Source organism: Marmota flaviventris, chromosome 8 (assembly GCF_047511675.1).
Source record: "Marmota flaviventris isolate mMarFla1 chromosome 8, mMarFla1.hap1, whole genome shotgun sequence".
NCBI classification, from domain to species: Eukaryota; Metazoa; Chordata; class Mammalia; order Rodentia; family Sciuridae; genus Marmota; species Marmota flaviventris.
Window position 1 is genome coordinate 26815960 of NC_092505.1, and position 72089 is coordinate 26888048.

Genomic DNA, 72089 nt, shown 5'->3' on the forward strand with positions numbered 1-72089 from the left:
AATGACACTTTTCCACATATGTACATATATATGTGAAATATATATGACATCATAAAATTTGATTTTGTTTTGGGTGAACATTTTTTACATTAAAAACATATAACAATTGAATTATATTTGTTTGTAATTAAACTGATAAAGTATCTCATATTATACTGCAGTGAAAGGTGAGGGATTGAAAATCATATGGGGGTTTGGATTATTTTAATAAATAGACTATACAATCACCATCTTCTAGAGCTTTACCACTTTACCATAGTTTCAAATGACAAGATCTGAAAAAATAATCTGATTACTCTCGAATCTGCTGAGTTTTTCTGATGAGTGAAGGTAGAAAGGAAATAGAAATGATCTTGTTCTTTACACTTAAGAATAGCTCTTCTGGGGAAAGGAAGTGCATATATATCTTTTGGGCAATATTTTATTAGTTACAGTTTTTCTTCTCTAGGTAAAGACAGGAAATCATGGTCTATTGATCAGTGCAACTTATGTTCCTCTTGTGCTTCTAAGGAACAGAGCATGAATTAAGCAGGGGATTTTAATAGCACATGTGAAGGTACTAAGTCCAGATAAATGGTAATAAAAAACCACTGTTTTGCAAAATTTAGTTTAATTTGTTCTGCCAGTATTGTACTATTAATAGAATTTACTTTTAGTCAAATGAGGTATGATTCAGGTGACACTGAATTATAATATTAATTTTAAAATTATTTTGAAGAATTTTAATATAAACATGAATATTTATTAATTTTTTTTTTGGGGGGGGAGAATAAAAGGTCCTTAACCACTGAGCCATAATTTAAATTTTGCCCCAGATTTTAAAATATTTTATTTAGAGACAGGGTCTCTCTAAGTTGATTAGGGCCTTGCTAGGTTGCTGAGGGTGGCTTTGAACTCACTATCTTCCTGCCTCACTGTGCCCAGCAAAAACATGAATTTGTATTGTTGTCTTATACTACCTAAAAAGAATTAAAAGAGAAGCCGTTTCATAGGGTATTTTTTGTGTATGTGCTTATAAGAAAAATATGAAAATATACAGAGAGAACAGTAACATAAATGTGAGAATGGAATTCCATCGAAAAGCTTCATACTTGAGTCCTATTTCCTTCCTACTGTGTCACACCAATAATCCTATCATATCAGTGTTAAAAATTGTAATGCAGAGGTGGTGGTGACAAGGATCATTTTTATTTGATTAGCTCTATGTTTCCTATAATTAGGAGCTTAGCAAATAAGTTACAGTTATGCAAATGGTTTAAAGGGGAGAGTGAAATGAGACTAAGTGACAGTTAAAAATGTGAAGAAATTTATTTGGCAAAATTAGACTTTGCTTAGATATAGTTGCTGTAGTTTGTCTCTTGAATGGTCTCTGTGTTAGTCAGCTTTTCATCACTGAGAAAAAATACCTGATAAGAAAAAAGGTTTCAGAGGTTTTAGTCTATGGTTGGAGGGCTCTATTGCTTTGGGCCTTAGATGGGACAGAACATCATGGTGGAAGGGCGTAGTGGAAGGGCATACTCATCTTATGGCATACAGGAATTGTCAGATAGTGGGGGAAAGAGAAGGGCCAGGGATAAGATGTAACCTCAAGGGCATGCCCCAAAGGACACACTCCCTTCAGCCTAGGTCCCACTGCCTATGGTTTCCACCACCTTCCAATAGTCCTTTCATCCATAAATTCCTCAACTGATCATGAGAGCCCTCATGATCCAGTCACTCCCCATAATCTCAGTCTCTGAACATTGCTGCATCAGGGAGCAAGCCTTAAATATGAGTTTATGAGGTACAGTTAATATCCAAACCATAACACTCCCTAATGACACATGTTAAAGTTTTGTTCGCTAGCCTGTGGCACTCTTATGAGATGGTTGAATCTTTAGGATGTGGGGCTTAGTGAAAGGATATTAAGTCATTGGAGGTGTACCATTGGAGGGCATATTGGGATACTGGTCTCCTCCTTTTTCTCTTACTCCTTGCTTCCCAGCTGCCCTGAGGTGAATGGGACTCTTCTAGAACAGGAAGTACTGTGCCACTACAGGCCAAAAGCAACAGGGCCCAATGACCAGGGACTGAAATCATGAGCCAAAATAAACTCTTCATACTTTAAGTTGTTTTTCTCAGGTATTTTGTCATGGTGGTGAAAAGTTAACACAATTGCATATTAGCCACATACATTTCCAAAAACATGCAAACCTACTGAAATAAAGAGATTTAGGAAAAGGATAGGGGAAAAGATGTCAGCTAATGTTTGAGATGATGAAAAGTAAATGGAGGATTAGCACAAAACAGTAATCTGACAGGCAACAAAATGAATGCACCACAGAGCCCTACGAGCCTCAACATTTGAAGGTTGTGAAAGAGCTTCTCTTTTTCTTCCACAGCCCCAGCAAAGCATGGAAATATTATTGCCTGTAGAACTTGAGTGATCTCAGAAAAAAGATTTCCAGAAAACTGCCATTTGAGGGTTTCTGATGACAGGGAATCCTGGCTGCCTGATCACTTGACAAGCATATACTTTTACACTGAGCTTCCAGTTGCGTTTTTATACCACACTCTTATAATGTACTAATAGCCAGCAATTATTAGACATTTAATGATAGCCTCGAAGATAGAAGACAGAAATCAAAGCAAAAAGAATAAAGAAATCACAGAGAAACAAAGGCAATCAATGAAACAGAAAAAAAATTCTAAAAATTATAATTCAAGAACTTCAGAGACATAAGAGAACACATTTTATGTATTTATTTTGTTATTATCTAGTATTTAGTGTATGGTAGACAATTTCTACTGCTTTTAAAATAGTATTTTATTTAATCCTCATAACAATATCTTTGAGGTAGGCATTACTGTCATGCCCATTTTAGGAAAAGGCTAAGTAACTTGCAGGGGTATTCTTAGTAAATAGCAGAGTCAAGATTTGAAACCAGGCAGTTTGGATAAAGTCTACCCTTATGCAAGGCCATTCTACTGTCTCTTCCAAAATTAAGAACAGAATGTTATGAGAAGAGAACTTTGAGAAAGAGCTTCTGCAAACTAAAATCATTACAGCTAAAATAAAATATTTATAATAATTAGTGGTAAAAGTAATGGAATTTTCCAAGAATGTTTTTTAAAAAGTCAAAGAAAAAAAACCTGAAGGAATTATGATAAATACAAAATTATCAATCCAGGATGTCTAACATTAAGCTAATTCATTTTCAGGAAGGGAAAAGGAGAGATGAAAAATTGATCAAGGAATCACAGACTTGCAGGGAATGAAAAAAAATAACCCTTGTCAAGACATATAACATGACATTTTAGGATAAATCAAGAATAAAGGAAAAACACAAAGTAAAAGCAGAAGAAAATTTGGGAGGAAGATAGAAAATAAACCATACACAACAAATTAGAAATCACAAAGGCTTTAGACTTTCCACAACTCTTGAAACCAGAAGACAATTAAAGAGGTCTTCTAAATACTGAGAAATAATAATTTGCAGGACAGATTTTATTTCTGCAAATGGGACAATAGATAAGAAAAGATGTGAGAGAGCAGAGAGCATTGAAAGAGGTTAAGGAGAAGTTCTACTGCATTTTAGTGAGGATCAACTACATTGAAGAAGGAAAAATAAATCTGAAATTATTGAGCATTTGAAATTATAAACATGACATTTAAAATTAAATATTCAAAACAAATCACTTGACAGATTGGTTGGAAAATACATTTAGGAAATATTAGCAATAATATATATGGAAACAAGAATATAAAAATAACTACAGTTATTACTTCCAAATAAAGATAACAAAAGAAATATAAAGCACTAAACACTATTTGATTATTTATATAACAATATTATTTATATAATGATAATGTGAGAAATGATGAATGACTTAACAAGATAATTATAAGGAAGTTGGGGAGTAGAAAGTGTACAAAATCCTCAAGGACAAATATAGAAATCAATAGCTAATGTCTAATACATAAATCAAGAAAATACTGGCCTATCATTTAGAAAAATCAATCTAGCTGACTACAAAAGTGGTCTTAATACTAGAGGAATCAGAAAAATAATTGAAATAGGAGGACTAAGTGGGAGTAAAGAATGAAACCAAGAACTTCTGTTTTATTTGATATAAGCATCTTCAATTTTACAAAATTAAAATAACATTTACAAGGATTTAAATGCGAAAATTATCAGCACACTTTGAATGTGATATTAAGACAAAGTAAAACTGGTGAAAATTTATGAGTCAGTAATGAAGGGAACAGCAAACTGTCTTTAGAAACAGAAATTAGAGTGCCATAATTCCAAATCAAGGGAAAATGGAGTATGCTTATGGTAATAATTTCAAAGACCATTATCAATTTTACAAATAGGTGATTTATCAAAAGCCATCACTAGGTGTCTTCTGTTTGGGCTGGTATAAAACATACCGTGAATGGGCTTCTAAACATCAAGAATGTATTTCTCATGGTTCTCGAGGCCAAGAAGTCCAAGATCAGGACACCTCCAGTTTTTGGTTAGGTGAGGGCCTATTTCCTGGTTCATATCTGGTGCCTTTTTTAATTTTTTTTATGTCCTCACAGAGTGGAAAGGGTAAATGGACTCTGTCTCCATGACCTACTTACCTCTTCCAAGGTTTTTTCTCCTAGACCATCATTTGGGGTTAAGGATTTCAACATATGTATTTTGAAAGCACATTCATTCGGATCATAGCAACAAGAGTCTTGGAACTTAAAGAATTTCATAAAGTATAAATACGTCTAATTTGTGTTTCTACCGTGATTACCTACACGGATTTTTGTAAGAAAAATTATTAAGGTTAGCACTGAGGAACAATAAGAGTCACATCAAAGTAGCTTGGGTTGAAAGTTAGTAGCATTTGTCCCTATTGGTGCTGCATCTTAATTATAGAAGAGGATTCTGGAGTGGCTGCAGACTTACTAGTTGCAGATATTTTTGCAATGTAAAGCTACAGTCAATTTTCTCTACAACCAGCTGCCAGTATCTCAACATTACCTTCCCCTCACCCCTTACCATTACTGACCCTAACCACCAAATAAATCACTGCCATTTTACACCAGTTCCTGTAAGTATGCCAAGACATAGTTATGACATAGAGTGATGGCTATGAGCTGAGGTTTTGGATTGAATCCTGACTCTAGTGCTTCAAGGATGATAGCATTAGTACCAGCTCACAAAGGTTTGTAAAGATTACGTGGGAAATATATATAAACCAACAGCATAATTCCTGGCATATAATAAGCACTCACAATGATGGTCATTGTTATTAATATTAGTAATTTTGAGAATAGGATTAGTTTATGAATATTAAAACTTTTAATCATAAATGGATAGTTTTATTTTAGCTTATTTTTATCTAAGTCTTTATACGAATTTGAAATCATTAAGCAAGTATATATTTATAATTATATATATATTATTAAATATATTCATATTTTTTCTAAGCAATCTGATTAATTCACATTTATTATGAACTTATTAGTGCCCCTAATATTTTCAGTCACTTTTGAGCTGGCATTACTCATTTTTTTTTTGTTTTAGTCAGCCTTCTCTTATACTGTGTTTTCAAACATCTTGTCATGTAAAGATGTGGCCTGAGAAGTTGTCTCTTTCAAGGCAGTTTCATCCTGTATGGGTTTTTGAATTCACCATTCATCTTAGATCATTGGTCTTTTTTGTTTATCTTAATTGTTGATTTCTTCTTGTTGTCAACAAAGATAACAAGCCAATGTAATATGTTAACTATTTAGAAATTTAAAATAAGAATTAAAGGTTTCAGGGCCAGACTCTCCTCAAGATATCTAGGATCTTACCAGAACCACTCATACCTCAGAAACATATTTCATTCACAACACAGATAAAATTACTTTTTGTGGAAAATAATCTGATTAAACACCATAGCATATTTTAAGTTTATAAAAAGAAATAGCAATTGCAGGGTTCTAGGTACTTGATGTCCATATGAATGTTATGTTCTGTCCTGTTAAATATATATGCCAATCTGAGGAGTCAAATCATCATTTTATAGTAGAGCTTAAAATAAAAACAAAGAGAAACAGTCAAAAAAATTTGTTGTTGATTGAAATGCAGCTAAAATTTCTGAATGTATCCATCTTCACACAGTGGATTTTCTTGTCAGGAGAATTAAGGTTTTTCAGTTTACTAAGGCCATCTTTTTCTTGAACCTCTCAGCTTGAACAGATACTACTCACAATCAATACGTGGGTCTATAATTCTCCTTTATCTATGTGAGATGAAACTAACTGAGATTCTCTTCCCACCTTCCCAATTATTTAGGAGAAGTGGTTTAGACATCACCCCATCATTGTTGGTGAATATACAGGAACTCTGCAATAAAACTAAGGCCAGTTAGCCTATGTTAGGAGAAATTAATAGGCAAGGTACTTATTTCTTTTGTAGACTTGAAAGAAAACTTTAAGAACTCGAGAAGAGGGAAATAAAAGGATTAGTTAAAAAACAAAAAACAAAAAACTCCAGAAATAGAATAGGTAAAGTATACCAGGGAGCACAGAAATACAAGCGTTTCATGGAGAAGCCACTGACTCCTTGTCACCTTTACCCCTACCATAGGCCCAAGAGGACTGCCAACCTATCAGTCCTCTGTAAACCCCAGAATCCAAACAGGGTGATGTTTATTCACTAGATAACTAGAGGTGAATATAACACCCACAGTCTCTCCATAAGACCTTGAGACTATCATTTGAATTATTGACTGCAGAACTTCATCAGAGCCAGTGTGAAATTGCTTCAGGAAATCCTGAGTGGAGACGGGTTTGCTGTTGGGGTAGGCTCTCCACACTGCTGGACTTCTTTCTATGAATTTTTCTTCCCTGTACTAAAAAGAGAAGCCTGCTCTGACAGGCCACAAAGGAAAGAGGAACTATCAAGGTTAAGTTTCTTTTATGATTAACTTCTTTATCATAAGTGACTAAATTTTACATATTTGAATGAAATGAAATCCATTCTTTCTCTGTATGATTAGTCTATTTTACATTAAAAGTTAATTTTAGAGTTGCAGCCCATGAGAACAATCTTATTTCCATTATTTTCAAATTCTTGAAAAATATCTGTTTTCCTCCTTCAACAAGAATTTGAGGTACAGTCAGCTGTATTTTTCACTATAGTTACTAAAATAGCTCTTGGTCTTCATTGTCACAACGCATGAAGGTCAAGACTGAGTGTGACTAAGACTATGTGTTGGAGAAATATAACCACTAAGACAATGCAGGAAACTACTCCCATTCTAAAAGGTTTGAATTTGAAACTCTTTATCCTTTAAACAAATATTAATGTCCTAAAAAAACTAGACTAGATTAATCAAAACTTTGCTATCTAATATTACTCTTCAACTTGATAGTAGAAAGCTGAGAAATGAAGATGAAGGTTCTCACAATGTCTCAGGATCAAGACCAACAACCAGAATTTCCCCCTGACACCCAATTTGTTGATCTCTGTTTAAGTAATCCAACAAATATTTGCCTAATAGAATAAATATTTGTTGGAATAAAAACAATCACTTTATGCCTCACTTTGGTTTCCCATAAAATACATTTCATTCTCTTTCATTTGATTGCAATTTCTTTAACGTTTTGACTCACTCATCTATGACGCAGATAGTAAAAAATACATATGGCACAAAGTCCCAATCTTGTTTCATCTTGCTTGGGTTATGAGACTGTTAAGGTAATGTGTGAAAATAAAGCACAGAGACTGCACTTTTGCAATTTCCCCGTTTCAGCACATGTCTTAAGCAACATGTGGCCTAATGGCTTCATTATTATCGTGAGTTAGATGTGCTCAATATTGACTCTCTACCCCAATCATGTTCTGTTCACCCTTAACATTTGAACTTGCTGGACCACTCTGGGTCTGTATTCTCAGAATATTATCAAATAGAAATGGATTGATAGAGACATGGATTGTTAGACACTTGTCATCTAAGATTTTTAGAACATCAAGGTGTTCAACACAGATTGTAGGACCTCAAATGTCATATTTGTCTTCTAATCTGCAGAAAATATTTTTCCTGAGAAGAAAGATTAGAAACTGCTCCTTCTGTCTGTAATGTTGAAAGAAAATATTCACTTTATTAACATTTTAAATATTTCTCATGGCAGTAATGATGGCCAAATGCTAGCGATCATAAACTGAGATTGTTATATAAAATAGTATGACAATTTTAAAAACTGCATGCAATTCGGATATGGGCACCAGGAATGTGAGTGTTCTCTATTTGTTAGTTATTATTATGGAAATACAAACAATAGTAAAAGCCACCCCAGACATATTTGAAATTTCCTGTTTCTTTAGGATCCACAAAATGTTTACATATTTTTTTCCTAAAATGACAAATCACATAATAAGTATTGTTTTTATGGGTATCAGTTTTTATCTTCAACAAAACTCAATCATATAGTATATACAAGCATTATCATTCCCATTTCTTTGAATGCATTGAACTAAATTTTCATTCATAAATCAAGAAATGGGGGTATAGAGGGTACAAATGTTTCAGTTAAGAAACATTTTTTCATGACTTTCAATTTTTTAAGTGTTGGAATAAAATATACCTTAGGTTACTCCTTTAACTGAAGCCCAAACTGAAAGTTTTAAAACAGGCATACTTCTAGGGAATTACCCAGCCTCAGCATTCTCAGGTCTTTCAGTGTTATTCCCCTGTCAGTGTTTTGAAAATACTGACATTAATTCTCAAAAATATAATTCTACTTTTAATATCTGGTAGAAGAAGCATATTACCTATAGACTTGACAAGTGTAGGTATTGAATTCTATTGCAGAACAAAAACAGTGTTTCTTTTTGTTGTTGTTAGTCAAGATGCTTGATGTATTGTCAAATAGCATGTAACAGACAACTTCATGTTTCTTACATGAATGAGTGAAATATAAACTCTAGAACTGGACCTTGTAGAGGAGGAGCTTAGAGGTGCGAGGGAACATTGAAAAACAGCCAGTGGATTTGGCAAGCTATTGATTAAGAATATGGCAGTAGTGCTTTTCAACCCAGGAAATGTATAAACAGAAATCTGGGTTGATTTTCTTAAACCGGTCCATTTTGATTGAAGCAGAGAGTATTCTGAGAGTCTCCTTGTGTTAAACCCTCCTTCACAAGAAAGCTCAAACTTCTTCTTTTTACTGCAGGATATCTTGGTTTTGACTTTATTATAAAACCCCCTAGTTTGATGAGGAAAATCTTTTCAAGTCATATAGCTCTATTCCAGCTATAATAGAGAGTGCTTCATTTGAAGGGATTATTGACTCACCCGATTTTAACTGGAATAGCCATCATCAGGACATGGCATTGCGGCAGAAAGACATCTGTTTAATTGGGTGTTCACTTAAATGATTTCCTTATTAATCAGGGCTTTGCAACACAGCAATATATTTAAAAAGTAACATAAGCATAGTCATTTATTCTTAAGTCTATTCCCATTTATATTTTAATGAATTTTATCTGTATTCTAAAACACATGCATACTTTAGTAGAACTAATTATTATTTAGTATAACTAATATAGTTTACTTTGTAATTCATTTTAATCTCTAACAATGTTTATTTACAAACATAAAATTGAGTACCCTGAGTATTCTGTTATCTTTTTTTTTTTTTTGTAATAAAAATTCAAGGCTGGGGATGTGGCTCAAGCGGTAGCGCGCTCGCCTGGCATGCATGCGGCCCGGGTTCGATCCTCAGCACCACATACAAACAAAGATGTTGTGTCTACCGAAAAACTAAAAAATAAATATTAAAAAAAGTTCTCTCTCTCTGTCTCTCTGTCTCTCTCTCTCTCTCTCTCCCTCTCTCTTTAAAAAAAAAAAATTCAAGGTCTCAAGTTTCATTTTTTGGCTTACCCATTTTCTTCCCTAAAGTTATAGAATGTGTTATAGGTTTTTATCTTTATATAAAGTAAGAAAATGAGTCTTATTCTGAAATCACTGTGGCCCTTATGACCATTGCAGGCATGTTAAAGTGGAGATTTGAAAACCTATTTCAATATATAGAAGAGACAGGGCAATAAAGAGTTACCAAAGAATTACGGTAAGAAAGGAAAAAAAAAAAAAAACTTTACCCATGTAGATGTTGAGGTCATATCCTGACCAAAGGAGGAAGTAACAGATCCCTAGGTTTAAACTTATCTGATGCTGTACATCACCTACGGCACACTACTGACTCTTTTCAGTTGTTTCTGTAAGAGCAAAGTGCACTCACTAGGAGTAGTCTGAATTCAAAATGCTGAAGAGAAAACCATCTAATGTTTCAGAGAAGGAGAAACATCAAAAACCAAAGGTAAGGTAATTTCATATACAGTTTAATAAACCCAAACCTTTTACAGAAAACACACACACACACACACACACACACACACACACACACACACAATGTTCTTACCTATCAGTCATAAGTCAATTTGAACATAGAGTTGAATACTTCATGGCAAATATGGGAAAAACTTGAATTACAAAGTTAGATGTTAACATCTGACAAATATTGTTTCTGCAGTTTTGTCTTACATTTATGTGATCATTTACATATATAACTGATGTTTGAGTTTAGATCACCAACTTCATGTATATTAGTTTGGTGGTCTCTGAGAGGGTGATATTATGAAATCTTGCACAATTTTTAGAAATAAGAGGTTGTCACTGTCTATTTGACAGTCTGCTAAAGGACTTATCACTTAAGAACTTAGCTTATCTTAATATATTTAAATATGATTATAAATAAGGTTGTAAAATGGAGATACTTTTATTAAACACATTGATTTTTATGTTAAAATTTTAATAGCTTGTTATAGAGATGTTTTTCCTACTTACTCTTTTGAACTAACATTGTTACTAGAGAGGATTGGACTGTGTTTTGAGAAACATCAAAACACCATCAATTGGTGTATTTGACAACTTAGTATTATGTAGAATGTTATTTTATTCATTTTTTTGTCATTGTTATTCTATTCATTTCATTGTCACTTAGGACACTGGATAACAAAATTTAGATTCTATTTTAGAACTCTAAAATCATTAAAACATAAAACAAAATATATATAAAATACCAATGTCAGAAATTTTCTCTAATACTTGTACATTTCTAGAGTTTTTTATGTAAATAAAATTTTTGATCTGTTTGTGAGACAGACAGTAACTGAGTTCAGATGTCTTTTTAAAGTATTGATTTATTGTTTGCTATTAAGCTTTATTTGTTAGGAACCCATTTTGAGAGAAATGGGTTGGGAATTGATTGTGACCTTTTGAATTGATAGAATATTGAACAAGGGTCAATATTTTGAAACTCTGGAATTTACTACACAACAACTCTTAAGGAAACAAGTTAATTATTTCCTTTTTATGGAAACTTAAAGTAAATGATTTTTAAAATCAATTCTTTCTGACATAAAAATGTGATAAAATGTAGACAAGAATCTTTAGTTTAAGATAAAGCTGAATGATTTTTGTCTCTTTTTTCCTAATAAAAATAAAAATTAGGTTAACATTTTCCAAAGAGTACAAAAACTTTAAAACCATTACTTATACTTCTAGGTAGGACTAATTTTATATAAAATTTACTTTATGAAATTCAAAACTGTCCATTTTCAAAGGACAGTACTAATTTGGGGAAAATTACAAAAGTTGATATTTAAAATTTTAAGTTACACTATCTGATGAACACTGTATTCTATAGTGAGTTACTATTTATGTCAATGAATTTTTCAAAATGATGCTTTATCATCATCATTTGGCTTAATAGCAGTAACTATTGTAATAATGTAAAATATTATTCCTCTTATTGACTGCCTCATTCATTAAATGAAAATATATTTGATGAAGCATATGTCAGAGAATAAAATATATGCTATAATATAGTCATATTGGAAACATTATCTTTTTATGAGTGATTTCTCATTTTCTTTAGACAGATGATTTCATCTATATGAATTTAAAAGGATATATGAGTTGATATGCACAAGTGTGTCTTCCTTAAATTCCAGCTCAGCTTGATATTTTCTTTTTAATACAGAAGTAGTCTTTTTCCAATTATTATGTCTTAAAAACAACTCCTTTTAATTCATATTTATTTTATTGTGCAAATTTCTCTGCACATTTTAGTACAAAAATCAGGGTCCATAGGGATGACAAAGATGGATGTTATCATGATCCCTACAGATAAATGGCTAAGAGAAAGAAGACAGCAAATCTCTTGATATACTGAGAGAGAGCATAAGGACTATGCCTAGATAGAACCACCAAGAAACTGGTATGAAATATGGGAAATCACTGCCTACTGATGACAGTTGCCATCTCTTGACATGGGAACTATTTGCACGATATTCTCAAAATTTCAGACAGGGAGTTCTTTTTTAAGTTATTAGTATAAATGCTAAAGTAGGTAATAGTGATAATGTTAAAAATGAGAGGACTATCATTTAATCATGTAGCTCCTGTTAAGTCTCATACATTATAGTTCAGGTGACCCAGTACCCAATTCAAATGCAATGCATATTATTCTTAATGTTACTTCAACTAAACATTATGACACTATTTATTTAAAAGGAGAATCAATGGGTACTAAGCAATAAATATGAGTAAGAAATTCTGGGGTGCTATTGCACAGTAGGATGAACATACATTATGATAAAGTACTATAAATTTCAAAAATCTAGAAGGAGTTTGAATGTTTTCATCATAAAGAAATGACTAATGTTTGAGGAGACAAATATGTTTAACTTGATTTCAATATTACACAGTGTATACATGTATCAAAACATCACATGATATCCATAGACATGGAAAATGTTTATGTTTTTATGTATCAGTTAAAAATAAATTGAAATTGAAAGAGGAAATAAGTGGAGGACTTCATTAGTAGTATTTTCATATAGGACCTATGGTTGTGAGAAGGTTAAAAGCCTTCATGAATGTAATATGCAGTAATGGATTTTATAAGAATCCTATATTCAAAATAATATACTATTTTCTTACATTCACAATATTTATTAATAAAATATCCATGAGTGTTTTTAAAAAGTAACCATGGTCTAGGCATACAGCTCAGTAGTAGAGTGCTTGCTTAGCATGCATGAGGCCCTGGGTTTGATCCCCAGCACTACAAAATAATAATAAATTACAGCTTCAACCACACATCTTCTAATAATTTTCTTAAAAAGTCAATCAAAACACCAAATACAATTTTGCCACCTGTAATTTTATGATTAATGACATTTTTTCCCTTTATGCTTCTCTTTCCCTATATTGGCTATGGGTTCTTTCCTTCAAATAGTGAATAAGTAAGACCAATAGAATTCAATTTTGTAGCATAGGCTGAGAGTCAGAGACCAGAGATATTCTGTAAGGCAATTTAAAAATCTTTGAAAAATTATTATATACTAAACTGGTTATGTACTGGAAAGTTAATAAAGTTTAATGTATGTTATAGAGGTAAGTTCCAATTTAAAAAGAAAATTGAGGAGTACTGGTTAAATATGTGAGATGTGTTAAAAAATAATCTTGTTTAGCATATTGTACCTTCCTTCTTGTATTCTGTTTTTTAGCTAGTTATCAATGATGTTCAATGCCCAATACTAACTGTGATTTTAGAACTTTAAAGCATATCCAGTGTTTATATTGAATGAAATATTATCATAGTACATTCTACAAATGCTTAAATTATTGAACATAATTTTGGTTTTTTTAGCTACTGTATTTTTGTTGCCTATATTCATTGATAGTTGATTATATTCCAATTGCTGTGTTCACAGATTTTGTACACTAATTTATTTAATATTTATAACAACTCTGTGAGAGAATCACTCCTATTTGGTTTCATAAATGAAGAGCCCATAACCTACAGAAGGTTAATTACCTTAAACAAAGACACATGATGAGATGAAGAATAAAACTGTGTCATGTGGAATACACATGATGGCAATCGCCAATATTGCTTTTCTCAATTATCCTGTCACCATTGTAAGCAAAAGAACTGTTGATGGTTTCCCTGTTTCTGTCTTCATTGTCAGATAAATTCAAAGGGACCAAGGAGAGCATTATCTTTAAGAGCCTTTGTACTTCAGAAAAGAATTTAAGGGTCCTTCATGTCTTTCTCCAAATGCAGGAGATCAGTCTATGAAATCTCCCAGGTATCCATCCACCCAAATTTAAACAAGTGGAATTGATAAAACAAAAACAAAAATTACAACTTTCTTATTATTGAACTAGTTAAAAAAATGGGACCTAATGCTGAACCAAGCTTAACCATGCATTTTCCTACTGGAACTAGCTTAGCACCTTCAGTGTAGTAAGCTCTCAACAAATATTTGTAAAGTGAAGAAAGTTTCTTGAGTCTACTACATTAAGCTTGGTTCAAGGGTGGACACTTACTGTTGCTGTGTACTTTCATAATTCTTGGTAGCTGAACTGTTAGTTTAATGTAAAAAGTTTGTGCATAAATAGAACTGTGATTCCTTTATCGTTTTATTTTAAGAATTCCACTATAACAAAGGTTGTGCAAGAAGCCCTAGAGAGGCTTATTGTTACATAATAGCAGACCTTTGTTCCAGGTTAGAGAAAATGGTAGAAACTTCTAAAATAAAAAAGGAATAGACTGTACAAACAAAACTTGGAAGCTTTAATTAGATTAACTTGGCCTTTATTTGGCCAGGACTAATGATGTGTGTTAATAAATTTTAACTGAGGTTTTCTTTGAGTTAAGGAAATTCCAGTACCACTGTTATTGTAAAGGGAAACATTGGAATAATGGCACTTCTTGAAATAGCTTTTTTTTTTTTTTACTGCTCTTTTTAATCTAAAGTGCATACTAAATGAGACACCATTAGTGTCACAGATGCTAATTTTCACTAGCAATGACTGAAGTGGCATTCTTTCCCATTTGCATTTGATCTTAGCAATGATGAGAGGTGATGAGTTGATTATGAGCTGTTTTCACTGTACTGCCCGCTGTGCAAATTTATGCTCCTAGACAAGGATGACACATAGTTGTGGCATTAAAGAGCTTTCTTCATTGCTTTTTGTATCCAGAATGTTAAAATGTATTTTAACTCTTATGTAACCAGGTATAAAAAAGAGAAGTATTTACATGTATTGGCATTTACTTGAAGCCAGGAACTTACAGGAGGGGTTTGTGTTCATTAACATTTTAAATTTTCTCCAGACCCTTATGATATGGGCATTGTTTTTTCTTCCAATTTATAAGGGAGAAAACAGTTCTATAGTTGTGATATATTTTGCCTATGGTATCATAGCTGATAAAAATCATTGATTTGTGATTCATGGAACAGTTTTTCTGCTTTAAAATTTGCCCCACAAATACTCCTGTTGCTTTTTCATTATGGCTGTAAATTCTTAGACATTAAATTAATTTATTTGACTTTTTAAATTAAGTTATTGGAATATAGGTAATATGTTAAATTCACTCTTTTCCTTTTCTCACTTAAAAAAATGTGGGCATGAATAAATTATATAGTTTTATCTTTGGTCATTACTTCCATCCCTTCAAAAAAAATCTCCCCAAAGGTTCTCTTCTCATATGCATTAACTCAGTATTTATCTCATATTTGTTTTCCAAAAAAGAAAAAAAAAACAAGAAGTAAATTACATTGCAAACGTAGAATAAAATAAGACAAATCAGGAGAAAGTGGAGTATAGACCATATATTAAAAGATAGACCAGGATTGGATATCTGAAATTGAATTGAATGTGGTACTAGGTTTGTGATACTCAATGTTGTCCTATGGACCATTGACATACCAGGTATTAGTAATGCAGATTCTTTGGCTTGCCAGGCCTACTAAATCAGAATATACATTTTAACCAGACAGTCAGGAATTCTGTGGGCATTTTAAAAATCAGAAATGTTGTTCCATATTGATGATTCTCAACTTAGGTTGAACATCTAAATCACGGAAGAGCTTTTTAAAAAAATACTGATGATTGGATTCCATCCCCAAATATTCTGATTTACCTAATAAAGATTATGGCAGGGAATCAAGAATATTTAAATTTTTCCAACCAGACATTGTTTTTTTTCCTACTTTTCTCCTCAAAACACTTAGAAATTAATTCAATAATCCTTTCACTCATTCATTCTTCAATGCAACAAGTATCTATTGAGTTCTCATTTGGGGCAATATGGCCTATATACTTAGGGACACAGAAGTGAACAAAACATAGATCCCTGCCCTAGTAGGTCTTATACATACTGAGGATGATAGACAGTGAATGAGCTAACTTAGATATATAGCTTGCTAGGCAATCATAAGTGCCAAGTAGAAAAAAAAAATATGGGGAAGAGGGATCCAAAAACCTAGGATTAGGGAAGACTTTATGACAATGGGCCATTGGACTAAGGACCTGAAAAAAAAAAAAAAAAAGGAAGAAACTGGCAATGGGATTGGCAGAGAAAAGTATATTCATGACAGAAGGAGGAGTAACTGTCCTTCATGTGTTTGAAAAATGGAGCATAGTACAAGAGAAAGAGTAACATAGTACAAAGAGAAAGAGCTGGAGCAAAGCAAACTTTATAGGTTGATAAACTGATTTTGAATAGAATTGGAAGATTTTGAGAAGTGACAAGATCTAGCTTAAAGTTTAGAGCATTTATTCTGGTTTTTCTGTTTCAAATGCACTAAAGGGACTGAGAGAGGAAAGGAGGAGACTAGTTAGGAGGTTGTAAAGAAACCAGGCAGACAAGGCAAGGAGCAGGGCAAGTGGGCTCTTGAGAAGGCTTGCGGATCAATTGAGAAGGCTTTGGGATCAATTTATACATATATTTTCCCTTTGAATATGTAAGGAAAACTTACCAAATGCATTTTAAAGATGGTAGATATAAAGGTTGCCCCTACCTTGTACCATTCTTGCCTTCAGATGGTGCCTACCTTTCAAGAAGAAATGAAACCCTTCAATGTGCTCTTCACAGCTTCCAAAAATTCACCCCAACATTGATGTGCCTCTTTCCAAAGGCTTTTGCTTCTTATTTCAAAATAAAAATTTTTTTGGACTTGATTTTAATTTTCAGATCACTTCAAATTCAAAAGAATGAAGCCATTAATTTGCTAATTTCACCATATTAAAATGATTTAAAATGTTAAATAAATTTTAACCATGAACAACTCTCTCTGAAAAAGTACTAATTCATTATAGCTTTTCCATTTTATGTAATATGAATTTGTAATCAAGTTTTTTATCCCAAGAAGTTGTCCAAAAGTTTGGGACCAAATAGATTGAGAAGTGCCTAGACAATAATATACAGAAAGATCAGAAGATAAATGGCTAGGAGAAATGACAGAATGCAGTCTCACCTTTGTTTTGCAATTTAGATAGTATATCTTATAGGAAGAGTATAAATTCACTACCTTGACTACTAATGCACCTGATTTGATAAAAATTAACTTAATCAGGCTTTGTTATTCATGAAGATTTGTGTGTGTGTGTGTGTGTGTGTGTGTGTGTGTTGTGTGTGTGTGTTTAAACCAAGTCCATACTCTACATATCTGATTTTCAAATTTAGCATTACCAAACTGATCCATTTTTCCTTCTTGGTAGTATTAAGTATTCAGGTGAACTTTTAACAAGAAGACATTTATATTAGCTTCTTAGTTGGGAACAAAAATGTCCTTCATTAAGAACTAATTAATAAGGACAGAAGTCTTTGAACTTCATCTGTGATAGATGAAGGAATTCTCCTGTAGAACCATTTGTCACAAACACTGGCTAAAGCCCCTTTTCTCATGTGAAGAGCTTTGAAAATTGACACCTTGTCTGCATTAATTTGTTGGGGTTATTATAACAAAATACCACAAATTGGGTGGCTTATAAAACAGGAATTTATTTTTTTTCACAGTTTGAAATTTGGAAGTCCAAAATTAAGGCGCTAGTAGGGTTGGTATCCCCTGAGAGCAATAAGAAAAAGATCTATCCCAGGCCTTTCTTTTGGGCCTGAAAATGGCCACCCTCCTCCTACTGTGTCTTCCTCTGTGCATGCATGCCCCTGATATCTCTCTCTCTCTCTCTCTCTCTCTCTCTCTCTCTCTCTCTCTGTGTATCCTGATATCATCTGTGTGTGTGTCCTGATATGAGAATTCCAGTAGGATTGAATTATGACACACCCTGATGACCACATTTTTAACTTAATTATCACTTTTGATGTCTTATCTTCACATATAGTGGCCTTCTAAGGTACCAAGTGAGAGTTAGCACACAAATATATGGATTTTGGGGGAAACAACTCAGCTGCTACTAACTAGGGTAAGAACTTAATTTTCAGCTGTATCATTCCTTCCAGTGACCTTAGATCGCTCACCTCTTTCAGTTGACCCTCTGATGCCAGCCCACATTTTTGGACTTCCCACTGAAATCCCCCCACTTTTCATACAATCTCCAGTATTCTGTTGTTGTTGTTCTTTTCTTTCTCTCAGCCATATATACCTCTATTATGTCCCCATAGGCCTCCATTGGGAATCATTTGAAAATTAACAAAAATAAAACATCTGTTCTACCCCCTGTACCAGTGCTTTTTGACCACATATTAGAATCATCTGGGGTGCTTTTCATAGATACCTGTCTATGCCCCGATACCAGGTATTCCAGGTGAGGTCCATGCTATTGATGCTCTGCCCACTCATGCTCTTCTGTTCTGTTTCCCTTAGCCTAGAAGGCCTCTGTACATTTTTTTCCAACTCATGTACTCATCAATTTGAGTATGTAGCTGGACTGTCATCCTCTCAGGAAAACCCTGAATGGTTAGCCAAAGGCAGAGTATTGGGGCACAGTCTGGCAGAATATTAGGAAACATGGACTAAGCTCATATAGGCTTGGGTTTTAAGGTCCTAACCAGGGGGGCATTGAACATTTTATTAAACCTCTTTTAAGCCTTAGTGTTGTAATCAGGAAAAGGAGAAGCATTGAAATGTGTCACATAAGGTAGATGTGAGAATTAAACTAATTAGCACATGTAAATTTCCTACCTATAGTGTATATCTGCTTAATAATCTCTCCCTCTCTTTTCTAATTTCATAGTACTTGTTCCACACCTCTACTTCTTCTTTTGCCACAGTTTATTTCATTATGTTCTACCAATTAGATCCACTATCAAGAATAAGTGATATGTCTTATTCATATCTGTATCCCTGGGATTTGGGGGGATTCAAGAGGGAATAAACAGAGTCTGTCTGACTTCCAGATTCCATGTGCTTTCTATTACATATTGGCTGCCACCAAAAACATTTATAGAACAGAGAATAGTAGTGATTTCGCAATGTATTTATAATGAGTGTGGAATGACTAATGGGTAATCTTACTCATTTACAGAAGTAACTACTGTAGAGCACAGTTTGTAAATGGGTCAGTGATAAGGATCTGGTAACACCCACATCAGAACAAAGCAACCGTTTCTAGAAACAGAATGTAATGAAACAAAATAATAATCAAACATTATAATCTAACTGAAGGACAAAAAACGAGTTAGCCAAAGGGTCTTGCTTAGAAATGTGTGGGAGAGTAGAAATTTGCCACTGTGTGTACAGAAAAATACAGAGTAGCTAAAGCAAATATCCCATTTAACTCAGCAGACTTTTTAACTTAGATGAGATGTGTACTTCAGGCTATTATGATAATTCCACATTTCTAGCCTTGATACCACCTAATTGACTTCACTGTGACTCTACTATACAAATCAAGTAAACTTTCACCCATGATCTGGTATCTCATATACCATTTCTTCCAGGGAGACGATTCTTTGATCAAATAGAATATGCAATCCTCTTGGCAGAAGAATTTTTCATAGCAAATCAGTACTTCGTATTGCCATGTTTGGTACTTTATCAGTTTGTTTTATGAGTTTCCCAGAGGTGTTTTATTGCTCCAAGCTTGAAAAAGTTTCTGCACCTGTTGAGGGAAGGGCTCAGCATTGGACATAAAGACTTGATCAAAGTGTTGACACTCTAGGACTGACCTGAGTTGTCAACCAGTGTCACTTCCACTACCTTTTCTCTACATAACAAAGGGAAGACAAGTAAATAATGCATTTTTCCTATATTATTCATAATCTCAGTAAAGTTTCTAGTATAAGATTCAAGGCAGATTGCCTTGCATAAATTTTTGTTTTATAACACATAGTGATATGATATTAGATATTCAGTTTCAAAAAGAAAATTGAAATTTTCTGACTACTTTGCACTGTTACAGCTATGAAACTGACTTTCAAAATTAAGTAAAAGTAATAATAATAAAAACATGTAAGTAAATGTATAAAATTTGTTAACATTTATGGCTATATTTTCTTTATATTGTTTTTTATTGTATAGCCATTATCTTTTGTGTTTTGACAGATTTTTTATTTGTTTAAGCTAGGCTATCTACAAATATCAAATTACTTGAAAATTATGAATATCTCATTATAATTGCCTATTAATTTTAAATGTATCCTTTACCAATGAAACAAATATTTATAATTTAAAAAATATAGTTCTTGTGTCTAGGATAAAATATTTGCTTAGCATGTGTGAGGCCATGGTTTGGATCCCTAGCACTGCAAAACACACACACACACACACACACACACACACACACTTTTCAAAAACTGAATTCCTTTCCAACAGTACTATTATCATAAACTGAGTTTGTTTCTTTCACTACTATTTACCCTTCAATAGAATGAAATATTTATATGGTCAAATCCAAATTTGCTGAAAGGAAAGTAAGTGTAATCGACAACGAATAAGTTATAGAACGCAATCATCTTTTCCAAATATCCTAGTACAAATTTGCTCCTATTTTTTTCCACCCATACTTTCTCTGTTTGGTAGAACATACCATATATTTGCCCCACATAAACATGTCTGTTCTTACTAAGAAAAAAACGTTTAAATTCCTAGGCCTGGTGGCAGCGGGTGCTGCCTGAGATGGGAATGTTTATAAGCTTTATGATATTAACTGCAGCACTCAACCTCAGGTGGCATAAAGCATGCAAAAAAGAACTTTCTGTCAGTTTTATTATTTCTAAAAAGGTTCCCCTTGAAGCAGAAGAGTGACCTTGCTCTGCTGAGCTGACATATGCCACTGGATTAATGGTTGAGCTCTGCTGGAGGGAAGCTCACGGAAACATTACAACTCCAGAAGCTGGGCTGGCGGTGACCATTAATCAGGGGGACCAAAATCATGCATCAAACACACTCATTTAAAAGTAGTAAAAATGACTTTAAAAAAAAAACTTTTTGAAAATTAGCTTATTGTTTGTCATTACTTGTGTTCAAGGAGATGGCTGCATGACTAAAATATCCCTTGGGGAGACCTTTAGAAAGGTTACTGTGTACCCAGAGGCCAAGTGAATGCAGAAGGCATTTAAGACTAATGGAAGTTACAAGGAGTTTTTATTCCAGAGAGTCAAATGGGAAAGTTTATTGAATGGATTCTGTTTTCCCAACTTAATTTTCAAAGGCTGTATTTAACTTTGATTTCAAAGTAATGTGTATTGTGTTTACCTCTTTATGAGTTTAATTTGATTTTAAAACTGGGGTGACTAAGTTGAGTGATAAAAACATGTAACTGATGAACTTACTAGGAAAATTTCAGGGACCTAAAGTTTGAATCAACAAATTCAGTCATTAAGTATATTAAAAAATATCTTAGGCTTAAAAATACTATACATCCTTCTTTTTATGTTACTTAATAAAACACTTTTAGGATAATTTTCTTTCTTCAAATATTTAAAAGAATAAAGTACTCACATCTGAGATCCTGGAAGATATTATTCAATTTTACTAAGTAATTAATAAGTTGCTCTTGTTTTAAAAACCCCATTGATGCTAAAATTAAATGGACAAAATTTCAATTTTATGCTTTTAATAGTTTATTTTAGATTAATGATATCATGCATGACACATATAATTTTGTAATAGATTGCACAAATAGAAAAATCAAATACTTAGTAAGAAAAGCAGAGTCAATTTGATATTTAAGATTTCAGTTAGCGTACAGTAAGACCTGTTGTAATTATAATTTTAAAAAAATATTTTAAAAAAATAGATGACTTCTTTACCATGATCTTTAATTGTATCCTGTTTTATTAGCCATATCCTACACAAAATTACTTATTAGAATCACTTATTTACAGAATTAATTGAATTTTTTTAAAAGAGAGTGAGAGACAGAGAGAGAGAATATTTTTTTATTATTTATTTTTTTTAGTTTTCGGCGGACACAACATCTTTGTTTGTATGTGGTGCTGAGGATCGAACCCGGGCCTCACACATGCCAGGCGAGCGCGCTACCACTTGAGCCACATCCCCAGCCCCAAAATTATTTATTTTTGAAATTGAGCTATAGGAATAAAATAGTTGATAATGGTGTGAACAGTAAAAATATTTAATACCTGGTTGTAAATAGAAAAATGCAAAGAACAGAAAGTTTATTTCTAAATTTCTGAGATTTTTTTTTTGTAATTGGAAATTTGAATCACATTTCCTATATCAAAGTATCTATAAAATAAAATTAATGATACAAAATTATCTCAGGGAAATTACTTATATTAGGGTAGAGATGCAAATGCATGAAACATGTTACCTGTAGTTCCTCTTTTCTTTCCTTGCCACTTTCTTCCCAAACATCCCCACTATTTTGTAACTATTGCTCACATGATAAATCATGACCTCTTTAATGACTCTTTGCCTGAAAGTGGCCCCAGAGCCCTTCTCAACATATATCTTCATAAGGCTTTTAAACAAACTATCCAAGTTGGTGCAAGAATTAAAAACTTCTTGCCAATTTTGGGTTCAAGAGATAGTCCACATAAAGAACAGAAAATTCGACTGAAGTATTGCTGAACTAAATATAAAAACAATTTTCTAAATAACCAAAATGATAATGTTCATGAGAGACAGTGTTTCTTTCTCTTCCTCAAGTGTTTGGAAGGGAATTATATCAGGTATTTGACACATTTTGGTCATGTATGATCCTTTTTACATATAGTATGTGCTCTACCACTTTTTTTTGTTATTTTATCACTATTTTAGCAATTACCATCTTTAGATTTGGGGTTTTCTAAGGAGTTGCTTAGTCAACAAGTACACAATCTCCAAGACTAAATGCTTTTTGAAAATGTTTAAGCAAATTCAAATTATATTGAATTTAGCTAATTTCACTCCCTGAATCTGCAATATTATTGTACCATTCTGTAAACCAACTATGATTAATAGGCATAAACATGCAAAACCCTTTCATGTACTAATTTCTTCATCATTGCTATCTAAATAACTATTTGTAACTAAATAAGTATAGATTTTCAAATTGACATTTACTATACAGCTTAACTTTCCTTATTTTTGTTTACGTATAATTTGCTTGAAGGAAATTCTTTTTATATTTATGTACATTTCATTTGAACATGGCTCCATTGAGCTCTTATGGGTTGAAATGATTTGATCAATGGCACCAATAGAGGATAAATTTCTCCAGGATATGTTCTTATTTCATTCATACTGATAACTCTTCCTCAAATACAAATATTAGCCACACATTCCACTTTATTTATGTTGAATTGCACGACATAAAATATCCTGTTCTTTAATTAAACATCAACAAATTATTATTATCAGCTGTAATGTGATCAAGTTACAATTTGCTTTTGTGTAACTGTGAAAGGTATGATTTTTGGCATTTAACTTGTAGAATAATGTGGGATTTCTCCTCTGATCTGGTTTTGTCAAGTCTCATAACTGTGGGGTCTTTGTCTATAAGTGCTAGAATACTTAAGAGTAGGGGTAATAAATGTGCATTAAAATGACATTGGTAAATGGCTTTACAGGGAAGGTGGAACTTAGTTCTGCCCTTGAAGAATGGGCTAGGTTTGAGTAGGTGGATGAAAAGAAGACCAACATTCCTTGAAAGAAAAACAACATGAGCAACAGCTTAGAGAGCTAAATTATTTTATCTATGCTCATCAGCAAGATATGTGTCAGGTTCTGCATAAATAGATTGACTGGCATTGTGTGGTACCATGGGGAATCATAATGTGCTGCTTACTGAGTCTGAGCTTTGTCAACTAAAGGGCTACTTAAACACCCTGAGCCTTAGTTTTCCTCTCTACAAGCTGGAGAAATCAATATCTAGTGCAAAGGGATGAAAGTAGAAAGCATTCAACTTCAAAATGTGGGGGTTTTGGTACAGCTCAGGGTGGAGAGTTTGCCTAGCATGGGCCAGGCCTTGGAATCAATCCCCAGCACCATAAAAATAAATTAAAAATAAAAAGTAAAATAAGTCATAGTGTATAGTGAAATGAGACAGAGTGATAGTGATCTGCTTTTTTAATGAAATAATTAGAGACCAGCTTGGCATGGAGTTTGGCACATAGTGAGCTCTCAGTAATTGTCTTAGCAATGTAAAGCAAGTTTTGCACGTTGAAGGGAAGAATGAATGATGAGAATCAGTACTTTAGGAAAAGTAGTGATGTGGAGAAGCAAGATTTGGAGACAACAGAGCTGAAAGTTGTTGCATTGGTTCAGGAATTAGCAAATATTTGAGTAAAAGGAATAGGGGAGAAGGGCCAACAATAGAATTTGGAGAAAGAATTGAGCAGATGTGGAGGCTAGAAGACAGTGGCAGGGGGAGGGGGACATTATATTTTGTATTATTGTTCAAAAGTCCCAAAGAAAGCAGTGAACAAGTACAAGTTTTTACAGCACAGGGTGGAGTGTCCAGAGGTGGGTTTAAAGTAGATCCCCAGGGGTAGCAGCACATAAGCAGAGAGCTCCCTGTTAAGACACTGGCCCTCTCACCCAAAGGCAGGGGAAGAGTGACAATGGACTACAGCAGTTAGAAAAGTAGGTCATCCCACCATTTGACCCAGCTATTCCTCTTCTCAGACTATACCCAAAGGACCTAAAAACAGCATACTACAGAGATACAGGCACATCAATGTTTATAGCAGCACAATTCACAAGAGCTAGACTGTGGAGCCAACCTAGATGCCTTTCAATTGATGAATGGATAAAAAATATGTGGCATATATATACAATGGAATTATTACTCAGCACTAAAAAATAATAAGATCATGGCATTTGCTGGGAAATGGATGGCATTAGAGCAGATTATGCTAAGTGAAGTTAGCCAATCTCAAAAAAAAAAAAAAAAAAAACAAAAACAAATGCTGAATGTCTTCTCTGATATAAGGGGGGTGACTCAAATGGGGAAGAGAGGAAGAGCATGGGAAGAAGATTACCTCTACATAGGGAAGAGGGGTGGGAGAGAAAGGGAGGGAGAAAGGGAATTGCATGGATGGTGGAAGGATACCCTCATTGTTATACAAAATACATGTATGAAAATGTGAGAAAAAAAGAATAACATTACCCTAGATTAGGTGGAGAGAAGTGATGGGAGGGGAGGGGTTGGGGAGATAGGAAGGATAGTAGAATGAAACAGACATTATTATTACTGTGTGTATATATGTGACTGCATGACTAATGTGATTCTGCAACCTGTATACTCAGAAAAATGAGAAATTATATCCCATCTGATTCAAATGTATGATATGTCAAAAACATTGTACTGTCATGTGTAACTAAGTTTAAAAAAAAAAAGAGTATCCACAGTAGCCTTTCAGGGCAATATGTCCAAATCAATAGAAAAAGGCATTGATAATTCTCAGAATGGGAGATGGTACAGTTTCTTACAAAACTCTTATTCAATAATAAAATATTAATTAATTTTGAAAAAGAAAAGTGGGTTCTGTAGAGAAATTTCTGAATCTTTCAAAAACTTGATGCCATAAAGAATTCCAGATTGAAGATCAAGAGGGATCATTTACAGTACTTGTTAATATGTTCAGTAGTAAGAAAAAGAGAAAGATTAGAAAGCATAAAATGATAGTGTAGGAATAAGTGGTTCAAGTAGAATTTTATAAGAAAAAAATTTAAACAGTTTAGGGTAGTATAATCATAATCATTAGGATAGTATAATTAGAGTAGTATAATCATAAAGTATTTAAAACCTTTTCCTTTTTTGATATTCTATGGAGTTTTAAAGAATTGGTCATGTCATTGCCCTAAACTTTTGTCACATTATGTTTTTTACTTGAAAAAACTATTTAAAAGATCTCAAAATATTATTTCCAAACTCCTTTTAACTAAAGTATAAAATTATATTCGATGTTTAAAAGGGGAGCACGACTTAGAGTCTGGATGCAGTGTGAATAATAAGACATGGTTGTAAATTTTGCAGAGGTCTGATTGAGAATTTTAAGTATTTTTTTTAACTTGTAAAATTTGTTTTGTTACATTAAATAGGCTGATATGAATACCCACTTTTACAATTTATGGATCATTCTGTCTTGAATTTTTTTTTTTCTTTTTTCCTTCTAGTATCCCCGCCTCCATGCTCTTTGGGTAATTTGTAAGGCACTTTCAGTTTTCAGAAATTATTTCAGTGGCACATCAACTTCTGAAAGTAACCTTTAGCATGGAAATTTTGACTAAACTTTAAGAAATACTACAGAATTAGAATTCCTCACTTCCTTTGGGCATATTATAGTTGACACAAAGGTACTGAATCAGAGAGCTTTTGTTCTTAGAAAAAAGATGAACATTGAAAATATTTAGGGCATTGATACACGTTTGAGCTTTGGCTTAATTCAAGGTGAAAATATTAATGTGGAAGGCAAGATTTTTTACTGCTGACGGCTTTTGAGCTTGCAGTTCCCTGACGTCCCACACAACTGTCTTCCACGAGCACCACATGATAGTGTAATTATTTAACACTGAGACAATTCTAACGGATTATTTTTAGTTAGTTAAATTCAATTCATACTCTTCAAAAGATCTTAGCACCTGAGTTAGTTAGAACAATTAAATCCTCGAATGCTTTTGGATAAAGTCTGACAAGCTTACTGAGACTTAGCATTTCATAATAGAATATTCATACAAGGGTGTGCTGAAAGAGAATTCTGATCTTCAAGAGCATATTACTAACCAACACTTTCTGGGCAATATTTAGAAGATGTGAGAACTTGTTGGCAGAGTGTGTATAATTTTTAATTTGCCAGTATATTTCAAAATACTGCAGATGTCTGACTCACATATGCAAATTTTTTCTTTGAAATAGACTGTGAAACTTTCCACCAGTATCTTACCTGAATAGTAAATGATGCTGGAGGTGAAGACCTCACAATTGGTGAATAGTTAAGAAAAAAATAAAAGCCAGTTCTGGTTTGGATTGAAAGCTTACTTCATTTTTCAAGAAACAGACTCTCTAGTTTCCTGCATGTTGGTAAAAGAAGGCTGGTCATTCTTTTAGGAAATCCACTTAGTTCCCTTCTTGCTATCAAGTTAACTTTGCCACACTTCCCATGCTGCTTAACCAGCATTTTTTTTTTTTTTTTTGAGAAAAAACCGACTAGATCAATGTTCTTTAATGGAGTAGCATGGTGGAAAATTTTTAAAAAGAAAATGTTTTTCCAGGTAGAGGTTTTGCAATAATTTCCTCATTGAGAAGGATGAAATGGTTTCTAAGAAACTGACAGTTTTATATCATAAAATGGCATTCAATAATTATTAAAATTATTCAAGAGGTGTGACTAATAAAAAAGAATCCTCTTACCTTCCTTTAGGTGATTCATTGCATCATGTAGGGAGATATATGCATGAATGTGTTCAAATATGACTCATGTTCAGCACTATTTTTGTGGAAGCCAAGTAGACCATATTAAAAAAAAGGTAATCTGTACTGTGTTATCACAGATCCACTTCATAAAGGCAATCAAAAACACATTTATATAAAAAAATTAGTTGTATCAAAGTAAATTTACATAAAAAATCTTTAATTTCTCTTTCAATTGTCTGTACTTTCAAATAACTAAAACTTAGGCAATATTATTATATTTTTTATAAATTGGTTCCCTAATTAACTTATAATATCATTAATTCTTAAAAAATATACACACATGTGTACATACACATACATACATACACACACACACACACACACACACACACACATACACACATTTTTAACCCAGCATTTTACATTGGAAAATTTCAAGCATATATAAAAGTAGATGGTAGTACAGTTTACCCTATATATTATACACCACCTGGCTAATCATTAAATAAAGGCCAATTGTGTTTTTATGCCCAAACACTGGCTGCACCTCACTAGATTTTTTTTTGACTTAAAAAAAATAACAGTACTACTTCAATGCAAAATTTCTTCTTGGATGTTTTTAGTACAGAAATTTATTTGATATGTATCAAAACAAGATTCCCAGTTGTATTTGGTTGATATAACACTTAGAGTCTCTTAATTTATACTTTATGTGTCCTCTTTTATTTCTTTCTATTGATTAGCTTAAAAAACCTTGTCATCTGTCATGTAGTTATGTAGTTTCTCCTTGTCTAGGTTTTTTCTGATTGATTGCATCCTCTTGGTGACATTTAACATGCTCCTCTGTTTCTGTATTAGCTGAATCTGGTAGCTTGGAGTGATTTCTCCTTTCCCTTCTCTCCCCTACCCCCCCCCCCCCTCTCCTCTCCTGGCCTCTAAAGAATATTTAATTAGTGGTCTTAAATGCTTCCTTTACAAAGTACATATTCTGGTTGTCTGTCTTTTAGTGGTCATTGATAATCATTGACTAGATCCAATACTATATTAGGGATTTACAAAATGATAATTTTGTAGTTTTGACATTTTTAATTGATGAAATTTGAATATACACATATACAGAGTAATTTTCCATGATCAGTTGTTTAGCTACTCTGAAATGCACTTTATACAGAAAAGACAGATTAAGTATTTACTTTTATTTGCTAGTTTTCAAAAATATAACTGTAACATTTCCAAAAATAATCACTGCTATTTTTCTTTGCGGTATAAATACGAACCCATGAATTTTGACATGTTAGATATATTGAAGTTATTATTTTTACTAATACTGAAATTGGCCATATTTTGATACAATTCACCCCAGTAAGAATTTTCACTATGGACCCTAAATTTTTTGGAAAATGTATTCGTTTTATGGTATAATAAGGTGTCCAGAATCAACTAGTATTATTTTCTGTCTCATCCTGGTAAAAGAGACCTGGTTCCTTTGAAAAAAAATGTATCTAGAGTCTACTATCTAGACACTAGAAGTGACACAACACTGAATTCTGATTGTTCCAAATCTTTTCAAGTAGGCAGAGCTAGGAAACATATTTTTTAAAGAGGAAATATGCCATGAATGCTCACAATGTTTTCAATTGCAATTTAATACTGTAGGTTTTTTTTAATCAAAACATTAGATTTTATATATGCTTTTCTCATATACTGAGAATCTTCATTATGAATGTCATTAACATTATTATTTTTATTGTCACTCAACATGTATACCTGTATATACCAATACTATTAATAACAATGTTATTATTGAAAACAAGTTAAGATTTATTTTGTCATTAGTTTTTGTCCTTGAGATACATGCTATTATGTAGAGACCATCAATTTACTGTGTTTTAAAACCACTTAAAGTAATTCCTTTTTTTGAACAGCCAATTCAATATAGAATTAGATTCATTTGTTTCATTTTGATTTTGAAATTTTAGGGATATTTTTATATTGATTTAATTCGGTTTATAATAAATGGAATATTTACATGGCTTTGAAGTTAAATCTAGAAAATAAAAATACATATCCAGAGTATTTTCTTTCCTATCCCCTTTATCCTGTTTGTTTTGCCTTATATCATGAAGAAATAAAAATATATACCTGCCTGTATTAGAAAACACATATATTTCCACACTGAGATAAATTAGAGCCACTCTGTACATTTCTGCATTTTGCTTTGTTAACTTACACTGTATAGAGATTATTCCATTGCATTCTTCAAATATGTGTTTCAATTTTTTTGTTTTACTGCTGCCTACATTTCCATGGTGTTTATTTACTATACATTATTCAGTCAAACCCCCTTTGATAAACTTTGGGGTTTTTGGCTTCTTCATAAAAGTTCTAGAATGAGTGTGGGTTTGTAAATCAATTCACATCCAATTGTATCTCTGATGTAGACACTTGAAAACTTAATTGTTAGCACAAAGGGAAAACACATACATAAATTTTTAAAATAATGCTAAATGTTCTTCATAGATGTTTCTCTATTTTACAAATGAATTTCTAACTTTATAAGAAACAACTGTATACATTTTATTTTTGGGTGGGGGTAGGGCTATTTGTTTATTTAATAGCTTTGTTTTGATGGGAGTTTCTGTCATCAATAGTATTTGCTAAATCTAATTTGTTGTGAGTATATGATGCAAAATTATCAATATTCAAATATATTCTCTGCTGGGTATATGCCTATAATCTCAATAAATTGGGAGATTGGAACAGGATGATCACAAGTTCAAGGCCAATCTCAGCAACTTAGATTCTGTCTCAAAAACAAAAAAAAAAATTTTAAGGGCTGGGGTATAGCTCAGTGATAGAGCACTCCTGAGTTCAATACTTAGTACCACAAAAAAATAAAACAAAAAGACCCACATTCTCATTTATTAATATTATAGTAGAAGCAGATTTTGCATCCACATGATTCACATTTTCATAAAAAATCTTGACAGTAAAAATTATAAATTTGTTCCTTGATCATACCTCATAATGAATATTAACCCCTTTGCATTATAAGCTATAACCTATAAACACATTATGACAGCATCTCTGAAAGTCCCTGACTTTTAAACCAGAGAATAATGAAATATTTTAAATGTCTTCTTAAGTACATAGATATGTTTCTTAACAGTCTCTTAGAAAAGACTGATAGACTTCTTTGGCTTCAATTTGTTGAATTATTAGCAATGAGATGACTGGCAAAACCCAAAGTAATAGTCTTGTATCTTTCTTAAACCACTACTCCTAAATCTGCTTTCTTTATTGATATAATGGGGGGAGAATTAATTTTAAAAGGTGGTGACTATTGATTACTTAATGGAAAAAGATAGTGTAAAAAACGCTGAAGGAGTCTATTCTTCTGTGCCCTCCTGTGCAATAGGACCCATTATCCAGTAGTGGAAATCATTCCATAACTCCCATTAATATTTGATAGGCAGGAGGCAGGCACAATGTAGACTACAAAATTGACATAGGAGTGGGCTACAATAGGCCATAAGAATATTTTAGGTCTATGAAAAGGTAATAGATTTCCCCATGTCTGGATTGTTTATAAGCAGGAGAACAGCACTCTCAATTCCCTTCTGTGATGCCCGAGCAATGACAGCCTGCTACAAATGCCCAGTAGGCAAGGTGAAGTAGTTAACACTTTGGGCAGTGTCTCTAGGCCTAAAATGTCTTGGTATTTTCCAGTGTGGGTCTCAATTTCAGGCTCTCTTCCTCTCCTCTTACCACAAGCAAGAAGGGCTGAAGGGCTTATTCAGCAGGACTGGCAAGTCAGTGAGAGGCGTTAATTGTATCTAACACAGCCATCATCCTTGGGGTGATAATCAGCAGCACAGAGTCTATCAGCTCACCCCTTGTCACATGTCAGGATCTTTTAATTTCAGCTCATTTTAAAAGGAAGCCAGGAGTTTTAAAGATAGCTAGTGGGGAGACATGAGTATTAGAGTGCTTCTAAGGACTAGGGGCCTTTGAAGCTGACTTAAGCTGAAATGGGCTATGATTTCTGGAAGGACAATACAAGCTCCTATAGATTACTGACTCCCATTATTACTTTTACATTCTACTGGGTTATTTTTTCAGTACCATTGGCTTATTTTTAAAGTATGATAAACTTGAAATGAGATAAAGTAGCTAAGATAGGACATAAAGGTATACAAAGACCAGATAACTACCATCCCAAACAATGCATAAAATTAAGTAGAGCGTAAAGAAATAACAATTTTTTGATTCAATGACTAAAAAATTTTGAAAATGTGTTGAAGAGATCCACATACTTGGTAGCATGTCAGGATTGTTTGTAATTACCTGCCTAGAATGAGTTGCACAAGAATAAAAATTTAGCTTTGTAAGGGAAAAGGTATCCAAGGGAACAGTCTCTTATTAACATATTGAGCTTTTTCTTAAAACCAGTGAATGAAATTGACCTAGAGGTCCCATTATAATTCCATGTGAAATGTGGAAAAATTCAGTTTTACTCACAATTTTAGATGGTACATGCCTTCAATTTATTAATAGATCTATGTATATGCATTCTCTTTCTCCACCTAGTAAATAATTTCAAAATATCAAGATTTAAGAATAGGAAATGCAACTGCGTTCATTTTTTTAATGAAATTTGATCTCTGATTGTGCATCTACTCATAAATGTGTTCTTTGTTTTATCATTGCTATTTATTGGTTGGTTGGTTGATACTACTGCCATTACCTGCTAGAAGTAGTGTTTAGCTCATTTAAAGAAGGTTCAGTCTAGAATTCACAGATTCTTCAGGGGCTACCCTCAAGAGTAAAAGTAATTCTCTAAGTTAAAAATAATTTAACAGAGATTTTTCTCCCAGGTGCTAAACATTATGACATAAAGCATAGGAAGACATCTTATCAACTATAAATATAAAAAGGTTAATAATATTTATAACTTCAATGTCTTTGATCTTCCAGGGAAGAGTTTTTTATAGCCTATATATGCAAGAGACAGTGCTTATTAAACTATAATGAAATGTTGTTATGATTTTCAGTCGTGAAAGTCACAACCCCTAAATTTCCTTGCCTTTTCTTTTCCAATTTTTTAGCGCAGCAGCAGTTTTGGGAATTTTGATCGTTTTCGGAATAATTCCATATCAAAACCAGATGATTCAACTGAGGTTAGTATTTTATTCTATATTTATAAATGTTATGCACATACTTTCTAACATTATGAAAACAGTACTTTTGCAAAGTAAAGTATGAAAAATAAAAACATTTTTAAATCATAGCGTTCCCATATTTTTTGGAATAAATGAACAAACAACATGATACCTCCTATCATACTGGGCATTAAGGTAAAAACTAAGATGGCTAAAAGATGTTCAGGAAGGTAAAATATGAATATAAGAAGATAGTTGCAATTTACAGTGACACTGAAAATTCCAAATTTCCTGAGCACTTCCATCATAATACGTGTGTGTGCGTGTGTGTGTTGTTGTTGTTGTAATGGTTTTAAATTAGGAATTGATTAAGTGGCTTAGCTGTGAATTTGTTAAGGAGAGCATACAACTACTCAAATGCACCCTCAGAATCCTACTATATTCATTGATATGTCTCATCAGTGACCATTACATACACATCTGTAAACCATGCACACTTTTAAGCTTAAGAAAGCTTCCCATAAATTACATTTATAAAATACTATGTTAATAATGCCAATAATATATATTTAATTGAGCATTTACCATGTGGTAAGAATAATATAAACACTTTCCTTACCTACAACATAGAAACTATTATATTTCTATCTTACTGTTGAAGAAGTATTCTTGCTTCATGGAGTAAAATTACTTTTACATTTCAGAGTTAGTAAATGACAAAGGCAGAACTCAACCTCTTCTCTGACTCCAAAGCTTGCCATTTTGTTATACTATCTCATTAGCTAGGGATAACCTGTGATGTGTGATTAAAGAAAAGTACAATAACTAATAAAAGAATAGAAAGGAGGCATACATGCTGAGAAAATTAAAAATACATATTTATCATTTTGCCTGACTCAGCAACCTCACCAATGACGCTTTATTTTAAAGTAACAGATATTCCGCACAAAAGAAATGGAAATAAATTGATAACAATGACCATTAGTAATTCATAAATACATCCATTCATATATATATATGCATGAATATATATATATATATATATATATATATATATATGTATATATATATATATGACTACTCAAATGCATCCTCAAAGTCCTACTATATGCATTGAAATGTCTCATCAGTGACCATTACATACATATTTGTAAGCTATGAACACTTTCAAGCTTAAGAAAAGTTGAAAGAGACAGAGAAGCCTTATAAGACTTTTGTTTTCAGTTTGCATCTTGTATAAACTTTTAATTCTCCATAATCATACATAACTATGTTCAAACATTATCTAATTTATAATTCTAGACTTAACTCATAAATGTAACCCAGACTTATTCAGAGTCATTGACAAATTATAATGGCTGAATAATTTGTGAAAGTATTTAGTGAACGTGATGAAATAATTTGCATACTTTTCAGAAACACAGCATTCATCCTCCTTCCATTCAACTAATTCATATCAAACTCCGTGACAGAATTCCCAACAGGCACTCAGGAAGTACGATGGCAATAATAGATGAAAATGCTTACTTATTTCATGATGCCTGAAGTCTAGAGGGGGACACATATTTTTAAAAGGCAGAAACAAAAACAAAGCTGTAACTAAATACTTAAATAAAAATGTAGCTTAGGCTATGAAGAGCAGCATCAAAAAATGTAAACACTTAAAATATATGGAGATAATTTCTTTGAAGCTTCTGTAAATAATGGTAGAAAAACTGAAAAAAAAAAATCTGTAGTACATTTCCTGAAGCTTAGAGAATAACTTAAAATCAGTTGTAATAAAAAATTTTCACATTTGTTTTAGTTAGTAAAATAGTCTTACAATGAACACAGAGAAAGTTTAAGCAGAGAGAAGAAAGAAAAACTCTAACAGTTTAAAGTGCTTCCAAATTATATTTTATTCAGGGCTTTTGAATTAAGCAAAGAATCTTTGCCTTTATAACCTTGAATGTAGAAATTAATAATTTCTACAATGAGGGCTTAAATTGGCTGTCCATTCATATTTATCATAGGCAATTTGGGGTAAGATATCAAGCAAAACATAATATTGATTAATAATGATGCTAACTATGTGATTAAACTTTTATATTAAAATAGTCAAGTTCACTAAAGAGAAGTTTCCCATCTTTTTTTTTAATATTCAGAGAATGACTGGCTGTCCACCTATCAGGAATGGTGGGCAGTGCTAAGCCAGATGACCTACAAGTTTTGTTTCTTGCAAATCTCAGGTATTAAGGATAAGTATGTCCTCGGAAGGAGAAAAAATGCTTCGAAGTTCAACATAAAGAGTTCATTTATTTTAAAAATTTGAATCACCAGTTATATAAGTAGTCTAGATACTCAGAATAAAGAAAAGATAAAATCTTCAGGAACATGCATTAAATGGAAGATGCAGATAAGAATTAAATAACAAATATAGTATCAAGTATATCAAGTAACATTAGGTCCTTAGGACAAGAATAAGTCTGATTAAACAAACTGGATATATGGACAAATGGGGAGAGTGATCAATTAGAAAATTTCTCTCCTATTATGTGATATATGAATAGAAAGCTGGATGATTTAAGGAAGATCTGTGGTTATATCATGGTGAGAATCTGATAAAGTAAGCAAGGGGGCTAGGGTGGCAAAAAAAAAATTACTACACTTGTTTTCAAACATCTATGTATCAAAAATCACTTGAAAACGTTGTTAAAACACAAATTGTCCCCAAATATGTTGATGCTGCTGGTCCTGGGACCAAATTTTGATAACCATTATAATAGTAAGCAGGGGAAATGTAAGAAGCTACTAGGAGTAAGTGGGTAAGAATATTTTTTCAAAATGATTCTATATAACACAATATATAGCATTTTATAATATATAATATATTAATTATACTCCATCACATATTTTATATTATGTTATTGAGCTCTGTGGGCTGGAAACACTTTGTGTTTTATTCTGAGTTAGATGGGAAGTCATTGCTTTAATAAGTACCAGACAGAAGCAATTCAAACAAGAGAATTGATTATTAGTACAGCATATGAATTACATGAAGATTTCTCTACTAATAGATGGAGCCAATAATTTTTTTCCTCTACATTTTCTTCTTTTCGTTTAATGTGTTCTAATTAGTTATACATGACAATAGAATGTGTTTCAATTCATTGTACACAAATGGAGCACAACTTTTCATTTCTCTGATTGTACACGATGGAGAGTCATACCATATGTGCAGTCATACATGTACCTAGGGTAATGATGTTCATCTCATTCCATCATGCTCCCTCCCCTTCCCTCTCTTCCCTTTGCCCTGTCAAAATCCCTCCATTCTCCCCATGTCCTGTCCCCAATTATGGAGAGGTGGAGCCAAATAACTCTTACCATAGCTTGAGAATGTGTAAAATGTGCAAGTATACTCACCTGGCAAGGTGGAAAAAAATTAGTTTCTCAACTGATTTAACTAACTTCAGAACTTCTAAAAAATAGTCATAACAATCCCAATTTCTGTAAAAAACAAGACACTGTTATAATGCTCATTCAGCATATAAATGCTATAGCTTTTCTAAACTCTTCAATAAAATGTCTCCCATCTGAATAGACAAAAATCACTCAGTATGTGGTATTTTCTTCTATTTTTTTTTCATCTCAAAAACAAGATCTAAAATGATTCTTCAACAAAACTCTTCTAAAATAGCCAAAATACTCTAAAAAATAATTCAGATGTAGGTGCTGGGGTATATCTCAGCAGTAAAGTGGTTACTTAGCATATATGAGGCTCTGGGCTCAATCCCCAGCACCATAAAAAGAAAGAAAAAAAAATCAGATGTAAAGGTGAGAACCTTCATCATCACAAGTGTTAATTTTTGGGTTTGTAACACAAATAATAAGATAATCAGGTCTGAAAAACTTGAAATATATGTGGGTTTTGCCTATACTATTTGAAATTGTGAAGGTTAATGCACAGAATGTATGGAAAGTCCATGAATTCAGTCTTCTAACAAGATTTTCAAATCAATGTTCCTCACGTATTTATTGTTTCATCTTTCAAAAAATAATCCAAACTAGGCACCTGAATGGGAACCCACAACTGAAAGTGGAGAACAAAATAAAACTTCAAGTAATGGAGGAGGTCTAGGGAAAAAAATGAGAGGCATTTCATGGACCATGAAGAAAAAAGTGGGTAAAAAGTACATTAAGGCCCTTTCTGAGGAAAAGGTAAGTGCACCCTGTTAATCATTTCTTTTATTATTTTTTTTCCAAAAATATTCAACAGGTTCTTTTTCTAGATGTACATAAAGTATCAGTGCTTTATGAAGTACTTAAACATGTATTTTATCTCTCACTTATCATGCCCAAAAATTGGGTGGAAGAAAGTATAATTACTCTCAATTTAATAGAAGAAATTGATGTTCAGAAAGATCAGACATCTATATACACTGTGAAGAACAATGTCATTTAAGTTGTATTAAGCACCAGTACTTCATTCCTGTTTATTACAAAATAATATTCCATATTATAGGTAAACCACATTTTATATATTCATTCATAAGTTGATGAAGCATTGGGTTGTTTCTCCTTTGGGGCTCTTATGAATAATACTGATGTGAACATCTCTTTGCAATTATTTTTTTCAGGAATATTTTTGTTTCTTATTAATATATGTAACTGTGTTGATTATTTTGAGAAACCACCAAACCAATTTCCAAAGTAGCTGCATCATTTTACATTCCAACTAGCAATGTATAAAGTGTTTTGCTTTCTCCACATTCTTCCCAGCACTTGTTATTGTCTTTTTTCTTTTTTATGCTAGTCATCCTACGAGAGGTGAAGTAGAATCTCATTGTGATTTTACTTTACATTTCTGTTATGACTAATGATGTTGATCATCTTTCCATTTGCTTGTTAACCACATCTATATCTCTTTGGAGAGGTGTTAATTTAAATCCTTTGCCCAGTTTTTAATTGTGTTGTCTTTTTTAATTTTCCAGTTTTACATATTCTGGATAAAAGTCCTATTCTATGAATTACATTTTTAATATTTTTTGGTACTTTTTTTGATACCTGGGATTGAACCCAGAGGCATTTAACCACTAAGCCACATCCTCAGCCCATTTTATATTTTATTTAGATACAGGACCTCTCTAAGTTCCTTAGGACCTCACTAAATTGCTGAGACTGGTTTTGTGAGACCCTCCTGACTCAGCCTCCCACAACTTTGGGTGTGCACTACCACTGGTGTGTACCACCACACCCAACTTATATTTTTACTTTCTTAATAGCGTTGTTTACAGCATGAATGTTTACGATTTTGTTGCAGCCCATATGACCTATTCTTTGCTTTTGTCACTTGTACTTTGGTATAACACCTAAGAAACCAGTATTTAACATAAGGTCATAAAGATTTACCCTTATCTTTTCTTCTCAGAGATTTCTAATTTTAGCTCTTAAATTTTGGAGCATGATCCATTCTGAGTTAATGTGTTTATCTGCTGTGTGGAAAGAGTCCAACTTCATTCATTTGTAGAAATGCAGTTGCCCCAGCTTCATTTGTTGAAAAAGACTGTTCTTTCCCCCATTGTATTGTCGTAGTACCCAGTTTAAATCAATTGACTATAAATATATGGTTAAATGTATGGATCATAAACATATGAGTTTATTTATGGACTCTGAATTCTATTATGTTAATTTATAGGTCTTATGTCCATTTTCTTTTTTAACCCATTTTTATACAACTGTGTCCTTAGTACTCTATCACAATCAGGAGTAATCTCTGTGCTTCCAAACCTAATGATCATTTTTATTTCTTCTCACTTCACTTTTCAGCTGTATTTGACACAAGTGATGATATCCTTACATGTGTAGCATAATCTTTTCTCGGTTTCTTTGAGCATTCTTTTGGTCTTTCTTTTTCCTGGCTTTCTTTCTGAGGTTTGCTTTCTTTCTTTTATACCTCACAATGGGGACTAAATGTCAACATGTATTTTTCGGAGGGAACAAACAATACTCAAACTGTAACATTTTGCCTCCGACCCCAAGGTTCTTGATCTCTTCACAATGCATAGTACAGTCAATAAAGCAGAGTCCTGTACAAAGAGATCTAACTGGCGCTTCTCCACCATCACCACACAGTCTACAAAGTTCTTCATGAACTGGCACTAGTCCATTTCTCTGAACTCATGTATAAATACTGACCTTTCTCTTATGACAATAACCTTTACAATACAAGCTAATTCTGAGTTCAATTATGTTGTTCTTATTGCTTAGAAATCTACATTTAAACTTTCTCATAAATTACATCTTCTAATCATTCAGATCAATAATTCAGAACATGTTACCTTTTAGCAGAGTTCTTTGGAGGCTATTTTATCTAAATCAAACAAGCTTCCTAATCATCGAAGCTAATTCCTTCACATAATTTAGTTGTAGTTCCTTAATATCACTTATAATTTTCTGAAAATATTTTGCTTATTTTGTTTATGCATTCTTCCTTAAACACTTTAATTTTTAAAAATTTTTTTAGAGAGAGAAGGAGAGAGAGAGAGAATTTTTTTTAATATTTATTTTTTAGTTTTTGGTGGACACAACACCTTTATTTTACTTTTTTATGTGGTTCAGAGGATCAAACCCAGTGCCCTGCGCATGCCAGGCGAGCGTGCTATGGCTTGAGCCACATCCCCAGCCCCCTTAAACACTTTAAACGCATATACATGTATACATCCATAACCTAATGCACTAGAGTGTACTTCATTAGAGAAAGGACGCTGTTAGCCAACTGGTATTTATCATAGTATCCCCAGTTCCTAGAACAGTACTGTCTACCTAGGAGGTATGCTATAAAACTGCACTGAATGACTAAACGAATAATTAAAGCAATAGATAAAACTGAGACTAACACTGTATATTCTGAAGTTTTATCAATGTTTAGAAATGCTCAAAAATGGGAATATTGAATTACATTTGGATAAATATTAAGAAATTCACAGGCTTTGTCCAAAGTATCTAAATATGGAAAACATTTGGGATGTTTTCAAGGAAATGTAATTTGTTTTGAAATTGTCTGTCTTTCGTAATTTTATGCAAGATTTGCTTTTGACTTGACTAGGTGGCAAGCACGGTATGAGATTTGTAAAGCTTCTTAGATAAGCTTTGCTTTAGAATTGCAAAGTGTGCATGTTTTATTCATATCTAGTGATCTGGTAGAGCACAAATAACTGACATGAAACAACTGTGCAGGGTTTAAACCTGTAGTATCAGATCTCAAAGGATTAGTAATGGTGGTAAATAGATGAGAAAGAGAGCATACTGAAGTAAAAGTACTTTAACAGATATGGCTAGATGTTGATAAATCTAGTATTTCTGATTAAATAGTCTAATATGATATTTATTCTTATTTTCAAAAATGAGCCATTATAATTTCAGCTGAATTCCACAGTAAGCAGTGTCTCATCTAAGGAATTTTTTCAAGTATTCTCTAAAATGTTTTGCTAGAAATTGAACTAAAGATTAATGACTCTCATATTTTATGCTGATGTATTCCTAAGTATTTTGTTGCTAAAATATGTCTTGTTTGTTAAATCAATGCACACAGTGAACATCTCCATGGAAATCTGCTCTTAGCACTTAACCTCTGATATGTTTTTCTGAAGGATGGGGAAGATGGAGAGGATGCCCTCCCATGTCGGAATAGTGACCCCATGATTGGGACCCACACAGAGAAAGCCTCCCTCAAAGCCAGTGACTCCATGGATAGTCTCTACAGTGGGCAGAGCTCATCAAGTAAGGCTAATGAATAAGAAGAAGGATCCTAGATGTGAGCACTGGGTTAAATTAATTAAAAACAGCAAATCTGCCCTCTGGGGTTTATTTATCAAATTAACAACAAGGTTCCAGCTATTTGATTAGAGAAATAGTGAAAAGTAGGATGTTTTGAATCTATATATTCTTCAAAATGATGCACAATACATTAGACAGAATTATCCATCATTTTAAAACTTTTTAATGCTTCAGTCAGCAGGCCTCTTGGGAGTGTTCCTCAAAAATCTTGTGTTGGGTAATTAATTCTGAATCCCTAGAATAAAGTGTATGTTGGGGAAAACCAGCATTATCTTGAGTCAAAATGCTTAACGTGACATTAAATATTCAAATAAATAAAACCCTGTTCTTTGTCTCTCCCCCTCTCTTTTACCTTTAGTTTTCTTTTTCCCTGAAATGTTTTAAAAATTACAAGTCATTGACATCAATTCTGTTCTTTACTTTTTAGCAATAATGAGTAAAGAGTGAAGTAATATGTAAATACTAAATGTTGGAAATGTCACCAATTAGGTGACAAAAAGGAATCAGCAAGGGACCAACAAGGATTTTCTAATGAACACTGATATCTTTCTAAGAAGGAAATTAGTGAAGACTTAGTCACATTTCCTGCTACAATATTTAGATGAAACTACTGATAATGTATAGAACCTTATGACTTTTTATATGTAAGCTCCTCTAAAATCCTCTAATCTTTTCAGGATGTTTAAAAGTCCTTTTCCATTTCTTTTTAAATCAACTGCCTCTGTTATTTGAAGATGGATCATGAAGACTAGATGTTTCAAATATCCTAAATTTTATTCCTATTTTCCTATTGGCTATAGAACAGCTATTTTGTGAATAAATCTAATTCAGAGACATTTGCGGGATGTGCTCATGTGTGTGTGTAATTCAAATTTCACTAGTATGCATTTCTCTTGGAAGTTTTCAAATTCTAAATTGTGATGCTGAATGAGGGGGGAATTTTATTGACTATAATGTACCATGAAAATCCTGGACCTGGATTCATTGTTGAAGGGAGAATATGAGGAGCCAGTGGCCCTCCTAAGTGTTATCTTACACAACTTCATTTCTGTGAGTAGAGGCAACTCAGCAGTCTTTTATGCAAGTTTATATATACATGGAGATTCTTGAAAGATCTTATTTTATTTCCATAACGGATGATATTGAAACCCGAGCTGCTCCCTAAAGAGAAAAGGAAAAGACAGCCAGAAGGAGGAAGTAAAATGACACAGAGTAGGGGGCAAAGGAAGAAGCACTTCCACTGGGAACCAGCAAAATGGAATCTTTTCCAACTCTTGCCCCTGAGGTTCAAAATCAGAAAAGAAGGGGACCAGAAAAAACAAACAAAAAACAAGAATCTGAAGCAGTTTCAAAAGCTCGGTTTAAAACAGTTTCAAACCACTTAGGGATCCAGATATTGAGACCACTTCCTCTTTCCCTCACGCTTAGCCAACAGGCAAAAGTACCACCTTGTACGCAGAGATATTGCCTCAGAATGGACTTTGATACAAAATTAGGGACTCTAAGGGAGAGTTTTTGCTACAATTTTGATAAGTTACAGGGAACCTGGTAATGAAATGCTTTGACCATTCATGGTCAATAGCGCACAAAGATCAAACTGTTGCTATCAATTTCTGACTTGGTTCACGTGCATGAAAATTATCTGACTTGGTCAAGCGCTAACCATATACCTTGCTGCTCTTCAGTCAGTGTCCATTGCTTAGTACACCATGTGCTGGATCAAATCATAGCAAACAAAAGAAAAGAGAGTCTGGGTTAGTGATTGACAGTACCAGATGGCCAGGAAACAGGTCAGAAATAGCTCAGAAGACAGACGTCACTGATGGAATAGGAATGGAAGGTAAAACAAGACTGGCATCCATTGCTTCAGTGGCCAGATGAGTGTTCAGAATGCCAAAAGCCTTTGATAGGAGCTGTTGACCTCTACTTTTTTTCCAGGTGGAATAACAAGCTGTTCAGATAGTGCAAGTAACCGAGACAGCTTTCGACTGGATGATGATGGCCCCTACACAGGACCATTCTGTGGCCGTGCCAGAGTGCATACAGATTTCACTCCAAGTCCCTATGACACTGATTCCCTCAAAATCAAGGTGGGTCAACATCTTATTTGCCTTCTAAATCCTTTGTCAAATTCTTGTTGTATGATCCGTTTCAGGAAGTACAAGACGTAGAAAGTAGGGATGCATGTTCTTCCCAACAGTTGAACTGGGGACTGGCTTACAGTGGCAAAGATGTAGGAAAAAAGAAAAACTAGATGAGGTGGGATAATAGGGATCAAACCATGGGACATTAGCATAAGTTGCTGTTAGGTAGATTATACACATTCAAAATTTATGGTGCAGGGAAGGAATTGTCTACATTTTTCTGAAAACTGAAAGCCTCACAGATTGCAGGACATGCCCAGTTCTGCCTGATACTTGCTAGAGTAAAATTAATGAAGACAGAGGAAGAAAAGATAGAAAAATCAAGCAAAAGCCCAGTTGAGGAAAGGTCTTGTGAACTACTCTTGGCTGGGCAACTCCAGTGCATTTAAAGTTGGTTTCTATGAGTGACTAGAGATCTTTGTCCTCATAATACTCGCTCTTAAATTCCTTCCTTATGCATATTGTCATATAACAAATTGCCCCAAAGCCATAGGCTTCAAACAATGCAAATGCATTATTATATAACAGTCTCTATAGGCCATAAATCCGGGCATGACTCAGTTTAGTTCTCTGCTTAAGAAATCACCTAGGTAAAATCAAGGTGCCAGCCATGCTATAATCACTCCAGAGACTTGGGATCCTCTTTCAGGATCACTTGCTGTTGGAAAAATTCAGCTTCTTGTGGGTGTAGGACTGAACTCCCTGCCTTCTTCTTGGAGAGCAGCTGGAGACTTTCTCAGCCTGTAAATTCCACCAGCCATGGCCCTTCCTACAACATAGTTGTTTGTTTCTCAAGGCCAGAGGGAAAAGCTGACACATGCTTCAATATCTTTTCTTTAAAGGAATCCCATGTGATTAAGTCAGACCCACCTAATCTTAATTTTGATTAACTCAAAAGTCAACAAATTTAGTGCATTAATATATCTGTGGATTCACTTCTGTCATATAAGGTAATATAACCACATGTGTGAAATCCACAATGTTCATAACTTTGCTCACACCCATGAAAGGCAAGGCTATCTGCAATAGCTCAAATAGGAGAGAGCTTTATGCTAAAATACTTTATAGATAACATCTATAACATCTATACCTTTTAGTATCATAAAGCATTATATCTAAAAGGATATGAATTATATTTTTTATACTGTCAATACCAAACCATTGGTAACTAATGATTATGGTATACCATATTGTTGATATTAATAAGTATTGATATTATTATTTGACATGTAAGGCACTCAGCTCTTCTCTTTGTGCCTTCTGATGACATCAAGTCAGAGTGAGGTTAGAGGGAGCATAAGAAAAACATTTCCCCCCACAGTTATTCCCTTAGTCATTTATATGAAATGATTTGAAGTTCAAGTTCAAGACTTGGGGAAAGGATGTTTGTAGCCTAGAATGTGTTTTCAGGGGAGGGCAGAAAAGGGAATGCACACAAAGCTCTTTGACTCAGAACTGATTTTCAACTTCCTATCGTGAAATACCAGGCACCACTCTTGGTGTTTGTCTGAGGTGATTTTTGTGGATGTCTTATAGGATAAGGGTCCCATAGTTCTCACTAACGGTTGAAATGGTATTGTTTCAGCAAGATGAAATAGAGTCTATTCAGGTGGTTTGTGAGCTTTCCTGTAATGTACGAGTTTACAAATTTAAAGAACAATTACAAGTTTATAAACATATAAGTTTATAAGTTTAAAGAATTTAGTAAAGGTATGCCACTCACAGAAACTTCCTATATCTTCTGTACATTTCCTGGTCTGCTTAGGCATCTGGCCTACAATTTAATTTTCATAATTAAAAGGCAAAACAAAATAGACTAATAGCTTAGAGGTCCAGATAGCGAGATGATCACAAGTCAGAAAGATTGCATTTTTCAATTAAACTAAATTCTACCATTATAAATAAAATTTATGTTTTACACAAATTACAGATTCACAGATCAAAAGGAAAATACACAGTTAATAACAGACTTATGCTATGTTTGTTTAAGATAGATCCTTTAAGGCGGCAAAAATATTAGAATCAGTAATATCCTTTCTGAGGCAGAAAGTTATGTCTCAAAGGAGTAACTATGACTCTTTGGGTACTTATTTGCATAGAACTCAGTTATCTCTGCAAATATATATCACCAGGAGATTTCTCTTCTTGTCAATAACTGGCAACCTATAGACAAATATGATCTTAGGTATGAATAAGCAAAATACCACATGGTTTGACCATCCCAATGTACTTCACTCACGGTCCATTGAAACTTTGGAGGTCAATCTACATGTTACCGCCTCTTAATAAGAAGAGTAGCGGGGATAGGAAAGACGGTGGAATGAGATTAACATCATTACCCTAAGTACATGTATGAAGACACGAATGGTGTGACTCTACTTTGTGTACAACCATAGATATGAAAAATTGTGCTCTAAATGTGTAATATAAATTGTAATGCATTCTGCTGTCATGTATAACAACATAGAATAAATAAAAAATAAATAAATAAAATGAATAGCTCTAAAAAGTATGCCAATATCAATATAGAATTCTCCCACAATCCTTATGTTGGAGAAAAAAAAAGTAGCATTAGAACTTTAAGAATTAAGTAGACAATTTTGTGCACACATACTTTTGTGATGTGTTTCATAAGTTTGGCGTTTCATTATTTTGATGGATAAAGTACTTTACGTGGGTTTCTTTTGTACTCTACGTGAATTCTTTTCAGGTAAACTAGAATCATAGACATTCATAGACTTCTTTCTCTTTCCCTGTCCCCTGGACAGTCCCTCCAGTAATGATGGCTTGAGCCTTGCTACATATATGCTGCTTTGACAGTATAAATGAAATAGCGTCATTTTTAAGTTTAATTTGGACTTGTTCTGGTTCTGTCATTTAATTTGTGTAAGCTCTTGAGAAGTCATTTAATATCTCAATTTACCTTCCTATAATATTTATAATGATATTATACTTCATACATGTATCTATGAGGTTCCCTGTGAGCATAAAATTACTTAGTGTATGTGTTATATAAATTATGCTGTTTTCTATAAATACAAATTAAGTTGATGTGATAACTAAAACAGAAATGTGTTACAAGTGTATATAGGAGCTTTTTTTCCAAGCATGTTGAAGTGTTCATTACCAGTAAATAATTTCCTTGAGCAAGGAAATTCAGATGTATTTCTATTATGTCCGAACTCTTTTGTAATGTACTCATTGCTGTAGTTGCCTATAATTCCATTCTTTCTATCAAATGTAATAGCCATAGTTCTTTGAAATCTGATTCAGATATGTCTTTGCCCTTAGAAAGGAGATATCATCGACATCATCTGCAAAACACCAATGGGCATGTGGACGGGAATGTTGAACAATAAGGTGGGAAACTTCAAATTCATTTATGTGGATGTCATCTCAGAAGAAGAAGCAGCCCCCAAGAAAATAAAAGCACACAGAAGGAGTAAAAATGAAAAACCCAAGACCCTGCAGGAGTTCTTAGAGAGGATTCACCTTCAGGTTAGCAAACCTTTGGCCTGTTAGCTTTTGGTGGTTGGCATACAGGTGGAATAATTGATGGGATTGGATCAGTGTGTGCATAGTGTTGTTCAAGAATATAAGACTTACAACAAAGGAAAATATGTTTTCCTAGAACAGCTCTTATTTCTCCTTTATTGCTTTTATTATGCAAAGACAGGCCTTGATATAACATCCTTTGGACTAAACCCTAATGGTACTTAGCAGTGACAGTAAAAATTAATGTGAGAAAGTGCAATGAAAAATGATAACTATCCAGGAGAATAAAAGACCCAGAAAAACATCTAAATGGGAATGACAAAGAGAATAAGAAGAAATAAAAAAGTCCAGAAAAGTAAAAGGAAAAATGAAAAGAAAATTGCATTTTCTGTAGGGCAGAGATCAAAATTAAGTTCAGAGAAGATAACTAAATATAATATTTTAAAATGAAGGTGTTAGAAACAGTGATCATTGAGCCCCATAATGACTGTATTAGGGAAACTGATGTTTTTATAATCCAACTATTTGTTGCTACATTAGCAAAATTTTTATGAAATATTTGCTTTGTTAAATGGTGTGTATATACAATATACCTAGTCTTACTCAATTTACAGTTTTGAAATCCATTTCTAAAATTAACACAGCATGACTTCGATAATTTTTAAAATCCATCAAGACAATAGCCGGTTAAAGTTTTCTTAATTGATTTTTCTGAAATATCTAACTACTTTCCTGTAGGTTGACATATTATCCAACCCTTCCTACATTACTATTGTTGCATCCCAGATGGGATACACGTCAAAGAAAGAATGAGTTTGAATTCTGCCTCTACTACTTATTTGTCCTGTGACCTATGGGGGTGGGAAATCATCTAAGGAGATAAAATAACTTTCCCAAGAACCCATAGTTAGATGCTATATCAGAATGGGAACTTTGGTATTCTGTGTTCTAATTCAGTGTTCTTCTTCAATATACTATTTTAAAAATAAATCTCTCTCTCTCTCTCTCTCTCTCTCTCTCTCTCTTGGTTAAAACAGGGTTGGTGATAAGTTCCTTTTTTCTTCCTCTTATTCAATTTTAACAACTAAAGTAAGGATATTGAAATTATGATCAAGTAAAATGGGAAGAATTTTTGAGGAAGTTGAAAAAGCATTCAACTTCACTTTGCATTTTTATTCTGTTAAGAGAGACAAAGGTCATATAAATAACATATAGACTTTAAAATCAGAAGCCTATGAATTTTAAGCTAATATATTTTGATGCAAATGATGAACAAAATATACATGGTGAGAAAAGGGAATGTTTTGCTCAACTACACTGCCTTTATGCTTAATAAAGTTTTTTTAGTTAAATAGAAATTCTGCAATTCATTAGGTTTATATAATGCCTTTCAACTAAAATGCTGGGTAAAATTGCTGGGTAAACTCTGGGTAAAATTGTTTCATTATTTTAAACTACTCATGAAGTTAATAACAATGGATGTTTTTGTGACCAAGCAAACAGAGATGTATATTCAGAAATACTATTGTAATATACTCCTTTAGAATCATTTTATTGATAGACTTAAGGAACACTAGCTCTGTCTAGTTAGCTAGTTAAGAAGTGAAAAAGCACCAAATAGGATGAATGATTCAGTTATTAAACTGATATAAGATTTATCATTGCATAGCTTAAGGTAATTATTTTTTCTTTACATTTGTCCTTCCAAAAGGTGAGAATTATATAACCTACCCTAGACTTCATATGCAGGAAAGTATTACAACTAAAATAAAGGAAATTTTCTATTAGGATCTTTGGCTACCATATGCATTTCTATAATTTCTTTATATCTAAAGAGAATTAAAAATAAAATATTTGAATCTGCCTGTCTTATATATATATTTTTTCTTCCCCACAGGATTATACCTCAACACTTCTGCTCAACGGTTATGAGACCCTAGAAGATTTAAAGGATATAAAAGAGAGTCATCTCATTGAATTAAATATTGAAAACCCAGAAGACAGGATGAGGTTACTATCAGCTGCTGAAAGTTTCCTTGATGAAGAAAGTAAGTTTGTATTCCTACTTTTCTCCCTAACTGAAAATCACAGTTTAAAGTAAATAGTAAAATTGTTAAAAGCAATGCGCCAGTTTTATTTACTGCAAATCATATAAAGCATTCTTTCTCACAAAATAAGAATTTTCATATAACCTTGGAAACAACTGTGGTCAAATTTATAATTAGGGAAAGGAATTTTTTAATCTTAGTGGACCCTTAGGAAACAAAAGAACTTTTCTGGGTGCCTCATTTTGATTCTGCAGAGCTATTAATTTATACACAAGTAGATGCCTGCATTCCCAAAGACTGAGGGAGTTAGAGACAAATATTTAGTGACAGCATGAGCCATTAGTGAGAAATGTCACACATGGCTTCTGTAGAACAACACAGAGCACAGCTCTAAGCTAATGAGCCTTCGCGACACACAGGAAAATTCATTTCATTACCATACAGTCACATCTTGTGTGTGTTTATAGTACTCTTTCAAAATGTTATAATAGCTTGCAAAAATATTCAGCACTCACTTTTATTATCTAAGATGGTTCTCTGTATTTGTAAGTATAAACTGAGGATGGAATAATACATGCAGATTCATTTATGGCAGAATACTAGCTATGCCAACCGGGTTTGTAAAGATAGGATAGCTTTTATTTTTACAATTACCCATCTGGAACACCCTTCCTCCTAAATCTAGTCAGGCCCACAAATCCTGAGCTTAGGGTGTGCCAAACTCTGCAAGGAATATTTTTTTTTGGGGGGGGGGCGGGGGGAAGGAGAGTGGAGAGTCTAATTTTAAAGATAAAAAAGGATTTAGATCATCTTCCAGCCTTCTCTTTCAAAAACAATATTAATACTTGAACATGTGCTCTGAGTAAAACTTGAAATCAAGGTCTTTATGTTTATTATCTTATTTAGCATTCTTTACATCCCTCTAGTTAGAAAGTACTGCCTCCAATTTTAGAATAAGAGATTGAGATGATGAGTATCCTAAGTGCAAACTCTGAGTGAATTGTAGAGTTGGGATTCCTACGCAGTGTTTGTGAAGCTCTGTTGCACTTTCTAACACTACAAGTCACAGCCCAGATGGAGAGCAAGGAGGAAAGCTGTATTTAGCACCCAGACCTCCTGACTTCCTTTGTGGGCTGTCCTACACTTTCTCTCCTAAGTTCCACAGAATTGAGGCACAGCACGTGTTTACTATAGGCTTGCTTTTTATGTGATAGGAATTAATTTACTTTTTTAGAAACTGCTCCTTACTTTATTCTTAGTTGCCGTCTTGTGTGTGTGTAGATCTTCATCCTTTTCCAAGAGCTTCCACATGCATGACTAACTGAACACCAGCAAGACTGATTTCATCATTAGGCCTAGGTTTTTATGGACCTTCTTTGAAGTTTTGGGGACTGGGAGATACAAGAAGACCACAGAGAGTCACAGAGGCAGACAAAGATTAACCTTAAGAAGGCAGTCAACTTATTCAATAGTACAAGACCTACAATCAGTCATTGTGGCAACATCTTTCTGGTAAATGGGGCAGTTCCTTTTATAGCTTGTCATTTGAAGACATAGCCCCTTACTAAACAATGTTTGGTTCTGTAGATTTTTTGTATTGATCATGTACAATATCACTGCCAATACTCTCCAAAACAATTTGACTACAAAGCGCAAGGAGAGAGAAGATTATTTTTTAACACTTGTAAAATAATTACTTTTCTTCTATAATACCATACACGTAGGCATGTTGTCCAATTTACAGATGAAGAAATAATTCAGAGATGAATTTTGTAGAGGTCTAAGAGCTAGATAAGTAGGAGGGGTGGGATAGTAATCAAAGGGAAGCTTCAATAAACTCAAAGTTCTGTTTTCCCTATGTGCAAATGGGTAAATGTAGTAACAATAAATACTCAAAAATTGAAATTTTCTGTGACTTCACCAATTTTCTCAAGAGCTTTAATTCAGTGCTCCATCTCAGAAAGTGGAAGTTAATGTTTAAGTGAAAACAGAAGCCTGGCAACTGCATGAATCCCTGAAAGGTGAGAGGCTACCTTGGCTGCCTCACAACAGGGTTTGTAGAGAGAAGGGGCTGGGAGCCAGCAAGCATTGTTTTCAGCCATCAGACAGTTCTCAGTAGGAACCCACAAAGGGAAGAAGGGTCCAAGGCCAAAGCCTCTGTCCATTTCATCTCTTCATGCTTCCTCTCTCATCACCTGCCTACTTTCAATGTGAAACAATTTTTATAGATGATAACAATATGAGAGTGGGGTGTGATTTTGAAAACCACCTGACCCAGATCCTTCCTTTGCAAGATAAGCAAATTAAAACCTGGATAGCTAAGTGACTTTCTCAAGGTCACATGTCTGCAACTTAGTCTCTTAAGTCTATTAGAAACATGTTCCACTATATCTAGGTCTCTAACAACAACACACAATATGTTCAAGCATGAGGTGACTTCTGATGTTTGATATATACATAAAAAGACAACTCCTGGAAACTCTTTCTTTGTACAAAACTTTAGAAAATGGTACTTGAAGGTCAAGAGAAGCTGATCACTGAATAACAGCCAATAATGAACAAACATCAGATACAGAGCTAAGTTCTGCAAGATGAAAAATAGAAAAATGAAGATTCAAACAGTGTTACTTGTCAACACACAACCCTAAGTTTTTTCTTATTTTAATCTTCAGGTCTAAAGTAGTATTAGAATATACATGTCAAAAAGATGCATATTGCATGTTAGGCTATTGTGACTGAAAGCTATTTATCTTATATGAAACTGCTTTTCTCAAGAAATAAAGAAGAATGACTTCCATTTGTTGATAAGATGGTGAATTCTGATGATTTGGCACCATGCTGCTGCATGCTTATTTTTATCTATCCTATACTCTGTGAATCATATCTACTACAACCATGCTAAAGATTAAATGCACAACCTTCATGTACCTTGAATGATAAAGACCTTGAATGCATGGTTATGTAAAACTGAGACATTATTAAAAACAAATGCATGTCACAGTCACGGGTTAAAAATAGTTAGCGTTTCTGTTGTTGTTGAAGAATGGGGCATGCAAATTGGCCAGGATTTTATGTATGCATTTTTATTTCCATCATTGAATAATGCCAGTTTGGGGACTGTCAATGAATTCCTCGGTTAGTGTTTCATTGTTAGGTTGAGAACTTGGAAAGATTTTTGCTTTGCAAGCCATTCAATATAAGAATTGAGAAAACTGGGTATGTATCTTGAGGAGGAGTTAAAATTTTGAGGTAATGTAGACAAGACCACAAGTCCCATGTGAGGCTAAAACATATCTAGAGCAACTTAGAGAAGAGATGGGGCAGGAAATAAACCAGAAATCTAAGGTTTAGAACAAGCAATTTTCCTTTTCTTTTATTTCCAGATCAATAGCATTGTCCCCCACTTTGACCTTAAAAATGTAAACCAGATTAAACTTTTTAGTTCACTACTTGGCAGGAGCTAAAGATGCTTCTCCAACAAGCTGACAGAAGGGTTGGTGAGTAGTGTTAGAGCTGATCACAGGATTAATGCTGAAGGGGGATAATGACTTGGGGTTCTGCAATCCCAGCAAGACAAGAAGAGATATTCAGAACTAGCTCTCATGTTGCCTTAGAACTGAACAGAATTAGGTCATTGACTCCTTCAATTGGGAATTGAGATAAGGTTAGAGAACAAATTAAACAAAAAAGAAGAAGAAGAAAAAGGTTAGAGAAAAATTGAGGTGAGCCCCAGCTCTTGATGGAACCAAAACAGTGGTATCATTTACTTTATGCACATTAAGATTTCTATATTTATTTTGTGAATTTAAAAATGGTTTGTTTACTTTGAGAGTAAATAGTTCCAGCAAGTGAAAAAGAGAATGTGTGCATATGTGTGAATGCTATTGCATAAACACAAACTTCAAAGCCCCCTTGCCTTACTCAGAAATGCTTCTCTAGAATAATAACAGTTAACTGCTATTCATAGTACGTATTTTCTATCTGTTCTGCACTAGTCTCTTTTCCAAAGTTTAGAAGCACTTTGATGTGTCTGAAAATTGTGTCTACCAGAATGTGTACTGTTGTCCTTGGGGAAAAATAGGTGATGGAAATATTGTCCTTTCCCTGGAGTACAGAGATAATTAATTTTTAAATTGAAAAAAAAAATTAGTAACAAAATAGGCAAACTTTACAGAATCAGTTACAATATGTTTTAGATACCTGCAATCTCTGGCTACAGTGCCAAAGGAGGAGGAAGGGGAAAGGGTGGGTTGTGTGCCAGGCCCTTGGCACCAGCTGTGGTCACAGCAGCCCCTCATTGCTCAACCATCCCCAGTTGTGCCTTCCTGTCTGCCTGCCTGCCCAAATCCATGCAGGGCACATGGTGGGGCTCAGTCAGGAGCTGGAACATGAGCCTCCGGCAAGAGAGATTTGTAGTTATGCCAAGCAGCAGTCCAGCAGTTGGCCTAACAGTGTGCCAGCCTAGCCTGGTGCCCTAGCCCCTGACACGTGTACCTGGGGTTTCCAACCCACTTGCCATATGATTTGAATCTCGATTCAAGAAATATACAGCTTTTAAAGAGATACGGTAACTATCCACATATATAAAGTTGAGAAGACATGCAGAAATTTTACTTGTATGTATTTACAAATATGTCATCACTGTTTGGCTTTATGCAGTTTAGTTTCTTCAGATCTATTTTTGGTCTTATTAACATTTCATTTATGAAATATATTTATGTAAATAAAAAACTCAAAATGAAACATAAGCATTCTTAGTCTTTTACCAGAGAACCACTTTTAGTGAAAAGGGTTTGTAGATTTTTTTTTTCATCAGACACCTAAAGACCTTTGTCATGCCTGTAAGTACAGAATTCCTGTGTTAGCCTGTGACTGAGTCCCAAGCATGGCTTTGTAATGGATCAAACAAGACCAAGTCCTATATTACCATGTGTTTTCCCAAACCTTCAGTCCTATGCTTTGCATTCAGTGATGGTCGACATGCTTATAGAATAAATATATACTGAGTGAGAGGAGTGAAGAGATTTGAAAATAGTAAGCAATACTTTTTTTTTTTCTGATGATAGACATTAAAGTTTGTCGTAGTTCCTCTTCACTCATAAACATTCTTGTAATAGACATTGGGTATTACTTAGTGTGTGTTGTCAAGATTTATTTTATGTATATGCTAACTATTAGTGCATGTGCTTGTGCAAGAGTGTAAATAACTATTTTTGAGAACAATAATGTAAAACATTCAAATTTTAAAATGCATGTACAGTTTATATCTAGAAATTCTGTTATTAGGAATTTTCCTACTAAGTTGAATATAAAAAGGATTAGCTTAGGGGGCTGGGATTTTGGCTCAGTGGTAGAGCGCTCGCCTAGCATGGGCAGGACCTGGGTTCAATCCTCAGCACCACATAATAATAAAGGCATTGTGTTGTGTCCATCTACACCTAAAAAATCAATAAAATTTCTTTTAAAAAAAGGACTAGCTTAAATAACAATAGTTCTAGTTAAAAGCTTAAAATTTCACCAATAATTTTCGTTAATAAATTAATATATACTCCCCAAAATAAAATAGTTTGAGAGTGATATGGGGTTCCATGTGTACAGATATGAAAGTATATCTAAAACACATTAAATGTAAAAGAAATAGTACATAAGTAATAATTTTTTCAAAAAATAACAATTTTAAAAATGATGAAATTAGATTAAATTTCCACCATAGCAATGAGGGGAGACAAAATGTTACTTCTACCATCTTAGGGTTTTTTGTTGTTGTTGTGTTTTTGAGCTAGGCTGAGAATGAAATTGGCATAAGACAGATCAACAGGAGAAAAAGCATAAAATTTTCGTTAATAAAAGTTTTACATGCTAAGGGAGGTTTCATAAGGAATTTAGAAAAGACTTTGTTACCATTGACTATTTATATGCTGAATTAAAGAGTAGTAAACTGTAAAAATATGATAAGGCAAAGGAGCATGAGCTAGAGCAGTTAGTTGTATAGAAAGTGGCTCAGAAGATAAGGGTTAGTGAACACAGGCTCTACAGATTTCCCTTGGCCTGACCTTCCTGTCTTTGATGATAAGAACCATACTTTCCCTCTGGTATAAGCAGGACATCTTTCACAGGGGAGCTTCATCTCCTAGGTTTAATGGGCATCAGGAAGGTCAGAGTGACCTTGTACCTGTTGTTTCTTGAGCAATTTTAACTGCGAAGAGTCAGTATTTCAAAGTGATGTATTTGGGGATGGCATGTTTTTAACTTCATCAAGTAAGCAGGATTAATTAACCTCTGTAAAATATGAAATTGATTTCCCAAATCTCCTAATTAAATAATATATAATAATGATTATTAATCTTATTTGATCATTATCAAAATAGTTCAATATGAGAGCAAATCAACCAAGGGTAGATATTTTCTGGGACCAAAGGTTTCTATGGGAGGCTGTAGTTGGATTGAGCAGCAGTCTGGCACCACCAACAATTTTGGTGCTCAGTTATCAACTTCTTCAATGAGTATGCTCTGCTCCTACTAAGTACTCAGCACAGTGGAAGTGGAGTTCACTGTATGTAAGGGAAAAGATTTATCTCCAGTACATGTCTCATTAGAGGACAGACAATGATGCCAGGCTGCAAAGAGAGATGTGCAAAAAGAATGGGAATCATTTCAACTCCATATTCTCTCATGGCCTCAACAGATCAACAGAGACTGATATTTTTTTCATGAGTGGGTTCCTGTTTTTCCATAAGGTAGATTAGTAATCAAACAAAATAAACATCAAATATTGTCTTCAATTAGCAAATAATAGTGTCTAGGTAATTTAAGGAATGCTTAAGGTGAAATCAAAAGTACCCGAAAGACATTGCATTATCTATGTAATCTTCCTGCATAGAAAGTCGCTCCATTACAAAAGCATACCTACAGTTACATGGAGAATTTCCGGGTTTTAGTTTGAGAGATTTGAATGGAGCCAAAACATGAGACTGAAGTTTGTAGCCATCCTAAGTTATGTCTGCTTGGTTTTTCCCCTTTGGGGTTGCAGAGCTAGAGAAAAAGAGGATTATTCATAGAATCAAGTGCATCTTCACTTGAATTTCAACAAAATTCCTTTTTTTTTTTTTTACATTCTTTAGTTGTTACTTCCTTTAATCAATCTAAACATCATTTTGCTTATTAAAAATTGTTTAATGAACACTTTGGCTGAGCATTTTCCTATACTCTCTGGGCTGGAATATTTTGTAGTATGTGAGTCAAAGAAATAGGAACTTGATGCCTAAAGCAAATAAGTCAAATTCTGTAAGAATTGGGTAAAGATACCTGGTAAAGTCAAGCAAAAATCTGTAGTTTTCCTTTTTTATTTAACCTTAATTTTCTTATATGTTAGTATGCGGAAGATTTCTCTCCTTAGAGTACAAGAATCCCAGAATAAGGATCTAGTTTTATTTCCTGAAAGCTTTCTTCACTTTTAGTATAATTGAGATTGCCCATACTCAATTAATTAAATGTCACAACTCCAATATAATTATTTTATGAATAATTATATTAGCTGTCTTTCTGTTTTAATCACCATGCCACTTTTTTTCAACATTGATGACTATCTTTAAATGTTGATCCATGGGCTTTGTAAAATTCCATAATAATTTTGATAGAAAATAAGATATTTTAAAATTCAAATTAGTCCTTTGTAATGAAATACTTCCTAAATAATCTTTTCTTAACATAAGCTTATTTTCATGACATGTAGTATAGAACAGCTGCTTTCCTGAGTATCTATTATATCTCTATTAAATGGCAGCAATAAGAGAAAAGCCTTTTTTCAATAACTATTCATAATTCTCCATATTTGAAAATATATAGTCTTTGGGACATTTATGAAACATTTGATCTATAATTGAAAATTTATACATTTTAATTTTTTATTATTTAAAAATAAAACATTGCAGATCTGAGAAATAAAGAAAAAGTCTATGTAAAAATTGAAAACTTTCACTTGTGAATTATATGTTTATGTGTATATGTTGTTATATTATAACAGCAAAATACATTATTATACATTTTTAACTTAACATGCTATCAGAAACATTTTGGTATAAACACACACACACACACACACACACACACACACACACACACTCAGATATCCTATGGGAAGTCTAATTTTGGAGGCAAACTGTTTCTTATTCCAATGTGTTACTTGCCTGGTTAGCTCAGATGATTGGACCATGGGATAAAACTGATGAAGGTTGTGTTTTCAATTTCTGGGTAGGCCAGTTAGCATTACTATGTTTCATGGCCACATGAAGGGGCTAAATGGCTTAGAAAGAAAATGTGAATGCATTAGTGTGAATTCATCCCATCTGCAGGAGGAAAAAAAAAAAAAATATATATATATATATATATATATATATCTCCATAGCCTAAGATCTAGGTTTGCACCAATCTTGTCATTAGTGTCAGGAAGAAAAGAAGCAAAAAAAAGGAAAATCTTGACCCTTCAAACACAAAGCTTGGATGCTATATAGCTTTCATCTCCATAATAAAACATAATGACTTGCTTTTTCTTTTTATAGTTACAGTTGAGGGGCTCCAGCTGATCACCTGCCTGAAATTATTGCAAACCTGGTGGGAAGCATTTGAGGAGGCATAGTCATGTTTTCATTTCACTAGGAAATCATTTAGCAAATTACTGCTGTTCTGTAAATTACTGTGCTGCATAACTTTCATACTGAGAAACTATTTCCTTTTTCCATAAAAATTATAGATAAAAGGGTTCTACAATATATAACCTGTATTTAAAACAAACCAATTCCTAGAATTTAAAGAATGTGATATAGCATTTCCCAGGTGGAAACAAAAACAAATATGTTTTTATTATTAATATTAAAGAATGACATTATCCAGTAAAGTCAGTTTATCATTTACTGTTGTGTGCTGTGTTACCCCTGGAGGTAAATGCATAGAGGCTTCTGTGGATGGAACAACAATCTAAGTACTCTTCTTCCTTTTTTTTTTAAATGAAAGTTCTTTAAGCCTCAGTTTTCCCTCCTAAAGAGAGCTCCACAATTGGTAATCAACCTAAACAAAAAAACCAGAGTATTGGGAACAAACAGGTTTAATTATGCCAAGTCTTGCTTAGGATATAAATCTGAAGGGAAGTCTATCAGTTCTTTTAATTTTGCATTGAGGTAATAGGCCTAAACTTAATCTGGGGAAATGTGGCCTTATCCTCACGACCATTTTGACTAGAGGGTCTCACTCCAAATGTGGTGATCACTATTAAAGTTATAGGATGCATACACAAGGGCTGATTCCTCTGGCATTTTCCAGAAACACTTGGATAATGGAATACGGAACTGGCTCATTTCATTTCAGTAGCAATAAGATGGAAAGGCAGGAGGAAAAGCAATTCCTTAGAAAATGAGTTCCCATTTCATTGCTACTTTTTCATAAAAGAAGGGCTTAGAAACAAAAGTGAGTGACTGAGACTCATATAGAAACTGGCGAATAGTAAGTAAATCCTCCCAAACTTAAATCTTGTTATGACTAATAAACAGAAAAATACTTCATGGTAGCTAAAATTTAAAAATAACAATCCAAAGAGCTGCATATTGAAATTAAGTCTCCTAGAACTATTATAACATCAGTCAATTTCATAACTGATATTTGAATCCATAGTTAAATAAAGTAATGGAGAATCTGGGGAAGATTCAGAAGAATAGCATAAATGTGGTTTCACTATTACAAATAAAAGCCTTGAGGAAAAGGTTAAAGGAACTGTTGCAATTCATTTTGATGATGAGTAAACTAAGAAGCATTTTTTTTATCATTTTCTTCCAGTCTTTCTTAACCAGTGTTCTTCATGTAAAGTGCAAAAATCACAAAATATTTTAAGTGACAGTTTTCTCAGTTCTCCCATGGATGGTGCATAGCTACTACAATTCTGACACCAAAGAAAAGTTAATTTGTTATATTCCTCAGGTCACCAGGGATCAATTGTCACATGTAACACAGGCTGAGGACAACTAGATGCACAGTTGACTATAAACTAATGTTAGAAATGTATCTAGAACTTAGAAAATGCATTTGAAAATCAGGAAATGTATAATTAAAATAAAGGGTGGATTTCCTAAAGATAGATTAATTAGTTGCTTTATTATTATTTATAATTTAGTGATTTTTATTCTTATTATTTATCATTATTAGCTTTATTATTCAATTAGTCTATTGAAGAAAATAATCCAATTTCTTTCTTTAAGATGTTGAAGTTCAGATTTACTTTTCTTCTCTCTTGAGTTGGATGAAGTGCAGTGGAATGAATAAAGCCTTTGACAGCAGAGTTCTTGTCCCAACCTTAGAGTGTATGGGCATAGTTCTTCCAGTGTGGGGCACTTTAAATTGCTAAAGCTTAAAAGTCACACGATTGGAAGGGGAAAGAGGAGGACATGCTAATGCAGCTAAGAGATGGTAGCCTGAGACCCATTTCTTCTCTGAACAACTCAGCTTGTGATGCAGGAAAAATGTTCATCTACTGGTATCAGGGAGGGCAATGACATTTGATATTGAAAGAGAGAAAGCTGATACTAATGGACTCTGAAAAGACTACTTCTCTATAAGTTTGCTTAGATTGTGTAGAAATACATTTTGTTAGACTTCTAACATCAACTTTTTTTTCTAAAAGGTAATGCCTGATGGATATTTTTTAAAAAATGGTTTAAAGACTCAGAAGTATCAAATTATGATCCTTACTCAGACTACACAGACATGGAAGGCAAACTAAATATTTGTAAGGCAAATTTGATGGAAATTTTGGTGTTTTACTCTCTAAAAGTATCCTGGTTACTGATGTCTACTTTTCTGATGAATACAGAAGGAAATTCTGGCTACTTAAAGTTTTACTGGTCGAATCCACCTAATTGAAATGCTACAGTACACTGTTGCTAATAGTGATTTTTATTCATTAATCCACATAATCATGATTCTGGAATTGTTCACAGAGATCACTATTGACTTGGAGTGTTCATTTAAACTACAAATGAGTTTTTCTAACGATACTTTAAGGGGTATTTGGACAAGGCATCAGTCACACTGGGGATACAATCTGCTTCCTCTGGCAACATATTACTAATGTAAAATGTGAGTCCATATTGATCTTTGCTTATGTAGCAGTTCCTATGGATTCCACAAAACTGAAAGTGAACAATGAAGGGCAAACTTTGTCTTCTAAGAAAACAATGGTTTGAATATTTGAGTGCAAATGTCTTTTTATCATAAACAAATATATATATTTTACTTGTAGAAGTTGACATTGCAATGAAGTCAAGTTTGGAACAGTTAAATAGGATAATGCTTTAAAGTAAATGAATACATGAATAAAACTTTCCTTGGCTTTGCCTGATTCCTGCCCTTTTTTTCATTTATAGTTATTGAAGAACAAGAAAATGAATCTGTGCCCCTATCCTTAAGCCCAGACATTTCCTTAAATAAGTCACAGTTAGATGACTGCCCAAGGGACTCTGGTTGTTACATCTCATCAGAAAATTCAGATAATGGCAAAGAAGATCTAGAGTCTGAAAATCTGCCTGACATGGTACAGAAGATGACTATCACAGAGCCAAGTGACTGAACACACATTCTCAACTATGTATCTACAGATGCCATCCATTTTAATTCTTCCTGTGCCACAAGATCACATGGAGGAAAAAAGATGTTTGTAAATACAACCCAAAGTTAAAATGTTTTAATCTGAGGTTATTGTACATAAGAGTTCATAGCTCTAACTTTCCTAATTATTATATATTTGTATACATTAATAAAAATGTATATTTATTTTAAATACTATTTGTTAATATTTCACTTGCCTCTGTTAGAGAAGGTACAATGTAAGACTTTTCTGTGTGATATATGCTTTATTAGACTTTATTTTATAAGTGAAGAGGATAAAAGTGAAAAAAAAAACTACTTTTTTACTTGTCAGTTTTGAATTTGTGCCTAATAGTGAAAAATAGTTTTACAGGGTATTTCTGTTGAATCAATTTGTCCAAGCAGAATCTAAATTCATTGTTGCATTTATTAGAATGTGTGAGTTAATATTGGAGACATTTTATCCTGATCCACAGTAGAATTTTAGTAATTATTTTTGTTGCTTTCTTCACTCTGTTATCTGGTATAAAAATATAGAGAACAATATGTTATCACTCTTGATTTAACAAGATTAATGTTAATAATTGTGAAGGTGTTTTCAAATGTTAATGTTTTTAATTTTTATATTTCCTAATGTTAATAATAAAAAGAACTATATGCATGGTATATTTTCCAGGCAAGTGTTACTTACAGTGTTTTAACAGTAGATTTTAAAGGGAATTTCTGCCAAATGAGGTTGTATAAGCAGTCCTTACTTTTTAAAAACTATTAATGATTCCCAGAACAATTACTTCAGCCTAACCCCATCTCTTCAGCCCTGAGTCTATTATCCAGCTCTCGAATATCCATAGGAAACCTTAACTTGATATGGCCAAATCTTTTTTCTTCTCTAAATCTGTCTCTCATTTTTTATTCCCAACCTCTCTTTATTGATATCAACATCCCAGCCATGAAAGCAGGAAATCACTGCTTTTCTTATCTCAAAAATATCTTTCTCATACAAATTCAATAAGTAAGCAGGCTCTATAGATCCTATCTCTAGAAATTCTTTCATACTCATGGTTTTTACTATCCATTCTTATTGTCTTAATCTTGCTTTGAAATCTCATGTTTTCAGGTGTGGAATACTATAGTATCTTTCCACATGATTTACTGTCTTCTAGTCTATCTTCCATATACTCTAAAAAGATCTTTCAAACACCTAAATAAAATCATATACTTCCCTGCTCAAAAGTTTTTGATGGCCTTAATTCAGTTTTAATATAATACCCAAACACTGTTCCATGATGGATAAGGTGTTTCCCAATCACTGTTTACTTATCTTATGAGTTGTATCTCTATACTCACCGCTCAATATACATGACAGCCATAACAATCAACTTCCAATTTTCTGAATTTACTCTGTCCTTTGTGGGAAGCCATCCTCGCACATGATTTGAGTTACCTCACTGGCTGGGTGAGAGGCGCTTAGACAACTGTGTCAGAGCCTTCCCCACCCTGTCCCAGGTAAGAGGGCTTGTCCATGTGGACGTGTGCCTGGCCACTGACCCGAAGACCAATCACTGACCCTGACCTTGGAATGCTGCCCCCCTCGACCTTCATTGGATGGGATTTTCCCTTGAATTTTTTGTTCCCCAATAAAAGCTTACTCCGCCGTCTCCAGAGCTGGGAATTAACGGTAATGAGAGTATGTCTCTTTAATTTTAAAACTCACTAGTAAAATTTCTATGCTTTGAACCTCCTTATATGAAGCTCGCGCACTGGTCGCACGGCAGAGTCCTTTATGGCTTTTCATATGCTATTTATTTTTACTGAGTGTCTCCTGCTATATTCTATATTCTCACTCTGTTCTCCATGTCAAACTATCATAAAATAGTCACTCTGTGAAGCCTTCCATGGCTCCCCTTCTCTGTGTTCTGATAACAATATTCAAGTTTTTGATTATAGAAATTATCACTTAGTATCTATTTGTATGAGAATTGCCCTACTGTGGCCTCCTTGGGACAGAATTTGTTTTGCTTGGTCTTTTTTAATTCCTAGTGCCTAAGAAGATATGCCAGCTAGTCTGCATTTAAGAAGTGTTTGCTAAAGTGCATTGAATATGATAACTTCCCATACGAAAGATTTTATCTTTGTATTTATTAATTAATTTATTTAAATTAGATATATATGACAGCAGAATGCATTTTGATTTATTGGGCACAATTGCAGCACAACTTTTCATTTCCCTGGTTGAGCACGATGTAGTGTCACACCATGTGTGCAGTCATACATGTACCTAGGGTAATGATGTCCATCTCATTCCACCATCTTTCCTATCCCCATGCACACTCCCCACACCCCTTCCCTTTACCCAATCAAAATTCCTCCATTTTTCTCCTCCCCTCTCTCCCCCTATAATGGATCAGCATTCACTTATCAGAGAGAACATTTGGCCTTTGTTTGGGGGGTATTGGCTTACTTCACTTAGCATGATATTCTCCAACTCCATCCATTTACCTGCAAATGCCATGCAACTGTAGTAAATACATTCCAAAGTGATCTAAATGTTTTAAAGAAATGAGACATATTAAAATAGGAAAAACCAGGAAATAAGAAGTGATTCCAAATGCTGGAAGGTAACATTACACTGTTAACCTCTGGTATCCTTTTCTAGATATATGAAATTTAATCCCAGTGCCCAGATCAGGAAAAAAACATGTCCTATTCCTTCACAGCCAAAAATGAAATTTCAATTTCAAACCTATAAGATGCTATTTCCATCATGGTCCCACTCCTGCTATGGCTCCCACTCCCACCCAATTATTCTATGACATCCTTGGACAGAGCACAGATATTGACCATACTTTTAAAAAGGTTTTTACTCAGTATGTTGCCTCTATTTGGTCAATAGAGTACTACTTCTTTATGGAGATGTCCAGGAAATTGTAGGTTAGGAAATATCTAAGGAACTAATTGATAAGAAAATAGTAGAAATCTCCCATGAAGTATATTCAGACACTACTTCAATCTTTTAAAATTGAACCAGTTAATGGTTTAAGGAAATGAATTTTGAGTAATAGAACTGCAAGGTCTTAAGCAGTTTGATCAGAGGAAAGGAGACTGGATTGCTGTAAGGAAGAGAGATAGGAAGAAAGCAGAAAACCGTTAAGTTCAAGTAGCCAGGAAAGATAGGCCTCAGTTTCTGAGTATTACACTGCAAAGGACTATGTGTAGTGAAAGCTTATAGCACTTTAAGGGAGTGTTGCTGCCTTTTCTTTACCTAGCAGATACAGGATCCATGAAGCTCTAGCCACAGTGTACTCATTACAATGGAAATGATATTAACAGAAGGAAAACAGGCTTTCTCTTGACCATGAAAAGCCCCACAAAGAGAAGTGGAAAGGTAAGAAATAGCTCACCAAGGGTGTGAAAGGGTTGAGGGACTTGAAGATTTTTCTGCTTCTATCTGGAAGAGAGACATGAGGTTAAGCCTTTCAAAAGCAGATATGAAGGTGGTTAGAAGTTGACATTTTAATATTTATGATGACCTTACTGGCTTTTTTGTTTCTACATTGAAACCTGGTGATATTTCCAGTCTCATACATTTATTTATTCATTCAATAATATTTAGATATGGGACATACACGTTGCCCAAGATTATGTCAAGAAATATTCTTTAGACCAGATAATCTGCATTAGAAATTCACCAGATCCTCTCCTTTCCTACTGGATTTAGCTAAGTCTTTTAATATACATACAGCTCTAAAACCACTGTGAGAAGCAACAATTATCTGGTCCCGGAGATTTTATATATTTGCAAATTCAAATATGCTATGACAGCATAAATGGTTAGAGAAATTTTATTACAAATTAATGGATAAAACCCTTACACTATTTTTGATAAATACAAAATCCAGATAATTTAAAGTGTTTTTCCCTGTATCCTAGGGATAATACAAAAAAAGAATATATCTTCATCTTAAAGTACTTTTTATTAGAAGATGTTTTTTAAAAAACAAAGTTGCCCACAGAGTAAGCTAAGAAATAAAATAACTTTAAAAACTTCTAAAATAAAAGGCAGCTAATGACTATTAGGTTTTAAACAGCATCCAATTCACTGAGGTTACAGTCAAGTGCCTTGCAACTTCCTGAGTGAGGCCAAATTGATGACATTTCAAGTTGAGAAACTTCCGTTACAAGTTCTGAGAAAAATAATATGATGAAATTTTAGATACTCCCTTACCCCCACACACACACATACTTCCATCACCCCTTCCACCACCAAAAAGAATTGTACAACTAATAAGCATACAGATTTCAAGTACTCTTTCACAAAGCAGGAAGTCGTGCTTTATTATGTAAAGATTGAGAGAAAAATAAATAGGGACTAAATACAGATAAAAGAAAGGCAGCTTGTAAATTTGGTCAACCTTTTGGGCTATGGAAATAAAATACAGTAACATGCTACCTCCTATTTCACCCCTGAACTCCTCTGATCATACTCAGTCCTTACCTAAAGGCATACACTGGAGATCATGGAGTTGAAACATTTGCTTTAAGCACTGTCTGACTTTGGGCAGGTCATTTATCTTCTAATCCTAACCACTAGAACACCAGGGAGTGTTCATTTATCCTCAAAGTTTCGTTTTTTTGTTTGTTTTTTTCTTAATCCACAAAATGGTACAGATGAAATAAAATAATGTATATAAAGTATTCAACACAATGCTTGTAGTGTGTGCATAAAAACCAAGAAGATTTTCATACCCACAACTTCATTTTAATCTACTGATGTCTGAATATAAAATGGAAGTGGAATACACGCTGCCATCGTGCAGGCACAGGCTTGCAGTCATTTGAAATTCTTCAGACACAAATTGCCCCAGGGCTAGGACAACAGTGCTGGCCAGAAGCAGCAACAAGAGAAAAAAATGACTGATTTAACAGAACTTCTCAGCTAAATGAATTTTCATCAATATGACAGAGTATTTCTTTGTTTACTCCTGACCAGTTAAGGAAGACACTATACTGTGTTTAGCTTTGATTCTTTACTCTTAAAAGAATAAACATTTTTGGGAAGAAAACAATTTTGAACAATGAATGATTGAATATATAAGTAAATACCTACATAAATGAATTTTTTAGAAAAATTTAATAGATTTGGGGTTTCTACTGCTGTTACTGTAGCATGGGCTTTGGCTTCTTAAAAATTATTGAATCACAATGACTGAGCTATAAGCAACAGAGAAACCCTTAGGAAGACACCCTAAATATAGATGTTTATATATTTACAAAGCTTATGTGCAGTTAGGCAGAGAATCTGCCATGGGAAATCAAAGTGTGAAAAGGAAGCTAGGAGGCTCTCAGGAACATATATGAGCTTTTCATTACTCTCCTTTCCTTTTTTATCAAGCCAACTTCTCACATTTGAATTACCTATACTATCAGTGGGTTTTTGTGATACACATTATATACTAAGAAACCATCAGGGAAGGAACTAAAAAATGACTTTGGTGTATTCAGTGATCTCTTTTGACCTTCTGGAGTCCCTGTGGGCCTGGGTGCAGAGCACCATTCCCTCCTAGGGCAGGAGTGGAATCCTGATGTATAAGGCGAACAGGATCGTTTCCTCCCTGAGTTCTTGGGCATTAGGCCAAAGGAATGGGCAGGAATCATTCCATTTGCCGAGTAAAATGGGGTGAAAAGTACTTCTGGCATACTTTGTCCATATAAATTATACTTGTTTGCAATTCATCAACTTCTTCTCTCCTTTATATCCGTATGTAATGTAAATGATCATCTTTCTCTAAAGCTCCATAATGATGCACAACTCAAAAATGTGATAGAATCAGCTAAAAGAGAGCAGATGGAAGTTTTTTCCCTGATATGCATATTCATAAAAATACAGAACTCAACAAAAGGAGATACATAAGTACTTGTACCCGGGGGCTGCATGGACTTGCGTACAGCAGTATCTTGGTTTTCTGCAACTATTTATTCTTGAAACCTTTACTCATTTATTCTTGCAGCAATCATTGAAAATGCTATGGGGAAAAAGTCTATCTTTCTATATAAAAACAAATACATTTCCCTTTGAATTTTTATTGCACCTTTGAATCCATGATTCAAGAGAAAATAGTTAAATATTTTAGTAGAGAAATATAATTAGGAGGCAAGTAAAAAAGCAAAATCTTCAGTGTTCTTTTAGCAATATAAACCAGAGATATTTTAAAGCACACTATTATACCCAAAAAGTAATATAGAGAGAATAACAAACTGTCTGAATATCTGATTACTCTAGAGCTAAGGTGGCCCATGTAAGTGTACTGAGGATGTTGCTAAAAATTTTAAGATGAAGAAAATAATCATAAAAGAAAATGCAACATTAAGCTAAAAAAGAAAAGAAGAAGAAGAAACCACACCATTTAAAGGGTGGCTGTGAGTTTGGGGGCATAACCAAAGAAGTGATATTCAGAACAAAATCAAATGTTTCCGATTCCCTCTGTGTTTTAGTCAGCTCTTGTGTCACTGTGACCAAAATAGTCAACAAAAATATCTTAGAGGAAAGTTTGTTTCTGGTTTTTGTTTTGTTTTGTTTTAGTTTCAGAGGTCTCAGTCCATCTGACTCTATTGCTTTGGGTCCAAGAAGAGGCAGCGCATCATGGGCAACAGGTCAGTGGAGGAAAGCTACTCAGTTCATGGCAGTGTTGAGAGAGAGAGAGAGAGAGAGAGAGAGAGAGAGAGAGAGAGAGAGAGAGATTTGTTCTCTCATCATCTCAGAAAAGATGCACCCTTCCAGGGCACACCTCAGTGACCTACCTCCTCTAGCCATGCCCCCACCTGCCCACAGTGACCACATAATCAGTCCATTCAAACTAGGATGGACTGATTAGGTTTCAGCTCTTATAATCTGTTTTACCTCAAAATATTTCTGCATCAATACGAATTTTGGGGGTACCTCATATTCAAACCATAACACTGAGTATCTTCAATCCATTCTCTACTTGTGAAACCATGGTATTCACTCAGAGACATTAATCTCTATGGACACCATCCTGGATCTGTGTCTTTGGGGTTCTGATTAGCTCAGAGAATGGGCAAACCCATTAGGGGACTGAAGGGTAAGAGGGGAGCTATGTCAATGTAGTTTATTTTGTGCTGGCTATTTCCCTTAATCAAAGATCATTAGACCTCTCAAGGTGACATTTTACATGTATGTCTTCCCTTTGGATTCTGAAAATGTCTCCTTTCCATCATCTCTTAAGGCTTAGACTTAGTAATAGTTCTGGGTGCTGTTAGCTCCCACTTCTTGTTAGCCTATGTTGGTTCTCTAATTCTCCACTCTGTTCATACCTTTGTAATTAGTCCCTTTATAAATAAGCCCTCCTTGAATTATCCTAATTTGATTGTGCCATCTGTTTCCTCTAGGGAATTGGACTTAGACACTGATCTACCATCCCTCATGACTTCCAGTTACTTAGATCATGTTCCTGAGTATAATACACAGTACTCTTTGACTACAATATAACTATATTTACATATTCTGGGGTCATTTCTTTCTATTTCATACTTGTCTCCATCCCTGCTAACAATCAAGTAGCTTCAGGAACAAAAAGGAAAAGTTAAAACATTTCCACTAATACCACCACAATTCATTTTTCATACCTTTTCAATTTGTTATCCATCCATTTCATGGGGTCATCCCATATATTTATTTTTTTCCAAGAAGCCATGAATTTCAGAATATGGCGTGACTGGAAGCCTGTCAATAGGTGTTTTCACGTTGTAGTTCAGCCAATCTAATTTCAAAGGAGACCTGTTCATTTCCTAACAACTATATCCATAGTCATTTTTTCCATGATATATAGGGCCATTTTTATTAGAAAAAACACACAACTAGCAACATTAAGGTTCTTCCACCAGCTACATAATAAAATAACATGAAGAAAGTACATATTTTAGTTGCTTACCACCTAATCAGAAATATCTAGCATTTTAGCATTTTGAGGTATATAAGTCTGATCACACATTGATACTGGAATTATTCTAGCAACCCTTCCCTTCTCAAATTCTTTAATTCTAAATTATATTTCATCTACAGTATGACTAACATGACTCTGTCACATGCAAAGCCTTAGGCCCCTTATTCTCAAAAGAGGTTATTGTAAAATATGAATGCCCAGATAATTTACATGATTAATGAAAATATGTTTTAGAATATTAAACATTTAAGATGTTAGCATTTAGTAGGCTTTCTGACAGAAGTTAAAAGACTATTAGAATGACTGATGAATTGCCACAGTACATTAGCCTTCAGAACAGGGAAAGAGCTAGAGACACTTATGTAACATCTTAACATTCTTGTTTTCCCTCCCTGTCCTCCACTCCCAACTAAACTGTCCTTTCATGACCTTGGCCCAGTTGAAAATGGCTAAATCTAGACTTTGCAAAATTTTGAGGAACTTGTATATTCTATGGAAAGCTTTGACTTAGGGACAAAAAAAGCAAATCTATTAGCCAGGTCTTTGTACCCAATATCTGCAACATAGTAGGAGATTAATAAAAATGAGTCAAATAAAATGAGACTTTTTTTCATAATTAGGATGGTCTTACCTTAGCAATGAGAAATGAAATAAAATAGAATATTCCTCCTGGGTCAGTGACAAAGTTACTGACAGTTTAGTTTATTCTTTCCATTTGGTAGAAATTACATTTAAAAATGAAGCTCTAGCTACTAAAATTTTTCTAGAGCCTTTTGTCTTTGATTGCTGCAGAGCTTATCAGGATCTATTTGTCATTTATTTCCTCCTCTTGTTATACTTCAAAATAAAATATGCAAGAAAAAAATGTCAGGAAAGAGTTTATATCCCCTCTGAGCAAATAGGAAAATACCATTGAAAAGGTAGGGCCAAAAGAAATAGGAAATAGCAAAACAGCAATAAGCTGTTTAATGGCCTTGCTTTGGGGGAGATAATAAACATGTGAAAAATTATCATGAAGCTATGATCTCCCTCTCTGAGATCTACTTGCTAAAGCCTACTTCTTCAGGGAATATCTTCTTTTTGTTTTGTTTTGTTTTTTTGTGTGTGTGTGTCGTCTTTTTAATTTTTATTTTTAAATTTATTCTAATTAATTGCATATGATAGTAGAATACATTTTGACACATTGTACACAAATAGAGCACAACTTCATTTCTCTGGCTGTACATGGTGCAGAGTCTCACCAGTCATGTAATCATATGTGTGTATAGGGTAATAATGTCCATCTCATCCACCATCCTTCTGACCCTTACCCAGTTCCCTCCCCTCACTCTCCTCTTCCCAACACAAAGTTCTTCTATTCTTCCCTACCCCCAAATCTCATTATGGATCAGCATCCACTTACAAGAGAAAACATTCAGTCTTTGTGTTTTGGGGATTGGATTTTTCGCTTAGCATGATATTCTCCAACTCCACCCATTTACCCGAAAATGCCATAATTTCATTCTTCTTTAAGGCTTAGTAATATTCTTTATATATATATATATATATATATATATATATATATATATATATATATATCATATTTTATTTATGCGTTAATCTATTGAAGGGCATTTAGGTTGGTTCCATAGTTTAGCTATTGTAAATCGAGCTGTTATAAACATTGATGTGGCTGTGTCACTATAGTGAGCTAATTTTAAGTCCTTTGTGTATAAACCAAAGAGTGGGATGGTTGTATCGAATGGTGGTTTGTATCAAAGAGTGGTTGCACCACTTTGCAGTCCCACCAGCAATGCATGAGTGTACCTTTTTCCCACATCCTTGTCAACACTCATTACTGATTGTATTCTTGATAATTGCCATTCTGACTGGAGTGAAATGGAATCTCAGTGTAGTTTTGATTTGCATTTCTCTAACTGCTGGAGATGTTGAACATTTCATCATATATTTGTTGATCAATTGTATTTCTTCTGTGAAGTATCCAGTTCCTTAGCCCATTTATTGATTGGGTTATTTGTGGTTTTTTTTTTTTTTTAGTGTTAAGTTTTTTGGGTTCTTTATATAACCTGGAGATTAGTGCTCTGAGGTGCATGTGGTAAAGATTTTCTCCCATTTGGTAGGCTCTCTCTTCATATTATTGATTGTTTCCTTTGCTGAGAAGAAGCTTTTTAGTTTGAATCCATCCCATTTATTGATTCTTGATTTCACTTCTTGTGCTTTAGGAGTCTTATTAAAGAAGTCAGGGCCTAAGCTGACATGATAAAAATTTGGGCCTACTTTTTCTTCTATTAGGTGTGGGTTCTCTGTTTTAGTGCATAAGTCTTCAATGCTTTGAGTTGATTTTTGTGCAGGGTGAGAGATAGAAGTTTAGTTTCATTGTTTCATTTTGCTACATATGGATTTCCAATTTTCCCAGCACAATTTGTTGAAGAAGGTATCTTTTCTCCATTGTATGTTTTTGGTGCCTTTGTCTAGTATACAATAGCCATATTTATGTGGATTTGTCTCCATGTCTGCACATGGAAGGAAAAGTGATTTTTAAAGTCATGACATTTATTTCTTCAGTTCTTCATCAAATATTTATTGAGTGTATTCTAGGTGCCTGATAGCTCTACTAGGCTCTGAAAATAAGAAGACATAGCACCTATTCTCAAGAAGTCGAGTCCAATGTGTTCCTTTGGCATATGTGAAAATAGATAAATTCCTATGAAATGCAACAAACTGCAGTCATAATATAGGCAAGTTGTGCAGAAGCACATTTAGAAACAAATTATTTCAGAACTGAATAATTCTGGTTATTCAAGACTTTAGGCTACTTTGCTTACCAGTCTCCACAATCAGGTCTGCCTGTATGAGCTTGAGAAGAACTAAATTGTGTCTGTACATTTGTAGTAGGAGACAAATATAACACATTCCATTGGAAAAGTTTCTGATTTCTCATTCTTGTGGCAACATATTTGAGACAGTTACAGAGAAAATCAAATTCAAGGTTATAGTAGATAAGATTGAATAACTTCAAATTCTGGATAACAGAATAAGCAAATTATAATGGTTTATCTCATAGTTTCTAAAGCAACTACTTGTATAATAAAGATTGCTTAATTAAAATCTATCCAACTGAAACGCCCATTTATCTGAAACAAATGTTTGTGCTACTGACATCAACCGACTCTTCACATGAGTAGCTAACAATAAACAATGGAATGATGCCCAGTGAATATCAATTAAAATAAATTGCTTCTATTAAACTTTGCCCTTAAGAATATATATTTTTGTATGGGTATATGTTCACATGTACACATGGGGAAGGGCATACTGAAGCATGTGTGCTTTGTTCTTGTAAATTATTTTCTTCAAAATCTCTGTTAGTGTCAATTGCATCTTGGAGATTTTATTTTCATTTTTATACTTGAAGCCCCAGTTTTAGTCATTGGTGAAGCATGAGATTCAGGGAGGACCAGTTATGTAAGGGAGATGGTCAGAGTGCTTGGAATAATAGACCATTGTGAAATGAAAATGTGAGACCTCTTATTCAAAATTATTAAAAATTTTAAGACAGCAATAACGGAACATTAAGCCAAATATAGGTCTTTGTAAGAGCTCAGCCCTGTGTAAAAACACAGGTTATATGCCCATAAAACTGGCCCTGGTTCCAGGCATTCCTCATCCAAAATCCTCATTTGGATTTTCTTAAGGACCACACTGTAGATATATGAAAATGAAAATAACCTGCCTAAAAGTCACATTGTGATTATATGTTCTTTGCACAGGCCTATATTCACAGTAAAGGCATTCTTTGGTACCCATTAAAATTCTATTATGATCAAAGTTTTTCATGCTTGCTTGATTTTGCTTTTCCTCTTCTAGTCGGTCTCACTCACCTAACTTATGAGGCAGAGAAAATGCTTTGTGTTCACCAAGCTGTGTTTATTAGCCTCCAGGGCATACTCCAGCCTTCTTGCCTTTAGTTGGGTACATGGGACCAATTCTAGCCAAAGGTAGTGCCTGGCTGATAAGATGGGCTTTGAGATCTTTGTTCTTCCCTCACTAGGTCTTCTTACTTTTCTTTGGGCTCTTCCCATTGCTTCATCTACACAGAGAATCAAGGAACTCTGAAACATGGAGCCCACTAAGGGAAGAATCTGAATCTCTGGGTCATTTTTGGAGTTGAGTCATTTAGAAATGCTGCTTGAGCTG

The 72089-nt window shown here is 33.8% G+C and overlaps 1 protein-coding gene across 1 annotated transcript; it reads left to right on the plus strand.

The window, feature by feature from the left end:
- The first annotated feature begins 10191 nt into the window (after window positions 1–10191).
- On the plus strand, window positions 10192–60597 carry LOC114087648 (SAM domain-containing protein SAMSN-1). The gene is made up of 8 exons (XM_027929181.3): window positions 10192–10330; window positions 32745–32816; window positions 36849–36998; window positions 40430–40559; window positions 42555–42706; window positions 46052–46258; window positions 48153–48303; window positions 59712–60597. The coding sequence occupies exons 1-8, from the start codon at window positions 10274–10276 to the stop codon at window positions 59912–59914; spliced, it is 1122 nt and encodes a 373-aa protein (XP_027784982.2). The 5' UTR covers window positions 10192–10273; the 3' UTR covers window positions 59915–60597.
- Window positions 60598–72089: the final 11492 nt, after the last annotated feature.

Excerpts from the sequence above, each read along its gene's own strand:
- LOC114087648 (XM_027929181.3), top strand. The coding sequence starts at position 10,274 with ATGCTGAAGAGAAAACCATCTAATGTTTCAGAGAAGGAGAAACATCAA. Across the intron at positions 42,707-46,051 it reads CTGATTCCCTCAAAATCAAG|AAAGGAGATATCATCGACAT; the intron begins GTGGGTCAACAT and ends CTTTGCCCTTAG. Across the intron at positions 48,304-59,711 it reads AAGTTTCCTTGATGAAGAAA|TTATTGAAGAACAAGAAAAT; the intron begins GTAAGTTTGTAT and ends TTTCATTTATAG.